The following is a 72,089-nucleotide window of genomic DNA, read 5'->3' as shown; positions in this document are numbered from 1 at the left end:
TGTCTTTCTAGTGTTTTTGAATCTACATTGCAGGTTTCGGAACAAGCGCCCATGCGGTCTTTAGAACAGCAAAGAAAAGAGATAAAGATCTTATGTTGCCTAGAAGATTCCACAAAATTTTCAAGTGCTACATCACATGTAGACCGAGGTAGAGGATGCTTTAAGGAAGCAACTTGTGGTAAAATGGCTAAACCTAAAACTGTATGTGCTTTAAAAGCCATTGAATGTGAAGGAATTGTAGGTAAGAGTTATGATAATTCAAATTTTGAATCTGTTGTTTCATCACCTATGGATGAGAGTTATGCTCCTTGGAGATGAAATGAGGCCGAAATTAAAGTCCAAAGTGAGATGAAATGAGGCCGAAATCAGCCTCAAAAGACGAAGTTTCCAGCAGCCCAAATTAGCCCAAATATTAGTTTCTAGAATAAATATTTAATTGTTGTTTTAATCTATGTTGACTTGCATTGGTCCAAGTGTGGGTAGTCTTCTAGGATGTTTTAATCTATGTTGACTGCCTTGGTCCAAGTGTGGGAAGTCTTCTATGCTTCTAGGGAAGATAATTCCCATTTATTTCTATTTTGACTAGCTACTTCTTTACAACTATATAAAGGGTTGATTGTCATTCATTGTAAATCAGATTTTGAAGAATATATTATATTGAGAGTTCTTTTGAACCTTTGTGGCATTACTTTAGGATTTATCTTTCAACCTAACTAGTTCTTAGTTCAAGGTAGTTAGATAATTTCTTCTTTGATATCTCTGGTTTCTTTTTGGTATTCTTTCGAAGGCAAGTTCTAAATACTAATTGTTGTCTTAAGTTACTCATAAAGCGGTCAGGATCCGAATCTACTGTTTTTTGATTTGTTATCTCAAGTAAAGGCGTTAGATTTCTTCCTATAAATCTATATGTTGTTACTTGGATCTTAAGTGAGAAGAATGAGAGTGAAGGCAGAGATGTTAGAACAAAAAGTGTTTTGTTACAAGAATTGAGAGAATCAAAAGAGAGCTTAAGTGAGAAGAATGGTTCTTGTTTATCTTCTAACCTCCTTACTCTTTGTCTTTCTAGTGTTTTTGAATCTACATTGCAGGTTTCGGAACAAGCGCCCATGCGGTCTTTAGAACAGCAAAGAAAAGAGATAAAGACCTTATGTTGCCTAGAAGATTCCACAAAATTTTCAAGTGCTACATCACATGTAGACCGAGGTAGAGGATCCTTTAAGGAAGCAACTTGTGGTAAAATGGCTAAACCTAATACTGTATGTGCTTTAAAAGCCATTGAATGTGAAGGAATTGTAGGTAAGAGTTATGATAATTCAAATTTTGAATCTGTTGTTTCATCACCTATGGATGAGAGTTATGCTCCTTGGAGATGAAATGAGGCCGAAATTAAAGTCCAAAGTGAGATGAAATGAGGCCGAAATCAGCCTCAACAGACGAAGTTTCCAGCAGCCCAAATTAGCCCAAATATTAGTTTCTAGAATAAATATTTAATTGTTGTTTTAATCTATGTTGACTTGCATTGGTCCAAGTGTGGGTAGTCTTCTAGGTTGTTTTAATCTATGTTGACTGCCTTGGTCCAAGTGTGGGAAGTCTTCTATGCTTCTAGGGAAGATAATTCCCATTTATTTCTATTTTGACTAGCTACTTCTTTACAACTATATAAAGGGTTGATTGTCATTCATTGTAAATCAGATTTTGAAGAATATATTATATTGAGAGTTCTTTTGAACCTTTGTGGAATTACTTTAGGATTTATCTTTCAACCTAACTAGTTCTTAGTTCAAGGTAGTTAGATAATTTCTTCTTTGATATCTCTGGTTTCTTTTTGGTATTCTTTCGAAGGCGATTAGTTCTAAATACTAATTGTTGTCTTAAGTTACTCATAAAGCGGTCAGGATCCGAATCTACTATTTTTTGATTTGTTATCTCAAGTAAAGGCGTTAGATTTCTTCCTATAAATCTATATGTTGTTACTTGGATCTTAAGTGAGAAGAATGAGAGTGAAGGCAGAGATGTTAGAACAAAAAGTGTTTTGTTACAAGAATTGAGAGAATCAAAAGAGAGCTTAAGTGAGAAGAATGGTTCTTGTTTATCTTCTAACCTCCTTACTCTTTGTCTTTCTAGTGTTTTTGAATCTACATTGCAGGTTTCGGAACAAGCGCCCATGCGGTCTTTAGAACAGCAAAGAAAAGAGATAAAGACCTTATGTTGCCTAGAAGATTCCACAAAATTTTCAAGTGCTACATCACATGTAGACCAAGGTAGAGGATCCTTTAAGGAAGCAACTTGTGGTAAAATGGCTAAACCTAATACTGTATGTGCTTTAAAAGCCATTGAATGTGAAGGAATTGTAGGTAAGAGTTATGATAATTCAAATTTTGAATCTGTGGTTTCATCACCTATGGATGAGAGTTATGCTCCTTGGAGATGAAATGAGGCCGAAATTAAAGTCCAAAGTGAGATGAAATGAGGCCGAAATCAGCCTCAACAGACGAAGTTTCCAGCAGCCCAAATTAGCCCAAATATTAGTTTCTAGAATAAATATTTAATTGTTGTTTTAATCTATGTTGACTTGCATTGGTCCAAGTGTGGGTAGTCTTCTAGGTTGTTTTAATCTATGTTGACTGCCTTGGTCCAAGTGTGGGAAGTCTTCTATGCTTCTAGGGAAGATAATTCCCATTTATTTCTATTTTGACTAGCTACTTCTTTACAACTATATAAAGGGTTGATTGTCATTCATTGTAAATCAGATTTTGAAGAATATATTATATTGAGAGTTCTTTTGAACCTTTGTGGCATTACTTTAGGATTTATCTTTCAACCTAACTAGTTCTTAGTTCAAGGTAGTTAGATAATTTCTTCTTTGATATCTCTGGTTTCTTTTTGGTATTCTTTCGAAGGCGATTAGTTCTAAATACTAATTGTTGTCTTAAGTTACTCATAAAGCGGTCAGGATCCGAATCTACTATTTTTTGATTTGTTATCTCAAGTAAAGGCGTTAGATTTCTTCCTATAAATCTATATGTTGTTACTTGGATCTTAAGTGAGAAGAATGAGAGTGAAGGCAGAGATGTTAAAACAAAAAGTGTTTTGTTACAAGAATTGAGAGAATCAAAAGAGAGCTTAAGTGAGAAGAATGGTTCTTGTTTATCTTCTAACCTCCTTACTCTTTGTCTTTCTAGTGTTTTTTAATCTACATTGCAGGTTTCGGAACAAGCGCCCATGCGGTCTTTAGAACAGCAAAGAAAAGAGATAAAGACCTTATGTTGCCTAGAAGATTCCACAAAATTTTCAAGTGCTACATCACATGTAGACCGAGGTAGAGGATGCTTTAAGGAAGCAACTTGTGGTAAAATGGCTAAACCTAATACTGTATGTGCTTTAAAAGCCATTGAATGTGAAGGAATTGTAGGTAAGAGTTATGATAATTCAAATTTTGAATCTGTTGTTTCATCACCTATGGATGAGAGTTATGCTCCTTGGAGATGAAATGAGGCCGAAATTAAAGTCCAAAGTGAGATGAAATGAGGCCGAAATCAGCATCAAAAGAAGAAGTTTCCAGCAGCCCAAATTAGCCCAAATATTAGTTTCTAGAATAAATATTTAATTGTTGTTTTAATCTATGTTGACTTGCATTCGTCCAAGTGTGGGTAGTCTTCTAGGTTGTTTTAATCTATGTTGACTGCCTTGGTCCAAGTGTGGGAAGTCTTCTATGCTTCTAGGGAAGATAATTCCCATTTATTTCTATTTTGACTAGCTACTTCTTTACAACTATATAAAGGGTTGATTGTCATTCATTGTAAATCAGATTTTGAAGAATATATTATATTGAGAGTTCTTTTGAACCTTTGTGGCATTACTTAGGATTTATGTTTCAACCTAACTAGTTCTTAGTTCAAGGTAGTTAGATAATTTCTTCTTTGATATCTCTGGTTTATTTTTGGTATTCTTTCGAAGGCGATTAGTTCTAAATACTAATTGTTGTCTTAAGTTACTCATAAAGCGGTCAGGATCCGAATCTACTGTTTTTTGATTTGTTATCTCAAGTTAAGGCGTTAGATTTCTTCCTATAAATCTATATGTTGTTACTTGGATCTTAAGTGAGAAGAATGAGAGTGAAGGCAGAGATGTTAGAACAAAAAGTGTTTTGTTACAAGAATTGAGAGAATCAAAAGAGAGCTTAAGTGAGAAGAATGGTTCTTGTTTATCTTCTAACCTCCTTACTCTTTGTCTTTCTAGTGTTTTTGAATCTACATTGCAGGTTTCGGAACAAGCGCCCATGCGGTCTTTAGAACAGCAAAGAAAAGAGATAAAGACCTTATGTTGCCTAGAAGATTCCACAAAATTTTCAAGTGCTACATCACATGTAGACCGAGGTAGAGGATCCTTTAAGGAAGCAACTTGTGGTAAAATGGCTAAACCTAATACTGTATGTGCTTTAAAAACCATTGAATGTGAAGGAATTGTAGGTAAGAGTTATGATAATTCAAATTTTGAATCTGTTGTTTCATCACCTATGGATGAGAGTTATGCTCCTTGGAGATGAAATGAGGCCGAAATTAAAGTCTAAAGTGAGATGAAATGAGGCCGAAATCAGCCTCAAAAGACGAAGTTTCCAGCAGCCCAAATTAGCCCAAATATTAGTTTCTAGAATAAATATTTAATTGTTGTTTTAATCTATGTTGACTTGCATTGGTCCAAGTGTGGGTAGTCTTCTAGGTTGTTTTAATCTATGTTGACTGCCTTGGTCCAAGTGTGGGAAGTCTTCTATGCTTCTAAGGGAAGATAATTCCCATTTATTTCTATTTTGACTAGCTACTTCTTTACAACTATATAAAGGGTTGATTGTCATTCATTGTAAATCAGATTTTGAAGAATATATTATATTGAGAGTTCTTTTGAACCTTTGTGGCATTACTTTAGGATTTATCTTTCAACCTAACTAGTTCTTAGTTCAAGGCAGTTAGATAATTTCTTCTTTGATATCTCTGGTTTCTTTTTGGTATTCTTTCGAAGGCGATTAGTTCTAAATACTAATTGTTGTCTTAAGTTACTCATAAAGCGGTCAGGATCCGAATCTACTGTTTTTTGATTTGTTATCTCAAGTAAAGGCGTTAGATTTCTTCCTATAAATCTATATGTTGTTACTTGGATCTTAAGTGAGAAGAATGAGAGTGAAGGCAGAGATGTTAGAACAAAAAGTGTTTTGTTACAAGAATTGAGAGAATCAAAAGAGAGCTTAAGTGAGAAGAATGGTTCTTGTTTATCTTCTAACCTCCTTACTCTTTGTCTTTCTAGTGTTTTTGAATCTACATTGCAGGTTTCGGAACAAGCGCCCATGCGGTCTTTAGAACAGCAAAGAAAAGAGATAAAGACCTTATGTTGCCTAGAAGATTCCACAAAATTTTCAAGTGCTACATCACATGTAGACCGAGGTAGAGGATCCTTTAAGGAAGCAACTTGTGGTAAAATGGCTAAACCTAATACTGTATGTGCTTTAAAAACCATTGAATGTGAAGGAATTGTAGGTAAGAGTTATGATAATTCAAATTTTGAATCTGTTGTTTCATCACCTATGGATGAGAGTTATGCTCCTTGGAGATGAAATGAGGCCGAAATTAAAGTCTAAAGTGAGATGAAATGAGGCCGAAATCAGCCTCAAAAGACGAAGTTTCCAGCAGCCCAAATTAGCCCAAATATTAGTTTCTAGAATAAATATTTAATTGTTGTTTTAATCTATGTTGACTTGCATTGGTCCAAGTGTGGGTAGTCTTCTAGGTTGTTTTAATCTATGTTGACTGCCTTGGTCCAAGTGTGGGAAGTCTTCTATGCTTCTAAGGAAGATAATTCCCATTTATTTCTATTTTGACTAGCTACTTCTTTACAACTATATAAAGGGTTGATTGTCATTCATTGTAAATCAGATTTTGAAGAATATATTATATTGAGAGTTCTTTTGAACCTTTGTGGCATTACTTTAGGATTTATCTTTCAACCTAACTAGTTCTTAGTTCAAGGCAGTTAGATAATTTCTTCTTTGATATCTCTGGTTTCTTTTTGGTATTCTTTCGAAGGCGATTAGTTCTAAATACTAATTGTTGTCTTAAGTTACTCATAAAGCGGTCAGGATCCGAATCTACTATTTTTTGATTTGTTATCTCAAGTAAAGGCGTTAGATTTCTTCCTATAAATCTATATGTTGTTACTTGGATCTTAAGTGAGAAGAATGAGAGTGAAGGCAGAGATGTTAAAACAAAAAGTGTTTTGTTACAAGAATTGAGAGAATCAAAAGAGAGCTTAAGTGAGAAGAATGGTTCTTGTTTATCTTCTAACCTCCTTACTCTTTGTCTTTCTAGTGTTTTTTAATCTACATTGCAGGTTTCGGAACAAGCGCCCATGCGGTCTTTAGAACAGCAAAGAAAAGAGATAAAGACCTTATGTTGCCTAGAAGATTCCACAAAATTTTCAAGTGCTACATCACATGTAGACCGAGGTAGAGGATGCTTTAAGGAAGCAACTTGTGGTAAAATGGCTAAACCTAATACTGTATGTGCTTTAAAAGCCATTGAATGTGAAGGAATTGTAGGTAAGAGTTATGATAATTCAAATTTTGAATCTGTTGTTTCATCACCTATGGATGAGAGTTATGCTCCTTGGAGATGAAATGAGGCCGAAATTAAAGTCCAAAGTGAGATGAAATGAGGCCGAAATCAGCATCAAAAGAAGAAGTTTCCAGCAGCCCAAATTAGCCCAAATATTAGTTTCTAGAATAAATATTTAATTGTTGTTTTAATCTATGTTGACTTGCATTCGGTCCAAGTGTGGGTAGTCTTCTAGGTTGTTTTAATCTATGTTGACTGCCTTGGTCCAAGTGTGGGAAGTCTTCTATGCTTCTAGGGAAGATAATTCCCATTTATTTCTATTTTGACTAGCTACTTCTTTACAACTATATAAAGGGTTGATTGTCATTCATTGTAAATCAGATTTTGAAGAATATATTATAATGAGAGTTCTTTTGAACCTTTGTGGCATTACTTAGGATTTATGTTTCAACCTAACTAGTTCTTAGTTCAAGGTAGTTAGATAATTTCTTCTTTGATATCTCTGGTTTATTTTTGGTATTCTTTCGAAGGCGATTAGTTCTAAATACTAATTGTTGTCTTAAGTTACTCATAAAGCGGTCAGGATCCGAATCTACTGTTTTTTGATTTGTTATCTCAAGTTAAGGCGTTAGATTTCTTCCTATAAATCTATATGTTGTTACTTGGATCTTAAGTGAAAAGAATGAGAGTGAAGGCAGAGATGTTAGAACAAAAAGTGTTTTGTTACAAGAATTGAGAGAATCAAAAGAGAGCTTAAGTGAGAAGAATGGTTCTTGTTTATCTTCTAACCTCCTTACTCTTTGTCTTTCTAGTGTTTTTGAATCTACATTGCAGGTTTCGGAACAAGCGCCCATGCGGTCTTTAGAACAGCAAAGAAAAGAGATAAAGACCTTATGTTGCCTAGAAGATTCCACAAAATTTTCAAGTGCTACATCACATGTAGACCGAGGTAGAGGATCCTTTAAGGAAGCAACTTGTGGTAAAATGGCTAAACCTAATACTGTATGTGCTTTAAAAGCCATTGAATGTGAAGGAATTGTAGGTAAGAGTTATGATAATTCAAATTTTGAATCTGTTGTTTCATCACCTATGGATGAGAGTTATGCTCCTTGGAGATGAAATGAGGCCGAAATTAAAGTCCTAAAGTGAGATGAAATGAGGCCGAAATCAGCCTCAAAAGACGAAGTTTCCAGCAGCCCAAATTAGCCCAAATATTAGTTTCTAGAATAAATATTTAATTGTTGTTTTAATCTATGTTGACTTGCATTGGTCCAAGTGTGGGTAGTCTTCTAGGTTGTTTTAATCTATGTTGACTGCCTTGGTCCAAGTGTGGGAAGTCTTCTATGCTTCTAAGGGAAGATAATTCCCATTTATTTCTATTTTGACTAGCTACTTCTTTACAACTATATAAAGGGTTGATTGTCATTCATTGTAAATCAGATTTTGAAGAATATATTATATTGAGAGTTCTTTTGAACCTTTGTGGCATTACTTTAGGATTTATCTTTCAACCTAACTAGTTCTTAGTTCAAGGCAGTTAGATAATTTCTTCTTTGATATCTCTGGTTTCTTTTTGGTATTCTTTCGAAGGCGATTAGTTCTAAATACTAATTGTTGTCTTAAGTTACTCATAAAGCGGTCAGGATCCGAATCTACTGTTTTTTGATTTGTTATCTCAAGTAAAGGCGTTAGATTTCTTCCTATAAATCTATATGTTGTTACTTGGATCTTAAGTGAGAAGAATGAGAGTGAAGGCAGAGATGTTAGAACAAAAAGTGTTTTGTTACAAGAATTGAGAGAATCAAAAGAGAGCTTAAGTGAGAAGAATGGTTCTTGTTTATCTTCTAACCTCCTTACTCTTTGTCTTTCTAGTGTTTTTGAATCTACATTGCAGGTTTCGGAACAAGCGCCCATGAGGTCTTTAGAACAGCAAAGAAAAGAGATAAAGACCTTATGTTGCCTAGAAGATTCCACAAAATTTTCAAGTGCTACATCACATGTAGACCGAGGTAGAGGATCCTTTAAGGAAGCAACTTGTGGTAAAATGGCTAAACCTAATACTGTATGTGCTTTAAAAGCCATTGAATGTGAAGGAATTGTAGGTAAGAGTTATGATAATTCAAATTTTGAATCTGTTGTTTCATCACCTATGGATGAGAGTTATGCTCCTTGGAGATGAAATGAGGCCGAAATTAAAGTCCAAAGTGAGATGAAATGAGGCCGAAATCAGCCTCAAAAGACGAAGTTTCCAGCAGCCCAAATTAGCCCAAATATTAGTTTCTAGAATAAATATTTAATTGTTGTTTTAATCTATGTTGACTTGCATTGGTCCAAGTGTGGGTAGTCTTCTAGGTTGTTTTAATCTATGTTGACTGCCTTGGTCCAAGTGTGGGAAGTCTTCTATGCTTCTAGGGAAGATAATTCCCATTTATTTCTATTTTGACTAGCTACTTCTTTACAACTATATAAAGGGTTGATTGTCATTCATTGTAAATCAGATTTTGAAGAATATATTATATTGAGAGTTCTTTTGAACCTTTGTGGCATTACTTTAGGATTTATCTTTCAACCTAACTAGTTCTTAGTTCAAGGCAGTTAGATAATTTCTTCTTTGATATCTCTGGTTTCTTTTTGGTATTCTTTCGAAGGCGATTAGTTCTAAATACTAATTGTTGTCTTAAGTTACTCATAAAGCGGTCAGGATCCGAATCTACTGTTTTTTGATTTGTTATCTCAAGTAAAGGCGTTAGATTTCTTCCTATAAATCTATATGTTGTTACTTGGATCTTAAGTGAGAAGAATGAGAGTGAAGGCAGAGATGTTAGAACAAAAAGTGTTTTGTTACAAGAATTGAGAGAATCAAAAGAGAGCTTAAGTGAGAAGAATGGTTCTTGTTTATCTTCTAACCTCCTTACTCTTTGTCTTTCTAGTGTTTTTGAATCTACATTGCAGGTTTCGGAACAAGCGCCCATGAGGTCTTTAGTACAGCAAAGAAAAGAGATAAAGACCTTATGTTGCCTAGAAGATTCCACAAAATTTTCAAGTGCTACATCACATGTAGACCGAGGTAGAGGATCCTTTAAGGAAGCAACTTGTGGTAAAATGGCTAAACCTAATACTGTATGTGCTTTAAAAGCCATTGAATGTGAAGGAATTGTAGGTAAGAGTTATGATAATTCAAATTTTGAATCTGTTGTTTCATCACCTATGGATGAGAGTTATGCTCCTTGGAGATGAAATGAGGCCGAAATTAAAGTCCAAAGTGAGATGAAATGAGGCCGAAATCAGCCTCAAAAGAAGAAGTTTCCAGCAGCCCAAATTAGCCCAAATATTAGTTTCTAGAATAAATATTTAATTGTTGTTTTAATCTATGTTGACTTGCATTGGTCCAAGTGTGGGTAGTCTTCTAGGTTGTTTTAATCTATGTTGACTGCCTTGGTCCAAGTGTGGGAAGTCTTCTATGCTTCTAGGGAAGATAATTCCCATTTATTTCTATTTTGACTAGCTACTTCTTTACAACTATATAAAGGGTTGATTGTCATTCATTGTAAATCAGATTTTGAAGAATATATTATATTGAGAGTTCTTTTGAACCTTTGTGGCATTACTTTAGGATTTATCTTTCAACCTAACTAGTTCTTAGTTCAAGGCAGTTAGATAATTTCTTCTTTGATATCTCTGGTTTCTTTTTGGTATTCTTTCGAAGGCGATTAGTTCTAAATACTAATTGTTGTCTTAAGTTACTCATAAAGCGGTCAGGATCCGAATCTACTAGTTTTTTGATTTGTTATCTCAAGTAAAGGCGTTAGATTTCTTCCTATAAATCTATATGTTGTTACTTGGATCTTAAGTGAGAAGAATGAGAGTGAAGGCAGAGATGTTAGAACAAAAAGTGTTTTGTTACAAGAATTGAGAGAATCAAAAGAGAGCTTAAGTGAGAAGAATGGTTCTTGTTTATCTTCTAACCTCCTTACTCTTTGTCTTTCTAGTGTTTTTGAATCTACATTGCAGGTTTCGGAACAAGCGCCCATGCGGTCTTTAGAACAGCAAAGAAAAGAGATAAAGACCTTATGTTGCCTAGAAGATTCCACAAAATTTTCAAGTGCTACATCACATGTAGACCGAGGTAGAGGATCCTTTAAGGAAGCAACTTGTGGTAAAATGGCTAAACCTAATACTGTATGTGCTTTAAAAGCCATTGAATGTGAAGGAATTGTAGGTAAGAGTTATGATAATTCAAATTTTGAATCTGTTGTTTCATCACCTATGGATGAGAGTTATGCTCCTTGGAGATGAAATGAGGCCGAAATTAAAGTCCAAAGTGAGATGAAATGAGGCCGAAATCAGCCTCAACAGACGAAGTTTCCAGCAGCCCAAATTAGCCCAAATATTAGTTTCTAGAATAAATATTTAATTGTTGTTTTAATCTATGTTGACTTGCATTGGTCCAAGTGTGGGTAGTCTTCTAGGTTGTTTTAATCTATGTTGACTGCCTTGGTCCAAGTGTGGGAAGTCTTCTATGCTTCTAGGGAAGATAATTCCCATTTATTTCTATTTTGACTAGCTACTTCTTTACAACTATATAAAGGGTTGATTGTCATTCATTGTAAATCAGATTTTGAAGAATATATTATATTGAGAGTTCTTTTGAACGTTTGTGGCATTACTTTAGGTTTTATCTTTCAACCTAACTAGTTCTTAGTTCAAGGTAGTTAGATAATTTCTTCTTTGATATCTCTGGTTTCTTTTTGGTATTCTTTCGAAGGCGATTAGTTCTAAATACTAATTGTTGTCTTAAGTTACTCATAAAGCGGTCAGGATCCGAATCTACTGTTTTTTGATTTGTTATCTCAAGTAAAGGCGTTAGATTTCTTCCTATAAATCTATATGTTGTTACTTGGATCTTAAGTGAGAAGAATGAGAGTGAAGGCAGAGATGTTAGAACAAAAAGTGTTTTGTTACAAGAATTGAGAGAATCAAAAGAGAGCTTAAGTGAGAAGAATGGTTCTTGTTTATCTTCTAACCTCCTTACTCTTTGTCTTTCTAGTGTTTTTGAATCTACATTGCAGGTTTCGGAACAAGCGCCCATGCGGTCTTTAGAACAGCAAAGAAAAGAGATAAAGACCTTATGTTGCCTAGAAGATTCCACAAAATTTTCAAGTGCTACATCACATGTAGACCGAGGTAGAGGATCCTTTAAGGAAGCAACTTGTGGTAAAATGGCTAAACCTAATACTGTATGTGCTTTAAAAGCCATTGAATGTGAAGGAATTGTAGGTAAGAGTTATGATAATTCAAATTTTGAATCTGTTGTTTCATCACCTATGGATGAGAGTTATGCTCCTTGGAGATGAAATGAGGCCGAAATTAAAGTCCAAAGTGAGATGAAATGAGGCCGAAATCAGCCTCAAAAGACGAAGTTTCCAGCAGCCCAAATTAGCCCAAATATTAGTTTCTAGAATAAATATTTAATTGTTGTTTTAATCTATGTTGACTTGCATTGGTCCAAGTGTGGGTAGTCTTCTAGGTTGTTTTAATCTATGTTGACTGCCTTGGTCCAAGTGTGGGAAGTCTTCTATGCTTCTAGGGAAGATAATTCCCATTTATTTCTATTTTGACTAGCTACTTCTTTACAACTATATAAAGGGTTGATTGTCATTCATTGTAAATCAGATTTTGAAGAATATATTATATTGAGAGTTCTTTTGAACCTTTGTGGCATTACTTTAGGATTTATCTTTCAACCTAACTAGTTCTTAGTTCAAGGTAGTTAGATAATTTCTTCTTTGATATCTCTGGTTTCTTTTTGGTATTCTTTCGAAGGCGATTAGTTCTAAATACTAATTGTTGTCTTAAGTTACTCATAAAGCGGTCAGGATCCGAATCTACTGTTTTTTGATTTGTTATCTCAAGTAAAGGCGTTAGATTTCTTCCTATAAATCTATATGTTGTTACTTGGATCTTAAGTGAGAAGAATGAGAGTGAAGGCAGAGATGTTAGAACAAAAAGTGTTTTGTTACAAGAATTGAGAGAATCAAAAGAGAGCTTAAGTGAGAAGAATGGTTCTTGTTTATCTTCTAACCTCCTTACTCTTTGTCTTTCTAGTGTTTTTGAATCTACATTGCAGGTTTCGGAACAAGCGCCCATGCGGTCTTTAGAACAGCAAAGAAAAGAGATAAAGACCTTATGTTGCCTAGAAGATTCCACAAAATTTTCAAGTGCTACATCACATGTAGACCGAGGTAGAGGATCCTTTAAGGAAGCAACTTGTGGTAAAATGGCTAAACCTAATACTGTATGTGCTTTAAAAGCCATTGAATGTGAAGGAATTGTAGGTAAGAGTTATGATAATTCAAATTTTGAATCTGTTGTTTCATCACCTATGGATGAGAGTTATGCTCCTTGGAGATGAAATGAGGCCGAAATTAAAGTCCAAAGTGAGATGAAATGAGGCCGAAATCAGCCTCAAAAGACGAAGTTTCCAGCAGCCCAAATTAGCCCAAATATTAGTTTCTAGAATAAATATTTAATTGTTGTTTTAATCTATGTTGACTTGCATTGGTCCAAGTGTGGGTAGTCTTCTAGGTTGTTTTCATCTATGTTGACTGCCTTGGTCCAAGTGTGGGAAGTCTTCTATGCTTCTAGGGAAGATAATTCCCATTTATTTCTATTTTGACTAGCTACTTCTTTACAACTATATAAAGGGTTGATTGTCATTCATTGTAAATCAGATTTTGAAGAATATATTATATTGAGAGTTCTTTTGAACCTTTGTGGCATTACTTTAGGATTTATCTTTCAACCTAACTAGTTCTTAGTTCAAGGCAGTTAGATAATTTCTTCTTTGATATCTCTGGTTTCTTTTTGGTATTCTTTCGAAGGCGATTAGTTCTAAATACTAATTGTTGTCTTAAGTTACTCATAAAGCGGTCAGGATCCGAATCTACTGTTTTTTGATTTGTTATCTCAAGTAAAGGCGTTAGATTTCTTCCTATAAATCTATATGTTGTTACTTGGATCTTAAGTGAGAAGAATGAGAGTGAAGGCAGAGATGTTAGAACAAAAAGTGTTTTGTTACAAGAATTGAGAGAATCAAAAGAGAGCTTAAGTGAGAAGAATGGTTCTTGTTTATCTTCTAACCTCCTTACTCTTTGTCTTTCTAGTGTTTTTGAATCTACATTGCAGGTTTCGGAACAAGCGCCCATGCGGTCTTTAGAACAGCAAAGAAAAGAGATAAAGACCTTATGTTGCCTAGAAGATTCCACAAAATTTTCAAGTGCTACATCACATGTAGACCGAGGTAGAGGATCCTTTAAGGAAGCAACTTGTGGTAAAATGGCTAAACCTAATACTGTATGTGCTTTAAAAGCCATTGAATGTGAAGGAATTGTAGGTAAGAGTTATGATAATTCAAATTTTGAATCTGTTGTTTCATCACCTATGGATGAGAGTTATGCTCCTTGGAGATGAAATGAGGCCGAAATTAAAGTCCAAAGTGAGATGAAATGAGGCCGAAATCAGCCTCAAAAGACGAAGTTTCCAGCAGCCCAAATTAGCCCAAATATTAGTTTCTAGAATAAATATTTAATTGTTGTTTTAATCTATGTTGACTTGCATTGGTCCAAGTGTGGGTAGTCTTCTAGGTTGTTTTAATCTATGTTGACTGCCTTGGTCCAAGTGTGGGAAGTCTTCTATGCTTCTAGGGAAGATAATTCCCATTTATTTCTATTTTGACTAGCTACTTCTTTACAACTATATAAAGGGTTGATTGTCATTCATTGTAAATCAGATTTTGAAGAATATATTATATTGAGAGTTCTTTTGAACCTTTGTGGCATTACTTTAGGATTTATCTTTCAACCTAACTAGTTCTTAGTTCAAGGTAGTTAGATAATTTCTTCTTTGATATCTCTGGTTTCTTTTTGGTATTCTTTCGAAGGCGATTAGTTCTAAATACTAATTGTTGTCTTAAGTTACTCATAAAGCGGTCAGGATCCGAATCTACTGTTTTTTGATTTGTTATCTCAAGTAAAGGCGTTAGATTTCTTCCTATAAATCTATATGTTGTTACTTGGATCTTAAGTGAGAAGAATGAGAGTGAAGGCAGAGATGTTAGAACAAAAAGTGTTTTGTTACAAGAATTGAGAGAATCAAAAGAGAGCTTAAGTGAGAAGAATGGTTCTTGTTTATCTTCTAACCTCCTTACTCTTTGTCTTTCTAGTGTTTTTGAATCTACATTGCAGGTTTCGGAACAAGCGCCCATGCGGTCTTTAGAACAGCAAAGAAAAGAGATAAAGACCTTATGTTGCCTAGAAGATTCCACAAAATTTTCAAGTGCTACATCACATGTAGACCGAGGTAGAGGATCCTTTAAGGAAGCAACTTGTGGTAAAATGGCTAAACCTAATACTGTATGTGCTTTAAAAGCCATTGAATGTGAAGGAATTGTAGGTAAGAGTTATGATAATTCAAATTTTGAATCTGTTGTTTCATCACCTATGGATGAGAGTTATGCTCCTTGGAGATGAAATGAGGCCGAAATTAAAGTCCAAAGTGAGATGAAATGAGGCCGAAATCAGCCTCAAAAGACGAAGTTTCCAGCAGCCCAAATTAGCCCAAATATTAGTTTCTAGAATAAATATTTAATTGTTGTTTTAATCTATGTTGACTTGCATTGGTCCAAGTGTGGGTAGTCTTCTAGGTTGTTTTAATCTATGTTGACTGCCTTGGTCCAAGTGTGGGAAGTCTTCTATGCTTCTAGGAAGATAATTCCCATTTATTTCTATTTTGACTAGCTACTTCTTTACAACTATATAAAGGGTTGATTGTCATTCATTGTAAATCAGATTTTGAAGAATATATTATATTGAGAGTTCTTTTGAACCTTTGTGGCATTACTTTAGGATTTATCTTTCAACCTAACTAGTTCTTAGTTCAAGGTAGTTAGATAATTTCTTCTTTGATATCTCTGGTTTCTTTTTGGTATTCTTTCGAAGGCGATTAGTTCTAAATACTAATTGTTGTCTTAAGTTACTCATAAAGCGGTCAGGATCCGAATCTACTGTTTTTTGATTTGTTATCTCAAGTAAAGGCGTTAGATTTCTTCCTATAAATCTATATGTTGTTACTTGGATCTTAAGTGAGAAGAATGAGAGTGAAGGCAGAGATGTTAGAACAAAAAGTGTTTTGTTACAAGAATTGAGAGAATCAAAAGAGAGCTTAAGTGAGAAGAATGGTTCTTGTTTATCTTCTAACCTCCTTACTCTTTGTCTTTCTAGTGTTTTTGAATCTACATTGCAGGTTTCGGAACAAGCGCCCATGCGGTCTTTAGAACAGCAAAGAAAAGAGATAAAGACCTTATGTTGCCTAGAAGATTCCACAAAATTTTCAAGTGCTACATCACATGTAGACCGAGGTAGAGGATCCTTTAAGGAAGCAACTTGTGGTAAAATGGCTAAACCTAATACTGTATGTGCTTTAAAAGCCATTGAATGTGAAGGAATTGTAGGTAAGAGTTATGATAATTCAAATTTTGAATCTGTTGTTTCATCACCTATGGATGAGAGTTATGCTCCTTGGAGATGAAATGAGGCCGAAATTAAAGTCCAAAGTGAGATGAAATGAGGCCGAAATCAGCCTCAAAAGACGAAGTTTCCAGCAGCCCAAATTAGCCCAAATATTAGTTTCTAGAATAAATATTTAATTGTTGTTTTAATCTATGTTGACTTGCATTGGTCCAAGTGTGGGTAGTCTTCTAGGTTGTTTTAATCTATGTTGACTGCCTTGGTCCAAGTGTGGGAAGTCTTCTATGCTTCTAGGGAAGATAATTCCCATTTATTTCTATTTTGACTAGCTACTTCTTTACAACTATATAAAGGGTTGATTGTCATTCATTGTAAATCAGATTTTGAAGAATATATTATATTGAGAGTTCTTTTGAACCTTTGTGGCATTACTTTAGGATTTATCTTTCAACCTAACTAGTTCTTAGTTCAAGGTAGTTAGATAATTTCTTCTTTGATATCTCTGGTTTCTTTTTGGTATTCTTTCGAAGGCGATTAGTTCTAAATACTAATTGTTGTCTTAAGTTACTCATAAAGCGGTCAGGATCCGAATCTACTGTTTTTTGATTTGTTATCTCAAGTAAAGGCGTTAGATTTCTTCCTATAAATCTATATGTTGTTACTTGGATCTTAAGTGAGAAGAATGAGAGTGAAGGCAGAGATGTTAGAACAAAAAGTGTTTTGTTACAAGAATTGAGAGAATCAAAAGAGAGCTTAAGTGAGAAGAATGGTTCTTGTTTATCTTCTAACCTCCTTACTCTTTGTCTTTCTAGTGTTTTTGAATCTACATTGCAGGTTTCGGAACAAGCGCCCATGCGGTCTTTAGAACAGCAAAGAAAAGAGATAAAGACCTTATGTTGCCTAGAAGATTCCACAAAATTTTCAAGTGCTACATCACATGTAGACCGAGGTAGAGGATCCTTTAAGGAAGCAACTTGTGGTAAAATGGCTAAACCTAATACTGTATGTGCTTTAAAAGCCATTGAATGTGAAGGAATTGTAGGTAAGAGTTATGATAATTCAAATTTTGAATCTGTTGTTTCATCACCTATGGATGAGAGTTATGCTCCTTGGAGATGAAATGAGGCCGAAATTAAAGTCCAAAGTGAGATGAAATGAGGCCGAAATCAGCCTCAAAAGACGAAGTTTCCAGCAGCCCAAATTAGCCCAAATATTAGTTTCTAGAATAAATATTTAATTGTTGTTTTAATCTATGTTGACTTGCATTGGTCCAAGTGTGGGTAGTCTTCTAGGTTGTTTTAATCTATGTTGACTGCCTTGGTCCAAGTGTGGGAAGTCTTCTATGCTTCTAGGAAGATAATTCCCATTTATTTCTATTTTGACTAGCTACTTCTTTACAACTATATAAAGGGTTGATTGTCATTCATTGTAAATCAGATTTTGAAGAATATATTATATTGAGAGTTCTTTTGAACCTTTGTGGCATTACTTTAGGATTTATCTTTCAACCTAACTAGTTCTTAGTTCAAGGTAGTTAGATAATTTCTTCTTTGATATCTCTGGTTTCTTTTCGGTATTCTTTCGAAGGCGATTAGTTCTAAATACTAATTGTTGTCTTAAGTTACTCATAAAGCGGTCAGGATCCGAATCTACTGTTTTTTGATTTGTTATCTCAAGTAAAGGCGTTAGATTTCTTCCTATAAATCTATATGTTGTTACTTGGATCTTAAGTGAGAAGAATGAGAGTGAAGGCAGAGATGTTAGAACAAAAAGTGTTTTGTTACAAGAATTGAGAGAATCAAAAGAGAGCTTAAGTGAGAAGAATGGTTCTTGTTTATCTTCTAACCTCCTTACTCTTTGTCTTTCTAGTGTTTTTGAATCTACATTGCAGGTTTCGGAACAAGCGCCCATGCGGTCTTTAGAACAGCAAAGAAAAGAGATAAAGACCTTATGTTGCCTAGAAGATTCCACAAAATTTTCAAGTGCTACATCACATGTAGACCGAGGTAGAGGATCCTTTAAGGAAGCAACTTGTGGTAAAATGGCTAAACCTAATACTGTATGTGCTTTAAAAGCCATTGAATGTGAAGGAATTGTAGGTAAGAGTTATGATAATTCAAATTTTGAATCTGTTGTTTCATCACCTATGGATGAGAGTTATGCTCCTTGGAGATGAAATGAGGCCGAAATTAAAGTCCAAAGTGAGATGAAATGAGGCCGAAATCAGCCTCAAAAGACGAAGTTTCCAGCAGCCCAAATTAGCCCAAATATTAGTTTCTAGAATAAATATTTAATTGTTGTTTTAATCTATGTTGACTTGCATTGGTCCAAGTGTGGGTAGTCTTCTAGGTTGTTTTAATCTATGTTGACTGCCTTGGTCCAAGTGTGGGAAGTCTTCTATGCTTCTAGGGAAAGATAATTCCCATTTATTTCTATTTTGACTAGCTACTTCTTTACAACTATATAAAGGGTTGATTGTCATTCATTGTAAATCAGATTTTGAAGAATATATTATATTGAGAGTTCTTTTGAACCTTTGTGGCATTACTTTAGGATTTATCTTTCAACCTAACTAGTTCTTAGTTCAAGGTAGTTAGATAATTTCTTCTTTGATATCTCTGGTTTCTTTTCGGTATTCTTTCGAAGGCGATTAGTTCTAAATACTAATTGTTGTCTTAAGTTACTCATAAAGCGGTCAGGATCCGAATCTACTGTTTTTTGATTTGTTATCTCAAGTAAAGGCGTTAGATTTCTTCCTATAAATCTATATGTTGTTACTTGGATCTTAAGTGAGAAGAATGAGAGTGAAGGCAGAGATGTTAGAACAAAAAGTGTTTTGTTACAAGAATTGAGAGAATCAAAAGAGAGCTTAAGTGAGAAGAATGGTTCTTGTTTATCTTCTAACCTCCTTACTCTTTGTCTTTCTAGTGTTTTTGAATCTACATTGCAGGTTTCGGAACAAGCGCCCATGCGGTCTTTAGAACAGCAAAGAAAAGAGATAAAGACCTTATGTTGCCTAGAAGATTCCACAAAATTTTCAAGTGCTACATCACATGTAGACCGAGGTAGAGGATCCTTTAAGGAAGCAACTTGTGGTAAAATGGCTAAACCTAATACTGTATGTGCTTTAAAAGCCATTGAATGTGAAGGAATTGTAGGTAAGAGTTATGATAATTCAAATTTTGAATCTGTTGTTTCATCACCTATGGATGAGAGTTATGCTCCTTGGAGATGAAATGAGGCCGAAATTAAAGTCCAAAGTGAGATGAAATGAGGCCGAAATCAGCCTCAAAAGAAGAAGTTTCCAGCAGCCCAAATTAGCCCAAATATTAGTTTCTAGAATAAATATTTAATTGTTGTTTTAATCTATGTTGACTTGCATTGGTCCAAGTGTGGGTAGTCTTCTAGGTTGTTTTAATCTATGTTGACTGCCTTGGTCCAAGTGTGGGAAGTCTTCTATGCTTCTAGGAAAGATAATTCCCATTTATTTCTATTTTGACTAGCTACTTCTTTACAACTATATAAAGGGTTGATTGTCATTCATTGTAAATCAGATTTTGAAGAATATATTATATTGAGAGTTCTTTTGAACCTTTGTGGCATTACTTTAGGATTTATCTTTCAACCTAACTAGTTCTTAGTTCAAGGTAGTTAGATAATTTCTTCTTTGATATCTCTGGTTTCTTTTTGGTATTCTTTCGAAGGCGATTAGTTCTAAATACTAATTGTTGTCTTAAGTTACTCATAAAGCGGTCAGGATCCGAATCTACTGTTTTTTGATTTGTTATCTCAAGTAAAGGCGTTAGATTTCTTCCTATAAATCTATATGTTGTTACTTGGATCTTAAGTGAGAAGAATGAGAGTGAAGGCAGAGATGTTAGAACAAAAAGTGTTTTGTTACAAGAATTGAGAGAATCAAAAGAGAGCTTAAGTGAGAAGAATGGTTCTTGTTTATCTTCTAACCTCCTTACTCTTTGTCTTTCTAGTGTTTTTGAATCTACATTGCAGGTTTCGGAACAAGCGCCCATGCGGTCTTTAGAACAGCAAAGAAAAGAGATAAAGACCTTATGTTGCCTAGAAGATTCCACAAAATTTTCAAGTGCTACATCACATGTAGACCGAGGTAGAGGATCCTTTAAGGAAGCAACTTGTGGTAAAATGGCTAAACCTAATACTGTATGTGCTTTAAAAGCCATTGAATGTGAAGGAATTGTAGGTAAGAGTTATGATAATTCAAATTTTGAATCTGTTGTTTCATCACCTATGGATGAGAGTTATGCTCCTTGGAGATGAAATGAGGCCGAAATTAAAGTCCAAAGTGAGATGAAATGAGGCCGAAATCAGCCTCAAAAGAAGAAGTTTCCAGCAGCCCAAATTAGCCCAAATATTAGTTTCTAGAATAAATATTTAATTGTTGTTTTAATCTATGTTGACTTGCATTGGTCCAAGTGTGGGTAGTCTTCTAGGTTGTTTTAATCTATGTTGACTGCCTTGGTCCAAGTGTGGGAAGTCTTCTATGCTTCTAGGAAAGATAATTCCCATTTATTTCTATTTTGACTAGCTACTTCTTTACAACTATATAAAGGGTTGATTGTCATTCATTGTAAATCAGATTTTGAAGAATATATTATATTGAGAGTTCTTTTGAACCTTTGTGGCATTACTTTAGGATTTATCTTTCAACCTAACTAGTTCTTAGTTCAAGGTAGTTAGATAATTTCTTCTTTGATATCTCTGGTTTCTTTTCGGTATTCTTTCGAAGGCGATTAGTTCTAAATACTAATTGTTGTCTTAAGTTACTCATAAAGCGGTCAGGATCCGAATCTACTGTTTTTTGATTTGTTATCTCAAGTAAAGGCGTTAGATTTCTTCCTATAAATCTATATGTTGTTACTTGGATCTTAAGTGAGAAGAATGAGAGTGAAGGCAGAGATGTTAGAACAAAAAGTGTTTTGTTACAAGAATTGAGAGAATCAAAAGAGAGCTTAAGTGAGAAGAATGGTTCTTGTTTATCTTCTAACCTCCTTACTCTTTGTCTTTCTAGTGTTTTTGAATCTACATTGCAGGTTTCGGAACAAGCGCCCATGCGGTCTTTAGAACAGCAAAGAAAAGAGATAAAGACCTTATGTTGCCTAGAAGATTCCACAAAATTTTCAAGTGCTACATCACATGTAGACCGAGGTAGAGGATCCTTTAAGGAAGCAACTTGTGGTAAAATGGCTAAACCTAATACTGTATGTGCTTTAAAAGCCATTGAATGTGAAGGAATTGTAGGTAAGAGTTATGATAATTCAAATTTTGAATCTGTTGTTTCATCACCTATGGATGAGAGTTATGCTCCTTGGAGATGAAATGAGGCCGAAATTAAAGTCCAAAGTGAGATGAAATGAGGCCGAAATCAGCCTCAAAAGAAGAAGTTTCCAGCAGCCCAAATTAGCCCAAATATTAGTTTCTAGAATAAATATTTAATTGTTGTTTTAATCTATGTTGACTTGCATTGGTCCAAGTGTGGGTAGTCTTCTAGGTTGTTTTAATCTATGTTGACTGCCTTGGTCCAAGTGTGGGAAGTCTTCTATGCTTCTAGGAAAGATAATTCCCATTTATTTCTATTTTGACTAGCTACTTCTTTACAACTATATAAAGGGTTGATTGTCATTCATTGTAAATCAGATTTTGAAGAATCTATTATATTGAGAGTTCTTTTGAACCTTTGTGGCATTACTTTAGGATTTATCTTTCAACCTAACTAGTTCTTAGTTCAAGGTAGTTAGATAATTTCTTCTTTGATATCTCTGGTTTCTTTTCGGTATTCTTTCGAAGGCGATTAGTTCTAAATACTAATTGTTGTCTTAAGTTACTCATAAAGCGGTCAGGATCCGAATCTACTGTTTTTTGATTTGTTATCTCAAGTAAAGGCGTTAGATTTCTTCCTATAAATCTATATGTTGTTACTTGGATCTTAAGTGAGAAGAATGAGAGTGAAGGCAGAGATGTTAGAACAAAAAGTGTTTTGTTACAAGAATTGAGAGAATCAAAAGAGAGCTTAAGTGAGAAGAATGGTTCTTGTTTATCTTCTAACCTCCTTACTCTTTGTCTTTCTAGTGTTTTTGAATCTACATTGCAGGTTTCGGAACAAGCGCCCATGCGGTCTTTAGAACAGCAAAGAAAAGAGATAAAGACCTTATGTTGCCTAGAAGATTCCACAAAATTTTCAAGTGCTACATCACATGTAGACCGAGGTAGAGGATCCTTTAAGGAAGCAACTTGTGGTAAAATGGCTAAACCTAATACTGTATGTGCTTTAAAAGCCATTGAATGTGAAGGAATTGTAGGTAAGAGTTATGATAATTCAAATTTTGAATCTGTTGTTTCATCACCTATGGATGAGAGTTATGCTCCTTGGAGATGAAATGAGGCCGAAATTAAAGTCCAAAGTGAGATGAAATGAGGCCGAAATCAGCCTCAAAAGAAGAAGTTTCCAGCAGCCCAAATTAGCCCAAATATTAGTTTCTAGAATAAATATTTAATTGTTGTTTTAATCTATGTTGACTTGCATTGGTCCAAGTGTGGGTAGTCTTCTAGGTTGTTTTAATCTATGTTGACTGCCTTGGTCCAAGTGTGGGAAGTCTTCTATGCTTCTAGGAAAGATAATTCCCATTTATTTCTATTTTGACTAGCTACTTCTTTACAACTATATAAAGGGTTGATTGTCATTCATTGTAAATCAGATTTTGAAGAATATATTATATTGAGAGTTCTTTTGAACCTTTGTGGCATTACTTTAGGATTTATCTTTCAACCTAACTAGTTCTTAGTTCAAGGTAGTTAGATAATTTCTTCTTTGATATCTCTGGTTTCTTTTCGGTATTCTTTCGAAGGCGATTAGTTCTAAATACTAATTGTTGTCTTAAGTTACTCATAAAGCGGTCAGGATCCGAATCTACTGTTTTTTGATTTGTTATCTCAAGTAAAGGCGTTAGATTTCTTCCTATAAATCTATATGTTGTTACTTGGATCTTAAGTGAGAAGAATGAGAGTGAAGGCAGAGATGTTAGAACAAAAAGTGTTTTGTTACAAGAATTGAGAGAATCAAAAGAGAGCTTAAGTGAGAAGAATGGTTCTTGTTTATCTTCTAACCTCCTTACTCTTTGTCTTTCTAGTGTTTTTGAATCTACATTGCAGGTTTCGGAACAAGCGCCCATGCGGTCTTTAGAACAGCAAAGAAAAGAGATAAAGACCTTATGTTGCCTAGAAGATTCCACAAAATTTTCAAGTGCTACATCACATGTAGACCGAGGTAGAGGATCCTTTAAGGAAGCAACTTGTGGTAAAATGGCTAAACCTAATACTGTATGTGCTTTAAAAGCCATTGAATGTGAAGGAATTGTAGGTAAGAGTTATGATAATTCAAATTTTGAATCTGTTGTTTCATCACCTATGGATGAGAGTTATGCTCCTTGGAGATGAAATGAGGCCGAAATTAAAGTCCAAAGTGAGATGAAATGAGGCCGAAATCAGCCTCAAAAGAAGAAGTTTCCAGCAGCCCAAATTAGCCCAAATATTAGTTTCTAGAATAAATATTTAATTGTTGTTTTAATCTATGTTGACTTGCATTGGTCCAAGTGTGGGTAGTCTTCTAGGTTGTTTTAATCTATGTTGACTGCCTTGGTCCAAGTGTGGGAAGTCTTCTAGGTTGTTTTAATCTATGTTGACTGCCTTGGTCCAAGTGTGGGAAGTCTTCTATGCTTCTAGGAAAGATAATTCCCATTTATTTCTATTTTGACTAGCTACTTCTTTACAACTATATAAAGGGTTGATTGTCATTCATTGTAAATCAGATTTTGAAGAATATATTATATTGAGAGTTCTTTTGAACCTTTGTGGCATTACTTTAGGATTTATCTTTCAACCTAACTAGTTCTTAGTTCAAGGTTGTTAGATAATTTCTTCTTTGATATCTCTGGTTTCTTTTCGGTATTCTTTCGAAGGCGATTAGTTCTAAATACTAATTGTTGTCTTAAGTTACTCATAAAGCGGTCAGGATCCGAATCTACTGTTTTTTGATTTGTTATCTCAAGTAAAGGCGTTAGATTTCTTCCTATAAATCTATATGTTGTTACTTGGATCTTAAGTGAGAAGAATGAGAGTGAAGGCAGAGATGTTAGAACAAAAAGTGTTTTGTTACAAGAATTGAGAGAATCAAAAGAGAGCTTAAGTGAGAAGAATGGTTCTTGTTTATCTTCTAACCTCCTTACTCTTTGTCTTTCTAGTGTTTTTGAATCTACATTGCAGGTTTCGGAACAAGCGCCCATGCGGTCTTTATAACAGCAAAGAAAAGAGATAAAGACCTTATGTTGCCTAGAAGATTCCACAAAATTTTCAAGTGCTACATCACATGTAGACCGAGGTAGAGGATCCTTTAAGGAAGCAACTTGTGGTAAAATGGCTAAACCTAATACTGTATGTGCTTTAAAAGCCATTGAATGTGAAGGAATTGTAGGTAAGAGTTATGATAATTCAAATTTTGAATCTGTTGTTTCATCACCTATGGATGAGAGTTATGCTCCTTGGAGATGAAATGAGGCCGAAATTAAAGTCCAAAGTGAGATGAAATGAGGCCGAAATCAGCCTCAAAAGAAGAAGTTTCCAGCAGCCCAAATTAGCCCAAATATTAGTTTCTAGAATAAATATTTAATTGTTGTTTTAATCTATGTTGACTTGCATTGGTCCAAGTGTGGGTAGTCTTCTAGGTTGTTTTAATCTATGTTGACTGCCTTGGTCCAAGTGTGGGAAGTCTTCTATGCTTCTAGGAAAGATAATTCCCATTTATTTCTATTTTGACTAGCTACTTCTTTACAACTATATAAAGGGTTGATTGTCATTCATTGTAAATCAGATTTTGAAGAATCTATTATATTGAGAGTTCTTTTGAACCTTTGTGGCATTACTTTAGGATTTATCTTTCAACCTAACTAGTTCTTAGTTCAAGGTAGTTAGATAATTTCTTCTTTGATATCTCTGGTTTCTTTTCGGTATTCTTTCGAAGGCGATTAGTTCTAAATACTAATTGTTGTCTTAAGTTACTCATAAAGCGGTCAGGATCCGAATCTACTGTTTTTTGATTTGTTATCTCAAGTAAAGGCGTTAGATTTCTTCCTATAAATCTATATGTTGTTACTTGGATCTTAAGTGAGAAGAATGAGAGTGAAGGCAGAGATGTTAGAAAAAAAAGTGTTTTGTTACAAGAATTGAGAGAATCAAAAGAGAGCTTAAGTGAGAAGAATGGTTCTTGTTTATCTTCTAACCTCCTTACTCTTTGTCTTTCTAGTGTTTTTGAATCTACATTGCAGGTTTCGGAACAAGCGCCCATGCGGTCTTTAGAACAGCAAAGAAAAGAGATAAAGACCTTATGTTGCCTAGAAGATTCCACAAAATTTTCAAGTGCTACATCACATGTAGACCGAGGTAGAGGATCCTTTAAGGAAGCAACTTGTGGTAAAATGGCTAAACCTAATACTGTATGTGCTTTAAAAGCCATTGAATGTGAAGGAATTGTAGGTAAGAGTAATGATAATTCAAATTTTGAATCTGTTGTTTCATCACCTATGGATGAGAGTTATGCTCCTTGGAGATGAAATGAGGCCGAAATTAAAGTCCAAAGTGAGATGAAATGAGGCCGAAATCAGCCTCAAAAGAAGAAGTTTCCAGCAGCCCAAATTAGCCCAAATATTAGTTTCTAGAATAAATATGTAATTGTTGTTTTAATCTATGTTGACTTGCATTGGTCCAAGTGTGGGTAGTCTTCTAGGTTGTTTTAATCTATGTTGACTGCCTTGGTCCAAGTGTGGGAAGTCTTCTATGCTTCTAGGAAAGATAATTCCCATTTATTTCTATTTTGACTAGCTACTTCTTTACAACTATATAAAGGGTTGATTGTCATTCATTGTAAATCAGATTTTGAAGAATCTATTATATTGAGAGTTCTTTTGAACCTTTGTGGCATTACTTTAGGATTTATCTTTCAACCTAACTAGTTCTTAGTTCAAGGTAGTTAGATAATTTCTTCTTTGATATCTCTGGTTTCTTTTTGGTATTCTTTCGAAGGCGATTAGTTCTAAATACTAATTGTTGTCTTAAGTTACTCATAAAGCGGTCAGGATCCGAATCTACTGTTTTTTGATTTGTTATCTCAAGTAAAGGCGTTAGATTTCTTCCTAATAAATCTATATGTTGTTACTTGGATCTTAAGTGAGAAGAATGAGAGTGAAGGCAGAGATGTTAGAACAAAAAGTGTTTTGTTACAAGAATTGAGAGAATCAAAAGAGAGCTTAAGTGAGAAGAATGGTTCTTGTTTATCTTCTAACCTCCTTACTCTTTGTCTTTCTAGTGTTTTTGAATCTACATTGCAGGTTTCGGAACAAGCGCCCATGCGGTCTTTATAACAGCAAAGAAAAGAGATAAAGACCTTATGTTGCCTAGAAGATTCCACAAAATTTTCTAGTGCTACATCACATGTAGACCGAGGTAGAGGATCCTTTAAGGAAGCAACTTGTGGTAAAATGGCTAAACCTAATACTGTATGTGCTTTAAAAGCCATTGAATGTGAAGGAATTGTAGGTAAGAGTTATGATAATTCAAATTTTGAATCTGTTGTTTCATCACCTATGGATGAGAGTTATGCTCCTTGGAGATGAAATGAGGCCGAAATTAAAGTCCAAAGTGAGATGAAATGAGGCCGAAATCAGCCTCAAAAGAAGAAGTTTCCAGCAGCCCAAATTAGCCCAAATATTAGTTTCTAGAATAAATATTTAATTGTTGTTTTAATCTATGTTGACTTGCATTGGTCCAAGTGTGGGTAGTCTTCTAGGTTGTTTTAATCTATGTTGACTGCCTTGGTCCAAGTGTGGGAAGTCTTCTATGCTTCTAGGAAAGATAATTCCCATTTATTTCTATTTTGACTAGCTACTTCTTTACAACTATATAAAGGGTTGATTGTCATTCATTGTAAATCAGATTTTGAAGAATCTATTATATTGAGAGTTCTTTTGAACCTTTGTGGCATTACTTTAGGATTTATCTTTCAACCTAACTAGTTCTTAGTTCAAGGTAGTTAGATAATTTCTTCTTTGATATCTCTGGTTTCTTTTCGGTATTCTTTCGAAGGCGATTAGTTCTAAATACTAATTGTTGTCTTAAGTTACTCATAAAGCGGTCAGGATCCGAATCTACTGTTTTTTGATTTGTTATCTCAAGTAAAGGCGTTAGATTTCTTCCTATAAATCTATATGTTGTTACTTGGATCTTAAGTGAGAAGAATGAGAGTGAAGGCAGAGATGTTAGAAAAAAAAGTGTTTTGTTACAAGAATTGAGAGAATCAAAAGAGAGCTTAAGTGAGAAGAATGGTTCTTGTTTATCTTCTAACCTCCTTACTCTTTGTCTTTCTAGTGTTTTTGAATCTACATTGCAGGTTTCGGAACAAGCGCCCATGCGGTCTTTAGAACAGCAAAGAAAAGAGATAAAGACCTTATGTTGCCTAGAAGATTCCACAAAATTTTCAAGTGCTACATCACATGTAGACCGAGGTAGAGGATCCTTTAAGGAAGCAACTTGTGGTAAAATGGCTAAACCTAATACTGTATGTGCTTTAAAAGCCATTGAATGTGAAGGAATTGTAGGTAAGAGTAATGATAATTCAAATTTTGAATCTGTTGTTTCATCACCTATGGATGAGAGTTATGCTCCTTGGAGATGAAATGAGGCCGAAATTAAAGTCCAAAGTGAGATGAAATGAGGCCGAAATCAGCCTCAAAAGAAGAAGTTTCCAGCAGCCCAAATTAGCCCAAATATTAGTTTCTAGAATAAATATGTAATTGTTGTTTTAATCTATGTTGACTTGCATTGGTCCAAGTGTGGGTAGTCTTCTAGGTTGTTTTAATCTATGTTGACTGCCTTGGTCCAAGTGTGGGAAGTCTTCTATGCTTCTAGGAAAGATAATTCCCATTTATTTCTATTTTGACTAGCTACTTCTTTACAACTATATAAAGGGTTGATTGTCATTCATTGTAAATCAGATTTTGAAGAATCTATTATATTGAGAGTTCTTTTGAACCTTTGTGGCATTACTTTAGGATTTATCTTTCAACCTAACTAGTTCTTAGTTCAAGGTAGTTAGATAATTTCTTCTTTGATATCTCTGGTTTCTTTTTGGTATTCTTTCGAAGGCGATTAGTTCTAAATACTAATTGTTGTCTTAAGTTACTCATAAAGCGGTCAGGATCCGAATCTACTGTTTTTTGATTTGTTATCTCAAGTAAAGGCGTTAGATTTCTTCCTATAAATCTATATGTTGTTACTTGGATCTTAAGTGAGAAGAATGAGAGTGAAGGCAGAGATGTTAGAACAAAAAGTGTTTTGTTACAAGAATTGAGAGAATCAAAAGAGAGCTTAAGTGAGAAGAATGGTTCTTGTTTATCTTCTAACCTCCTTACTCTTTGTCTTTCTAGTGTTTTTGAATCTACATTGCAGGTTTCGGAACAAGCGCCCATGCGGTCTTTATAACAGCAAAGAAAAGAGATAAAGACCTTATGTTGCCTAGAAGATTCCACAAAATTTTCTAGTGCTACATCACATGTAGACCGAGGTAGAGGATCCTTTAAGGAAGCAACTTGTGGTAAAATGGCTAAACCTAATACTGTATGTGCTTTAAAAGCCATTGAATGTGAAGGAATTGTAGGTAAGAGTTATGATAATTCAAATTTTGAATCTGTTGTTTCATCACCTATGGATGAGAGTTATGCTCCTTGGAGATGAAATGAGGCCGAAATTAAAGTCCAAAGTGAGATGAAATGAGGCCGAAATCAGCCTCAAAAGAAGAAGTTTCCAGCAGCCCAAATTAGCCCAAATATTAGTTTCTAGAATAAATATTTAATTGTTGTTTTAATCTATGTTGACTTGCATTGGTCCAAGTGTGGGTAGTCTTCTAGGTTGTTTTAATCTATGTTGACTGCCTTGGTCCAAGTGTGGGAAGTCTTCTATGCTTCTAGGAAAGATAATTCCTATTTATTTCTATTTTGACTAGCTACTTCTTTACAACTATATAAAGGGTTGATTGTCATTCATTGTAAATCAGATTTTGAAGAATCTATTATATTGAGAGTTCTTTTGAACCTTTGTGGCATTACTTTAGGATTTATCTTTCAACCTAACTAGTTCTTAGTTCAAGGTAGTTAGATAATTTCTTCTTTGATATCTCTGGTTTCTTTTCGGTATTCTTTCGAAGGCGATTAGTTCTAAATACTAATTGTTGTCTTAAGTTACTCATAAAGCGGTCAGGATCCGAATCTACTATTTTTTGATTTGTTATCTCAAGTAAAGGCGTTAGATTTCTTCCTATAAATCTATATGTTGTTACTTGGATCTTAAGTGAGAAGAATGAGAGTGAAGGCAGAGATGTTAGAACAAAAAGTGTTTTGTTACAAGAATTGAGAGAATCAAAAGAGAGCTTAAGTGAGAAGAATGGTTCTTGTTTATCTTCTAACCTCCTTACTCTTTGTCTTTCTAGTGTTTTTGAATCTACATTGCAGGTTTCGGAACAAGCGCCCATGCGGTCTTTAGAACAGCAAAGAAAAGAGATAAAGACCTTATGTTGCCTAGAAGATTCCACAAAATTTTCAAGTGCTACATCACATGTAGACCGAGGTAGAGGATCCTTTAAGGAAGCAACTTGTGGTAAAATGGCTAAACCTAATACTGTATGTGCTTTAAAAACCATTGAATGTGAAGGAATTGTAGGTAAGAGTTATGATAATTCAAATTTTGAATCTGTTGTTTCATCACCTATGGATGAGAGTTATGCTCCTTGGAGATGAAATGAGGCCGAAATTAAAGTCCAAAGTGAGATGAAATGAGGCCGAAATCAGCCTCAAAAGACGAAGTTTCCAGCAGCCCAAATTAGCCCAAATATTAGTTTCTAGAATAAATATTTAATTGTTGTTTTAATCTATGTTGACTTGCATTGGTCCAAGTGTGGGTAGTCTTCTAGGTTGTTTTAATCTATGTTGACTGCCTTGGTCCAAGTGTGGGAAGTCTTCTATGCTTCTAGGAAAGATAATTCCCATTTATTTCTATTTTGACTAGCTACTTCTTTACAACTATATAAAGGGTTGATTGTCATTCATTGTAAATCAGATTTTGAAGAATCTATTATATTGAGAGTTCTTTTGAACCTTTGTGGCATTACTTTAGGATTTATCTTTCAACCTAACTAGTTCTTAGTTCAAGGTAGTTAGATAATTTCTTCTTTGATATCTCTGGTTTCTTTTCGGTATTCTTTCGATGGCGATTAGTTCTAAATACTAATTGTTGTCTTAAGTTACTCATAAAGCGGTCAGGATCCGAATCTACTATTTTTTGATTTGTTATCTCAAGTAAAGGCGTTAGATTTCTTCCTATAAATCTATATGTTGTTACTTGGATCTTAAGTGAGAAGAATGAGAGTGAAGGCAGAGATGTTAGAACAAAAAGTGTTTTGTTACAAGAATTGAGAGAATCAAAAGAGAGCTTAAGTGAGAAGAATGGTTCTTGTTTATCTTCTAACCTCCTTACTCTTTGTCTTTCTAGTGTTTTTGAATTTACATTGCAGGTTTCGGAACAAGCGCCCATGCGGTCTTTAGAACAGTAAAGAAAAGAGATAAAGACCTTATGTTGCCTAGAAGATTCCACAAAATTTTCAAGTGCTACATCACATGTAGACCGAGGTAGAGGATCCTTTAAGGAAGCAACTTGTGGTAAAATGGCTAAACCTAATACTGTATGTACTTTAAAAGCCATTGAATGTGAAGGAATTGTAGGTAAGAGTTATGATAATTCAAATTTTGAATCTGTTGTTTCATCACCTATGGATGAGAGTTATGCTCCTTGGAGATGAAATGAGGCCGAAATTAAAGTCCAAAGTGAGATGAAATGAGGCCGAAATCAGCCTCAAAAGAAGAAGTTTCCAGCAGCCCAAATTAGCCCAAATATTAGTTTCTAGAATAAATATTTAATTGTTGTTTTAATCTATGTTGACTTGCATTGGTTCAAGTGTGGGTAGTCTTCTAGGTTGTTTTAATCTATGTTGACTGCCTTGGTCCAAGTGTGGGAAGTCTTCTATGCTTCTAGGAAAGATAATTCCCATTTATTTCTATTTTGACTAGCTACTTCTTTACAACTATATAAAGGGTTGATTGTCATTCATTGTAAATCAGATTTTGAAGAATATATTATATTGAGAGTTCTTTTGAACCTTTGTGGCATTACTTTAGGATTTATCTTTCAACCTAACTAGTTCTTAGTTCAAGGTAGTTAGATAATTTCTTCTTTGATATCTCTGGTTTCTTTTTGGTATTCTTTCGAAGGCGATTAGTTCTAAATACTAATTGTTGTCTTAAGTTACTCATAAAGCGGTCAGGATCCGAATCTACTGTTTTTTGATTTGTTATCTCAAGTAAAGGCGTTAGATTTCTTCCTATAAATCTATATGTTGTTACTTGGATCTTGTCAAGACTTTAGAGTAAGTTCTTGGAAATTCGTGGATTGTTCCTTTGAATTTCCCATATCTTTTATTTTCTAGATTTTAGATTCTTTTCTATATTTTCTTCCGCACTTCTTATATTTTAATTATAAATTTGGGATCTCCCTAACCTCGTTGTTATCAAAACCACACCCAAGCCCATCGGGATCCATCCCAACCATCCAACTAAGTCATAAATCTCATTCCGGACCTAACCGAACTATCCAAACTCACATACAAGTTCATTAACACCATATGTTATAATTTCCAAAATTTATTTTTCTTCTCTGATACTCACCTGGTTACATTGAGAATTATGCCACCCATAATAACGAATCGATTTGGGGATGAAGCCAAATCAATTCAAACGCGAAAATTAAAGGATACGAAGAAAAGAGATGAGAAATAGAGGGATAGATACTTGACCCGAATGGGGAATCCTATAGAAAAATCTAGGTATATTAAACCTAAACCCTTCTAATTTGAATTCAAACAACCAAAAGAACCAAAGCAATATGAATCAAGGCAAGAAGTTCAATCAAAATCCACAAATGAACAATCTTCATGAATTCATTGGAAATAAAAGGTTCTACAGCCAACAATGGAATCCACCATCATATGTCTTAACACTAGATTCTACCAAACAATCTATCACTCAAAATATGAGTATGTCTCAAATATTCATCATCAAAGTCTTGTGATGAAAAATGAAGTCTAGTATTTATACCCCTAGACTAAAGAAGACTAAGTTATTACAAAAATGCATTAATGAGGCAAGGGCCTTGTTTGGCTAGTTGGGATGTTGACTTTGAATTCGAAATGTTTCTTCCTTGCACAAATAGCCAACTCCCAATCTTATCCATGTTTGCAAGTGTAGCCAATTTACAGAAATGCCCCTGTTTTCATGTTTGGCCACTTTGTGTTTATACCCTTTTTCAATTTCTAGCCACTTGCGCATTTGGTTCTCTTTCTATTAGCTTCTTCTTCAATCAACTCCCAAGCCACCTTCCACACATCATAAGCTATCTTGTGTGGCTTGTAGGAGCCTCCAAAGGCCTCAATTGTCTTCTTTCTCATCTATGTAGCTTGTTAAACTTGAAGTTCCATATCTTGGCCTTGGATGTAAGTCTTTAGGTAATGTGTGCCAAGTAGGATCATATCATCCTCCACTTCTTCAAAAGGATTCGTCCTCGAATCCGAACCTAGAAAAACCCAAGAGAAGGCGTACGAAAACATACTCCTCAAAGCATGAGGGTTAGCACAACATCAAGCAATAACCATACATTCATGCCAAGGGTGGACAAATTTGTGGTACAACCACACATCAATAACAATCATGAATAACATTGGCACACATGAGGTATCAAGAAGTTGATTCCTCCAAGGTTCATGACATAAGGATGAAGTAATAAAACCAATGGATGCAAAATACGAAGCATGTAATACTACATTTGTTCTACTTACATGAAGCGCCATAGGAACTCATTTTACAAACAAGGTGCCCCTAAATCAAACAAGGTAATACCCGGGTCAAATGGGAAGTATAGCTACCCATTAGGGTCAATAACACAATCAACTACCCCACAAGTACCTTCCCCAACATAAGATGCAACACCAACATAAATAAGAGCGTCATCATATGCAAACAAGTAATAAAGAAAGGTATCACTTAAGACAACTTCCTCATCTATGTCATCCTCTAAGGTAGCCTCACTATTAGGTTCAAGAATAAGATCATCCAATAGGAAATTATGAAGTTGAACATGAAAAGAAGAATTTGCAATTTCTAGACAAGAATCACCTTCGTTTGTAACACTTTCCTTCCCCACAAATGGTTCACAATTCCTCAAAGAAAAATCTCCATTATGGGAAAGACTGTCATCATTCCATAGTGGGTTGCATATCACATTATAGTCTCCAAAGGAAACCAAATGCTCAACATTACGAAACACCCTACTAGGTTCATCATTCCCAATAGTCATTTCAATATCAAATAACACATTATCTATCAAAAGAGAAAAATCAATGAACAATGAAGGATCAAAGCATGCAATCTCACTCACAAAAAGACAAAGGTCATTCTTCAAAGCATTTTCAATCTCATGATCTTCTTGACACATAATACCTTTAGAATCTTGAGTCTCAACAAATGACAACAAATAAAGGTCGTGAGACTCATCTCCATAAGTGTCAAACACGGGTCGTGTGTCATATTCTCATTCAATATCAAATTGGCCAACTTCATCACTAAATTGAGATTCATTAAGCACATCACGACATTTCTCAATTAGTGGACTATCGATACAAGCAAGTTGACCAAAACAATCATCCTCCACACTAGTTGGACACAAATCGACCTTACTAGAGATTCAATTCGGTCATCGCAAGGATCAACTAGTGGGTGTCCTAACAACTAACATGACAATGTACTAACAAGCATATCAAGAGGATCAACACTAGGTGGACACAACTTGAACTCAAAAGAAGAGTCAAGATAGTTATCAATAGGATCAACTAGTATTAGATTACCCATATCAAATACATTGTCAATTGTCACAATAGCACTAAGTTCATCACAAGGAAAAGATTCATTAAGCTCAATTAAGGGAAAGCCAACATTCACACTCATTTCAACAACATGGTCATTCACATTTTCTAGAGAGTTAAGATTAGCTATTTTACCTTGAAGTTCGCATTCATCTTCTTTGCCTTGGTTCTCAACTTTGCGGCTCGTTTGCTCCTTCGGAAAGCTCTCACCCACGTCAAGAACCTTCAAAGGTTGAGGTTCATCATTAGGCTTGCTTCCGAGAATACCTGCACTATCATTAAAACCACTAGAGAAGAAAGAAAGGTCACAAGGGTTAGATAAAGGTTGTGACAATTCCCTCACATCACTCCTCACATCCTCTCCTTTTTCCTCTCTAGAGTTATCACTTTTCACTCCCTTACTCCTCTCAATCTTTTTTCTATCAATTTCATTGGAGTTGGGACAAGTGGCAAGCATTCTTTGGGAAGGGTTAATTTGGTGGTGAACTAGGTTAGGCTCTTGATGTGAGCCTTGTGTGTTACCAACAAGACTCGGACTCTTATTTATCCCCCTTCTAGCCTCCATTATCCCTGTACTCGATTCCTCAAACTTTGGGCCTAATTTTCTGATTTTTGTTGAGCTATTGGGCCCACTCAACCTTGGATCTTTCCCTTTTTGGCTGGAAAACGATTTTCACAACTTGGGTGAATATATTTTAATCAAACTCCCCTTTTGGTCTTCTTCTTCACTATGAAGATGCTCAAGAACATCCAAAATCCAATTCACCTACAAATCAACTTATTTTTCCACCAAAGCCCCATAAGAATTAACCTTCAATTTAGCCTGAAGCACCCAAACCCAATTGGAGTTTTTCAAAAAGCTGGAAGGTCTTCAATGGTGATTATTCAACACACCTCTAAGCACTCCCAAATTCGAGATCTAGATGGATTTGACCACAAGGAACTTGATTCTAACTTCAAATCCACCAACCAACAACAAATTTTCAGATTTTTATTTTTATTTTTGAATTTCTACTTTTTTTTTGTTCAACCAAGGATTGAAGTGTCACGACCTAACCAGAGGGTCATGACGGGCACTCGAAACTACCCTACCGAGCACCTCTGAACATATATTTCATAATCATATCTAGGTGGACCACAAAGATAGCTCATGGGTATTATGATCTGTAAGGGCATATGTCGCAAGATAACGACACATTTCTATATAGTCATCAACAATTATGCCCATCATTACGCCGACAAGGCTGCCAAAAAATATTATACAACAATATGAACTAATAAGGTTAAGGCACATCTAGCTACATACATCTGTCTACGAGCCTCTATATAGAATACAGGAATCCATAAAGACGGGGCAGGACTCAGCCATGCCCAAGTATATACACAGAGTAATACCGATAGACTATGACTCCGAAGCAAATGGAGCGCTCCTGAGATTCCGCTGATGAAGATCCTAAGGATCAGATCCGTCTACCTGTCTACCTGTGGTCATGAACGCAGCGTCCACAAGAAAGGACGTCAGTACGAATAATGTACTGAGTATGTAAGGCATGGATAACAACAGAACAAGAGATACAGAAAATAACATGAGATAAGGATAACCTGTACATCTGATTTCCTCGTAAGGCGGATATAATGCATGCTTAGCTTTTTCTAAAAAACACTTTTCATGCATATCAAACATAATATCATCATTAGCCACGTCCGAGCCTCCCACGTCCGGGCCTCCCGCGTTCCGGGTAACAATCGCACGCCGCCCACTAGTGGTGTTGCCCGGCCATATAGGCACGGTGTTATCATAGTTATCCATAGCCGCCTACCGAAGTGGTGCCCCCCAGCCATATAGGCACGGTGTTATTATCGTCATCCATAGCTACCCACCGTAGTGGTGCTGCCCGGCCATATAGGCACGGTGTGAGAAAATACTTACATATATATAACGCATGCATGAGAGCCCAATTAAAAGCTACAACTCTATCGGAGTGACGTAAGGTCGGTAACCTTCGATTTATATTATGGAGCAATCATCATCGCTATATCTCACCTTGAAGGAACAATTATCATAAGGTGAGATCAACAACAATGAATAAAATCAAGAAATTCATGAAATAAACTCAATCATCTCATAATAGTATCAAGACTGTAAACTTTGGAATCTCTAGAAATAGGATCATCATCATCATCATAATCATGCCTTTAGAAAGAAAGGGACTAGCCTTAACATACCTTTTTAGTCTACTTAACGCTTATCCTCCCAAGCTCGTAAATCTACATTCAAGGGAATTCATATTATTGTTAGGCTTATCGTCATATGCTTATCTTAAGCCTTCAAATTAAACCCTTTTAGAATCTGCCGAAATTCGGAAAGCATCTCCCCCATATCTTCTACTCCCTTTAATCTTCAAAACAACTCCCAAAGCACAATCAACAATTTCATAATAAAAAAGATTACATTCAAACTATACTCAATTAAATTCCAAGACTTCATTTCATAATCAATCCATAACAACTTCATACAACCCATTATACACTCGTATACGATAATTCATTAACATCATTATTATCCCTCATAACAAGATTATGCTCAAAACATACTAATAATTATAACTCGAGTTAATTCACAACTCGAAATATCATCAAATGCATATTTGAACTTTTCCTCCAATTTTCCTCTCCTCAAATCATAAGATAATTACCAAACAAACTCATAAACATGAAACTAAGATGAAATCTTACCTCAAAATTCAAGAACACTTCAATTCCATGGTTACTCCACCTTAACAGTACACACCTAAACATCTTTAAGAAGAAGAGACAAGTGTATACCTCACTTGGAACCCTTAACCACTTTAATCTTCACCTTTATCCATGGTTTAGGCTTGGAAGTATGTTGGAATATGTTTGGAGACGTTTCTAGGACTTGGGGCTATGTTAAAAATGAAATAAAAATGAACCAAATTGTCATATAGACTTGTAGGAATATATGGGCATGTTGTGAAAGTTGGAGGAATGTTCTAGAGGATTTGGGATATGTTTAGGGGTGTTTGGATAAAAAAAATAAGGGGTAAAACCCCTTTTATAGTGTTCTAGGGTCGGTTGGCACCGACCTAGAATTTTTGGGTACTATAGCGCGCGTGTCGCGCATTGTAGCTGCACGTGTCGCGCACTGCCAGCCTGACTTGTAACGTCCATAATTCTCTACTCTGATGTCGTATCGATGAGCCGTTTGTTGCTTTGGAAACTAGACTTCATGAACTTCAATTTAGAGTTTTGCATTACTTCAAAACTCCTCATTTACTAAAAGATATTCTTTCCCTAAGTTGGCTCATACTTTGTTGTTCAAAGTAACGCTCATCTTTTTCCAAAGTCATACTAACTCAACTCCTTCCACTCAATTCCTCATAGGACCTTCCGGAATTCCTCATATGTACATAATAATGCTTCGTCCCTGATACAATATTCAAAACGAAAATGAAGAAAAAAGGACAAGAAAAGTAAAGGATAGATAATTTGACACAACTCAAGACCCAAATTAGCAACCAAAGTTCTTGAATTAACTTGATCTCTAATTTAGGAACTAAAGAGCACCAAACTCTTAGGATGACCAATAGGGATTTGATACCCTAATAACCAATCCTCTCACAAGATTCACAATCTCTAGCTTAGCAAGCTCTCAACACTCAAAAGAGTTCACAATTTCAAGATATCAATATTCAACATAGACTAAGTCTTCTAAATGAAAGAAACTACTATTTATACTAAGGCTCAAAAGAAGACAACTACTCTATTACACTTTTACCCTTAATGAAGTTAGGGCCTTGTTTGGGTGTCTTATTTTGGGAACAAAGCTTGAATTTGCAAATCTTCAAGTAATGGCCACATTGCAAGTATGGTCATCTTCAAACCTCTTCTCTAAACCATCCTCCCATGCTATCATGAACACTTGCAATCCCCGGGAAGGTGCTAGAGTGTATTCAAGTATGTCCCTCCTCATGAACAATGCTTGCATCGCTTGAAGTTCCTTCGCTTGGCTCCTTGTAAAAGGTCTTGATGCCACTTGAATTGTATCATTCTCTCGTTCTTGAAGAGAATTTGTCCTCAAATTTAAGGGATCATCATCTTGCACCACCATAGGAGAGAGATCACAAACATTGAAGGTGTTATGAACTTGATATTCGGATGGAAGATCAATTTTGTAGGCATTATCATTGAGTCGTTCAAGTACTTCAAATGGACCATCTCCTCGAGGCATCAACTTGGTCTTTCTTTTGTTGGGAAACCTCTCTTTTCGGAAATGTACCCAAACCCAATCACCCGGTTCAAGCACAACTCGTTTGCGACCCTTGTTTGCTCTCTTGGCCGTTTCTTGATTCTTTTTCTCAAGGTGAAGCCACACCTTCTCATGCAACTTCTTCATGGCCTCGGCTCGTTTGTTGCCATCTAAACTCAACACAACATCTTGAGATAAAGGGGTTAGATCTAAAGGGGTTAGGGGGTTAAAACCATAAACCTCTTCAAAAGGTGACATGCCAATAGTGCTATGAATGACTCTATTGTAAGCAAATTCAACCAATGGCAATTGATCTTCCCAAGATGATAATTTTCCTTTAACCATGGCCCTAAGCATAGAACCCAAGGTCCTATTGACAACTTTGGTTTGGCCATCGGTTTGTGGGTGACAAGAGGTAGAAAACAATAATTTAGTCCCAAGTCGTCCCCACAATTCTTTCCAAAAGTGGCTAAGGAATTTTGGATCCCTATCGCTCACAATGGTTTTGGGAATACCATGCAACTTTACAACATGTTCAACAAACAAAGAGGCAACATGAGGAGCATCATCAACTTTATGACAAGCAATGAAATGAGCCATTTTAGAAAATCGATCAACCACAACAAAGATGCTATCTTTACCCCTTTTGGTTCTAGGCAAACCCAACACAAAATCCATCGAAATATCAAACCAAGGTTGTTGAGGGGTGGGGAGAGGGGTATACAAACCATGGGGAAGGAGTCTAGACTTGGCGCCGCGACATTCAATGCATTGGCCACAAATCTTAGCCACATCCCTCCGCATATGAGGCCAATAAAATGGCTCCTCAAGAATTCCCAAAGTCTTATCAATCCCAAAATGTCCCATCAATCCCCCATTGTGTGCCTCCCTCACAAATAATTCCCTCCAAGAGCTCATGGGCACACACAAACGCTTGTTTTTTAACAAGAAACCATCAAACCTAGAATAGGGAGTAGAAGGCCTATCCCTAATCCACATCTCCCTTTCCCACTCTTCGCAATCTAGAAAGATTTTGGCAAAGACGGGGTCCTCGGGATACAATGTCTTCAAGCTTTCAAAATCCATCAATTTGGAAGACAAGGTATTAATCAAAACATGTTTCCTTGATAGGGCATCCGCCACTACATTCTCCTTTCCCTTTTTGTATTGGATTACATAAGGGAAGGTTTCAAGGAATTCAACCCATTTAGCATGCCTTTTGTTCAACTTTCCTTGGGCCTTGAGATGTTTTAAAGACTCATGGTCGGTCCTAATAACAAACTCTTTAGGCCACAAGTAGTGTTGCCAATTACCCAAAGCTCTAATCAAAGCATACAATTCAAGATCATAGGTGGAGTAGTTCAACGTCGCACCCTTAAGCTTTTCACTAAAATAGGCAATGGATTTTTGGTCTTGCATCAAAACGGCACCAATACCTACTTTGCTAGCATCACATTCAATTTCAAAGATTTTGTCAAAATCGGGTAATTGCAACAACGGTGCGGAGCTAAGCATTTGTTTTAGAGTTTCAAAAGCCTTTGCTTGCTCCACACCCCAAGAAAAAGGTCTATCCTTTCGGATTACCTCAGTCAAAGGAGCAGCTATGGTACTAAGCCCCTTAACAAACCGTCTATAAAAACTAGCCAATCCATGAAAGCTTCTAACATCACCAATGGATTTAGGAATTGGCCAATTCTTAATAGCGTCTATTTTGGATTCATCAACCTCAACACCCCTTGAGCTCACAACAAAACCCAAGAAAACAACTTCATCAACACAAAAAGAGCATTTAGCAACATTAGCATAAAGTTGTTCTTGTCTAAGCACTTCAAACACACATTTCAAGTGAAAAACATGCTTATCCATGGTTTTACTATACACCAAAATATCATCAAAGTAAACAACCACGAATTTGCCAATAAAAGGTTTCATGACATGATTCATCAAACGCATGAAAGTACTAAGAGCGTTAGTTAGTGAGACCAAAAGGCATCACCAACCATTCATATAGACCAAACTTGGTCTTGAATGCGGTTTTCCACTCATCTCCGGGATTCATCCGAATTTGATGATACCCACTCCTAAGATCTACCTTAGAGAATATGCATGAACCATTCAACTCATCAAGCATGTCGTCAAGGCGAGGTATGGGATGGCGATACTTTACCGTTATCTTATTGATGGCTCGACAATCAACACACATGCGCCATGATCCATCCTTCTTTGGCACCAAGATCACGGGCACGGCACAAGGACTCATACTTTCTCGCACAACTCCCTTTTCAAGGAGCTCATCCACTTGCCTTTGAAGCTCCTTAGTGTCATCCGGGTTGGCTCTATAAGCCGGTTTGTTTGGCAATTGAGACCCCGGAACAAAGTCAATTTGGTGTTCAATTCCCCTCAAAGGTGGTAACCCCTTTGGGAGTTCCGTTGGGAACACATCATCAAATTCCTGCAAAAGAGAAGACATAGAGCTAGGAAAAGAAGGGGTTAGTTCATTAGTGTGCAATGCATAGTCCCTATGTATGAGGAGAATCACCGGTTGACGCTCCCCCAATTCCTCCCAAATTTCCCCACAATTCGCCAAAAGTGACACCTTGGTTTTTCCTCTAAGCTCTCCTTTATTTGCACTCACCTCTTGAGAACTACTCTCCTCTACTCCCTCATCCCCCGCATTCTTTTTTTGCAATGCACTATGACCCTTCTCCTTCAACTCCCTCATTTTGTATAGATCTCACCCACTTAGGAAGGGGTCATGGGATTCAAGACATGTTTGACACCATTGTGGACAAGGGTGTATTGGTTAGTTCTCCCATTATGGTTGACGGACCCATCATATTGCCATGGTCGGCCAAGTAGAAGATGACACGCTTGCATGGGGACAACATCACACAACACCTCATCGTGATACTTTCCAACGGCAAATTTGATGATAGCTTGCCTAGTCACCTTCAATTCACCACATTCATTGATCCATTGAAGTTTGTAAGGGTTTTTATGACGAGTGGTGGGAAGTTTCAAGAAATCAACAAGTGTGGTACTAGCAACATTGGCACAAGTCCCACTATCAATGATCATGATGCTAGTATTTTGGTTAATGATGCACTTGGAATGGAAGAGATTTTCCCGTTGACTTGGGTCATCCATTGCTTTGCTTATCATGGTCCTACGCACCACATAGAGAGGTACAATAGGCTCATCATCACCTTCAACTCCATCCCCTTCACTATCATGAAGTTCATTCTCATGATTGCCCTCATCATCCGCTTCCTCACATTCTTCCTCATCCTCACTATAAGTGTCTCTCAAAATAAACGCTCTACGATTAGGGCACTCGCTTGCTCTATGACCGAAGCCATGACATTTAAAACATTGAACAGGAGTTTTCGTACCTCCTTCTTTTGGAGCAAATTTCGGAGGTTGTTTGTCAACTTGCTTCTCAACTTGAGCATTCTTGACAAATGGTTTCTTGGCTTCTTGCATGGGGCCCTTATTCTTTTGCCAATTGGAGGAGAAAGCCCCTCGTTCTTTGTTATTGTTCCATGAACTCACATAGCCCCTTGACTTATTGATTTTGTCTTCCTTGAGACCCTCCTCTATTTCAATATCCGCTTGAAGGGTTTCTTCAATGCTCCCATAGTTGTGGAGTCTCATTTGGGAGACAATGTCACCATTTAACCCGGCTCGGAACCGAGTCATAGCATTTAATTCATCCTCGTCAAAGTCGATCCTCATCTTGATAATTTGCTCATCATAGTATTCTTCCACACTCTTTTTGTTTTGCCTTAAGGTGTACACCTTCTTGAGTTGTTCTTGTTTGTAGCATTCGGTGACATACTTACGCCGCATGGCCTCCTTCAATTCATCCCAATTAGGTGTGGGCGGGAGTCCAATAATTCTTCTTGCCTGATACAATAACGGATACGCGGAAGCAATAAAACAACAAGGAAAGTAAATGATAGATAGATTGACACAAGAAAATGGAATTAAAAGCAACCTAAAGGATATTAAACCTAAAGACCTCAATTAATTAGCATAAACAAGCACCAACCTCTTAGGATGACCTCAAGGGAATTGAATTCCCAAACAACCAATCCTCTCACAATCAAAGGTTCAACAAGAGCCATCCATGGCCTCTCTACAAGTTTCTCTCTCTAGAGACAACTCTCTCAAAAATCACTCATCTTTTCTTCCAAATGTCAAAAGTCCCCTAATGAAATGAAAGACAATGTATTTATACTAACTAACTAATAGAAGACACTACATTATTACAATTATACCCTTAATGAAGTAAGGGCCTTGTTTGGATGTCTTCCATGGAAGTGAAACTTGAAAAGTGCTAGCTCCTTTTGCATGCTATCTTCCATATCTTGAATGTGACGTTCTTGAAGCCTTCCATCCAAGCTATCTCACATATCTTGAAGGTCATCCTATGTGGACCTCCCATGATCTTCAAAGACTCCATCTTCATGAAGCTCGATGGAGTTAGTCTTGTATCACCTTCCATCCAAGCTATCTCCCATATCTTGAAGGCCATCCTATGTGGACCTCCCATGATCTTCAAAGACTCCATCTTCATGAAGCTCGATGGAGTTAGTCTTGTATCATTCTCCCCTTCTTGAAAAGGATTCGTCCTCGAATCTAAACCTTGAAAAACCATAAGGGAGACAAACAAAAACATACTCCTCAAGGATTGAGGGTTAGAACACAATGCAATAATCACATATTCATGCCAAGGATGAACAAACTTGTGGTACAACCACACATCTATGACAATCATGACTAACATTTGCACACATGAGGTATCAAGCAGTTGATTCCTCCAAGGTTCATGACATAAGGGAGTAATAAAACCAATGGGTTCAAAATACGAAGTATGCAACTCGACATTGGTTCTATTTGACATGTAGCATAATGTCCAAACAAGAACACTCTCATTTTTCAAACAAGGACTCCCCCAAGATAGTGTTTTCAAATCACACAAGGTGGCACCCGGATCAAATGGGACGAACATCCATCTAGCATGGTCAAGAACACAATCGGCTAGATCATAAGAGCCTTCTCCCACATAAGATGCACTCCCTATATGCTTAAGAATGTCATCATTTGCAAACAAGTAATAAAGAAAGGTATCACGTAAAGTAACTTCCTCATCAATATCACTCCCCAATGTAACCTCACCATACGGTTCAAGGACAAGATTATCCAAGGGGCTACTATGAAGTTGAACATGAAAGGAAGAATTTGCAATTTCTAGACAAGAATTACCTTCCTTTGTAACACTTTCCTTCCCCACAAATGGATCACAATTCCTCAAAGGAAGATCTCCATCATGGGAAAGAGTGTCTTCATTCCATAGTGGGTTACATATCACATTATAGCCTCCAAAGGAAACTAAACGTTCAACATTACCAAACATCCCACTAGGTATTTCACTCTCAACAGTCATGTCATCCTCAAATAGAACATTATCCTTTACAAGAGAGTAATCGATGAACAATGAGGAGTCAAAGCATGTCATTTCACTCTCAAGAGAACCAATGTCATCTTTCAATGCATTTTCGCTCACATGACTATCCACATGATACACATCACCACTACAAATTGGAGTCTTATCACGTGACACTAAAGTACGATCAAGAGACTCATTTTGACATGAAACAAACAAGGGTGAGATGTCACATTCTTTCAATTGACCAACTATATCAACATTATCACTAACTAGAGGTACATTAAACACATCACAAAGATCCTCACGTCGTGAATTATCATTACAAGCAAGTTGATCAATACAGGTTTCAACACGATTTGGTAGCATGTCAATCTCGCAAGACTTACTAATAAGATGACCACATGACATTGTACTACCAATCAATTCACAAGTGCCAACACTAGGTGGACACAAATCGATCTTGCAAGAAGAATCAATTTTGTCATCTAAAGGATCAACTAGTGTTTGAGCACCTTCATTCGATAATGCACTATCATTCAAAGCACAAGTGTCAACACTAGGTGGACACAAATCGACCTTACAAGAAGGAACAATTCGGTCATCAATAGGATCAACTAGTGTGGAGACACTTTCAACACTGGCATTACTAATACACGGCAAAGAAGCATTAGGCGTAACGCAAGGCAAACCAACTTTCATGCTTGACTTGACATTAAAATCACACAAAGATGTAGAAGTATAAGGATAAGTGATCTTACCTTGGTGTTCATGCAAGCTCCTTTGACCAATGGAAAGAATGGTTGTGGCCGCCGTCCTTGCCTTCAAGCATGGGGCTCTCTCAAAAGAGGTACCCCTCAAAGATTCATTTCTTCTCACATGTGGCTTGGGATATTGGCTTCTCAATATCCTTTTGATGTCCTCCCAAGTCTTGATGGGATTCCTCACTTGTCTCCCACAACATTTCACATACTCCCAAAATTTGACAAGCTTTGAGTCAAAAGTTTGAACGGCTAAGCCCATCTTCATTTCTTGTGAATAGTTGTAGCTAGCGAAGATTTCATCTATTATGGACTCCCATTCCTCATATTCTTCTCCACTAGCTTCCCTAGCCAAGGTAGGCCATTTCACATGGGTATCTCGCACTTTTGCACTTGGAACCTTCCTAGTAAGTATGCATGGAAAGAGAAATTTCCCTTTCTTGTCCACTACAAATCGATGCCAATCTTGTTCATGTGGGATTCCATGCTTTTGGAACCAAGGGACTCCTAAACATACATGACAACTATCCATTGGAAGCACATCACACCAAACCTCCTCTTGGTACTCGCCAAGTGAAATGGATACCATCACTCTCTTATCAACCCAATACCCTCCCTCGTCATAATAAGGATTTCGCCTATTCACACAAGGTAGCCTTAACTCTTCAACCGCGCGAGGGGTGATGAAATTGGTGTAACAATCGTCATCAAGCACAAGAGTTCCCTCTCTACCACACAGGTTTACCTTGGTCTCCATGAATCTCCTCTTTGGAACCACCTTCTTTTGCATAGGACGACTCCAACTAGTACTCACATTCCCACTCATGCCTCTTTGCTTCGGGTAGGAAGTACTACAAGAAGAAGCATATGTATGCCCACTAGACGTCCTTCCATAATCCACATTAGCACTTCCACTACCTCCATAGACATACCCTCCATGAGTCCTATTTGTATAAAGATTTTCCCCATAAGACCCATAAGACACAAACGAAGGAGAGTCATATTTCGAGTCGCCTTCATCATCACGATGTATAGCACAAGACTCTTCACCTTCATTATCTTCGTCATACAAAGCATAACAAGGTTTTTCTTCATCCCCATCTTCCTCATGAGACACATGAGAACCGCTCTCTTCACATTCTCCTTCAAAATAGTAATTCTCTCCTCGAACTTCCTCATGATCACCATTCCCCATATAGCCCTCATATTCCCCATCGTCGCACCCTTGATAGCTCCCATAGTCCTCCCCTTCGTAACTACAACCATCATCATCATAACAATCATAATCGCCACCGCATGAATCGGAATCCATGGAGAAGTACCTGCAAAGAACACTTAGCAAACACGTTAGTAGTAAAGAAACCTCACCACACTCGTGTTTACACTCGTTTGTGCTCGGCTAGCACCACTCAAATGAACTCACACACTCTTGCCTTTTACCACTCAAATGGATTGGCCAATGTTGATTCTCGATTGGATTCGGTTGCTTGCAAAGTGCACAATTGCTACTTGAGGTCGGAATGGATTCTTGTTAGACTCGAAGAAAGGGGATGACTCAATTAAAACAAACGCACTTGAATCAAGAAATTAACGATGAAGTTGTAAAACGAGAAAAGAACGAAAAGAATTGGCTTGAAAGAAAGGCCTCAAGAACTAATGAGCAACTAATAAGGTCGATTACTAGTTGTTAATTAGTTGTAAGAATCAAAGAAGAGAAGTTAGGAAAGAATCAAACCATTTTGACACTTGGAAAAAAAAAATCGAAAACTCTTCAGTGATTCACGCTTTCCTTCCGCTTCGCGGATGAAAGGCGGATGCTCTCAGATAATCAGGCTTTTCTTCCGCTATAAGGACCAAAAGCGGATGAACAGTATCTTTTTTTTTTCTTTTTTTTTTCAAAAATCAAAAATTTAGACTAAGTATTTCTGATTTTTTTTTTTTTTGGTTGGACTCACAAACACGTTTTCACAACTTTATTTGATAACTTTTGGATCAAATGCCCTCTTTGGTCTTCTTCTCCAATATGAAGATATGAATGTCCTTATGAACACCAAGAACACCCAAATGCAATCTAGGACCAAATCAACTCCTTTTTCCTCCAATTTCAGATCCAAGCTCCCTTTGATACGGAGAACAAAACCCACTAATCAATTAACCTCAATTTCAACTCAATCACCAAACCACTTTTGAATTTTCAAAGTTTCAAAGCTCAACAATGGTGAATGACTCAATATGACTCCAAATAACTTGAAACTTAAGATCTAGACTCAAATAACACTAGCGAACTCAAATCTAGTGTCAAAAACAACAAACAAGGAAAAATCAAACACGAGTTTGAATTTTCGAATTTCAGTTTTTTTTTTCTTTTTTTTTTTTTGAAAAATCAGAAATTTAGACTAAGTATTTCTGATATTTTTTTTTTTTGGTTGGACTCACAAACACGTTTTCACAACTTTATTTGATAACTTTTGGATCAAATGCCCTCTTTGGTCTTCTTCTCCAATATGAAGATATGAATGTCCTTATGAACACCAAGAACACCCAAATGCAATCTAGGACCAAATCAACTCCAAATTAGTTCAAATTTCGGATTTAAGTTCTCTTTAATGTAGAGAACAAATCCCAATAGGGTTCAACCTTCAATTTCACCTTCTTCAACAAGACCCACTTTCAAGTTCTTGAAGCTTTGAAGCTCAACAATGGTGGAACACAAACCCTAACTCCAAATTGACTTGAAATTTAAGATTTAGACTCTAGAAACACTAGGAAACTCTAATCTAACACTAGATTCAACAAAATCAACAAGAAATTCGTTTTTTTTTTTTTTGAATTTCGGATTTGTTTTTTTTTTTTTTGTTGAATCAAAACCCAAGATTAGATTTGGTGGAACAAACCTAAACTAAGCTCTGATACAAATTGATACAATAACGGATACGCGGAAGCAATAAAATAACAAAGAAAGTAAATGATAGATAGATTGACACTAGAAAATGGAATTAAAAGCAACCTAAAGGTATATTAAACCTAAAGACCTCAATTAATTAGCATAAACAAGCACCAACCTCTTAGGATGACCTCAAGGGAATTGAATTCCCAAACAACCAATCCTCTCACAATCAAAGGTTCAACAAGAGCCATCCATGGCCTCTCTACAAGTTTCTCTCTCTAGAGACAACTCTCTCAAAAATCACTCATCTTTTCTTCCAAATGTCAAAAGTCCCCTAATGAAATGAAAGACAATGTATTTATACTAACTAACTAATAGAAGACACTACATTATTACAATTATACCCTTAATGAAGTAAGGGCCTTGTTTGGATGTCTTCCATGGAAGTGAAACTTGAAAAGTGCTAGCTCCTTTTGCATGCTATCTTCCATATCTTGAATGTGACGTTCTTGAAGCCTTCCATCCAAGCTATCTCCCATATCTTGAAGGTCATCCTATTTGGACCTCCCATGATCTTCAAAGACTCCATCTTCATGAAGCTCGATGGAGTTAGTCTTGTATCACCTTCCATCCAAGCTATCTCCCATATCTTGAAGGCCATCCTATGTTGACCTCCCATGATCTTCAAAGACTCCATCTTCATGAAGCTCGATGGAGTTAGTCTTGTATCATTGCCTTCACTTGAGTTTCCCACCACGTGGAGGCATAACCTTCGAATTGAGCAATGGCGTAAGACGCATTTTTCACCTCGGACATGTCATTCGTCAAGAAGATTCTATCACAATGCATGACCTAATCAAGGAATGTATCGGGATCACTACTTCCTTTGAAGGATGGGAGAGTAACCTTAATGGAATTGAGACTCGTGTCTCGCCCTCCTCCATAACCGTGATTCCCATTGACATCTCCATCGCCATCATAACCTTGATGGTCACGACCTTGGTACCCTTCACGAGCTTGGTACCCTCTTCGTCTTCCCATGTGAGGGTTAGGACCATGCCTTCCACCCCTCCCTCGATTACCTCTTTGTGCTTGCCCTCGTGGCCTCCAACCTTGGTCACTATAATGTTCGTGCTCAAGAATAGCTTCCTCTATCTCTTCCTCATTTGGTTGTTGGATGTTTGGACGGTTTTGGGGTGGCATTGGTGCATTTAGGGGTGGATCATTTGGATTTTGATCTTGTGGAAGTGGGTTGTCCCGTTGGCCTATGGGAATGTTGTTTGGTGGGGTGAGAGTCGCGTTTTGAGGAGTGTTTCGGGGAGTGGGGTTATATAGATGATGGAAGGTGCCGGGTGACAATGTAGGTGAAGTGCTTCGAGTAGCTCCACTTGTGCCACCTTGGTATTGCACTTGGGGCGAATATGAGATCTCCCTACTACCTCCTTCAATTGCTTCCACCCTACTTCCCAAGTTTTCCATTCGACCACCCATGTTTTCCATTCGACCACCCATACTATCCACCTTATCGTTCAAGGCTTGTAAGGCTCTCATTACATCAACTAGTGTGAGTTCCCCGGTGGGAACTCGAGTTTCATCCTCAGCAGCCATGGTACCTATTAATACACTCAACAAAACAAGCAAACACGTTAGATTAGTAAAATCAACTCACAAGCGCTCAAGTATGCGCACCTTTGATTGCCTCACAAATTGCTTCCGCCAAAGATTGTGTGCTTGTTAAAGTCGACTAGTCACAAGGGTTAAAATTCTACTCTTGGTCGGAATAGATTCTTGTTAGACCAAGAACAACGAAGACGACTCAATAAAACAAACGCACTTGAGCCAAGAAATTAACAACGAAGTAAAAACGAAGAAAAGCACGAAAGAATTGGCACGAAGAAATGCGGACACAAGAACTAGCAAACACAAGTAGGAACAACTACTAAACGGCTACTAGTTGAGAGACACAAGAAAATTGAGTGCAAAAATCGGGAAAATAACTAAAATTCCGGGCTCGGGTAAGTGATAACTTGGAAACACGACCGGGAAGCCCCAATTGATCCAAGGTATCAATTTGAAATAATGAATTTATTTTAATTTCTATACTCTTTTTTTTTTTTGTTCCCTACCAAAGGATTAGGGACACAAGACCATCAACTAAGGATCAAGAAATTTTTGTTTTGAGAAATGGAATCAAATAGAATTAAAGTTGGAAAAACCTGAAATGCGCAACATGCGACACCGGTGCATCACATGTGACTCGCATGTTCAACATCCGAGGGTAATATGCGTTTCGCAGATGAGGCAGCCAAAGGATCAACTCTCTGTCACAGGATGCGACTCGCATGCTCAACATGCGAATATGTGAGTCGCACATGCTGCCACCAAAATCCCAACTCTCTGTCATCAAGTGCGACACAACCTGCGACTCGCAGGTTCAACATGCGACTCACATGTAGTGTCGCATATGGGCCAATTCGATTTTTATTTTTCGCAAAAATCAGAAAAATTTGACAACTTTTGGATCAAATGGCCCTTTGGAGAGTCTTCTTCCTTATGAAGATTTGAAGGTTTTCAAGAACACAAGAACAAGTCAAAAATTCAACTACCCTCAAATCAACTCCAAATTGACTCAAATTTCGGATCTAAGTTCTCTTCAATGTAGAGAACAAAGCCCAATAGGTTTCAACCTTCAACTTCACCTTCTCCAACAAGACCCACTTTCAAGTTCTTGAAGCTTTGAAGCTCAACAATGGTGGAACACAAACCCTAACTCCAAATGGATTCGAAATTGAAGATTTAGACTCTAGAAACACTAAGAAACTCTAATCTAACACTAGATTCAACAAAATCAACAAGAAAATTCGATTTTTTTTTGTTGAATCAAAACCCAAGATTAGATTTGGTAGAACAAACCTAAACTAAGCTTTGATACCAATTGATACAATATTCAAAACGAAAATGAAGAAAAAAGGACAAGAAAAGTAAAGGATAGATAATTTGACACAACTCAAGACCCAAATTAGCAACCAAAGTTCTTGAATTAACTTGACCTCTAATTTAGGAACTAAAGAGCACCAAACTCTTAGGATGACCAATAGGGATTTGATACCCTAATAACCAATCCTCTCACAAGATTCACAATCTCTAGCTTAGCAAGCTCTCAACACTCAAAAGAGTTCACAATTTCAAGATATCAATATTCAACATAGACTAAGTCTTCTGAATGAAAGAAACTACTATTTATACTAAGGCTCAAAAGAAGACAACTACTCTATTACACTTTTACCCTTAATGAAGTTAGGGCCTTGTTTGGGTGTCTTCTTTTGGGAACAAAGCTTGAATTTGCAAATCTTCAAGTAATGGCCACATTGCAAGTATGGTCATCTTCAAACCTCTTCTCTAAACCATCTTCCCATGCTATCATGAACACTTGCAATCCCCGGGAAGGTGCTAGAGTGTATTCAAGTATGTCCCTCCTCATGAACAATGCTTGCATCGCTTGAAGTTCCTTCGCTTGGCTCCTTGTAAAAGGTCTTGATGCCACTCGAATTGTATCAGTCCCTTATACTCCAAAGTTGTTTTACTTAGCCATAGTACAACATACTTACGCTCAAATATGATATGTGCTTCTCCGCAAATGATAACAAATCGATTTGGGGATGAAGCCAAATCAATTCAAACGCGAAAATTAAAGGATACGAAGAAAAGAGATGAGAAATAGAGGGATAGATACTTGACCCGAATGGGGGAATCCTATAGAAAAAAGGTATATTAAACCTAAACCCTTCTAATTTGAATTCAAACACCCAAAAGAACCAAAGCAATATGAACCAAGGCAAGAAGTTCAATTGAAATCCACAAATGAACAATCTTCATTAATTCATTGGAAATTAAAGGTTCTATAGCCAACAATGGAATCCACCATCATATGTCTCAACTAACACTAGATTCTACCTAACAATCTATCACTCAAAATATGAGTATCTCTAAAAAATTCATCATCAAAGTCTTGTGATGAAAAATGGCTAAGTCTACTATTTATACTCCTAGACTAAAGAAGACTAAGTTATTACAAAAATGCCATTAATGAGGCAAGGGCAATGTTTGGCTAGTTGTGATGTTGACTTGGAATTCGAGATGTTTCTTCCATGCACAAATAGCCAACTCCCGATCTTGTCGAAGTTTGCAAGTGTAGCCAATTTGCAAAAATGCCCCTGTTTGCACGTTTGGCCACTTTGCGTTTATACCTTTCTTGCACTTCTAACCACTTGCGCATTTGGTCCCCTTTCTAGTAGCTTCTTCTTCAATCAACTCCCAAGCCACCTTCCATATCTTTGCCATCTTGTGTGGCTTGTAGAAGCCTCCACAGGCCTCAATTGTCTTCCTTCTCATCCATGTAGCTTATAGAGCTTGAAGTTCCATATCTTTGCCTTGGATGTAAGTCTTTAGGTGATGTGTGCCAAGTAGGATCATATCAACCCATCCCCGTAAGTCAAAAACACCATTTTAAAGCTATGGATTTACGTAAAAAGAGACCTAGAGCGCAAAACAATCTAATGGGACGTTACATAAGTATTGCAAGAAAAAGTTCAAAAAGCCCCACCATAAAAGTTAAGAAGGTCTACACAACGTCGAAACACCAAGTACATCAATGCAACGTTAACTGAGATTCTCAAGATCGAAGAGACTACTATGTTTGAAGAAGCTTCAAAGATTAGTACTAGATCAGAGAACTGAGGAAGAGATTCAAAAAGGGCTTAAGCATTTATGTTTGCAATGTTTTAGGAATCTCTAACAATGGACACAAGAACAAATTAAGTTGGTGATCAGAGCGGAATGTTAAGAATTCATCAGAAACTTAAAAAATATCTAAGATATTTTAATGAAGAATCTAGAATATGCAAAGAGTTGTAAGTCTTGGGAGGAGAACTCTAGAATGAACTCATTCTACAGTAATTTTGTGTAGTGAGATAAGGAAAAGAATGAAAAACCTAGAACTTCTAAAATGAAGTAGTTGAGATATAACTCATTAGATGTTTCCATCACAACCTATAAATAAAGCTGGTCATTTATTTGAGTTGTAAGTGCTCAAGCAAGAAACAAGTGAGTGATCAAGTGAGAAATAAGAGAGAGCAACAAAGATAGTTGCCAGAATGTGAGCAAAAAAAAAAAAAAAAAAACGAAAAAAAAAGAGTGTAAATAGAAGCTGGTCCTTATTTTGAAATAATAAAATTCAAGGTGTAAGCAATCAATTATTCTCAACACTACCACTCTTTAACTTAAGCAATCAAGAGGGAAAAAATAAAAGATAACAATAAACAAACAAGAGGCATCAATAATGACGTTTTATTCCTTGGTTGATGAGAACTTCCCAACCATATATAAAAGGAAGCAAAAAAACAAAAAAAAACTTGCTTTAACTAATAGTATGGGAATTTGATGAAACTTCCCATGTCCTTTAATAACTTTTCACACATATATTTTTGTAATTTACAAAGCACACTAACGAATATTGCTTTTCATTTTCTTTTTTCATACGCATTACATATTCAATAAATGTAATAAAATAAAAATAAAAAACAAGATCCAATAGATGCATGTGAAATCTAGCTACCAGAAGCCAGGAGTTCTGGTAGTTGTTGCCCTAGAATTATTGGCTTAATTTTATTTTTCAATAGCTCTTTATACAATCCAGCATCCCCATATGTTCTTTCAACTTCCACAACTGCCAAAAAATCTGTTAAACTGTAAATATCAATGGTCATGGTAAATTTACCATTTTGCACTTTGATCTCCATTCCCCATTGTCTCATCCTCTTTAGATTAAAATTCTCCTTCTTTGCAAACTCCTCCACTTTCTCTATTATTTTCTTCGGTGACCCTTTAACCACAACCTTTTCCGAATTTTCCATTGGGTTAAAAGACTCATTGAATAATGGGGAAAGGTTCAATCCCGAAGAAAATGAAATTAAATCGAATGCATTCATGGATGTTTTCTTAATATCAATATCTTGAGGGCGCTCCTTAGTGTGATCAATACTGTTAGAGTAGTCAATATCCTCTTCAAAGAATTTAACACATCTGAGACATTTCCTGAACCAAGGATCATCAATAATGTCATTAATGGTAATTCTTGTCAGGGGATTATTGTCTAAAAGGCGAGATAAATATCGCTTGAGATCGGATGACATCCATTTGGGACATCGAAACTCACCTTTGTAAATCTTTTTATACATGACCATTAGATTTGGATCGTTGAATGGCAAGTAACCAGCATTTAACACAAAAAGAATGATCCCACATGACCAAATATCCACTTTTTCTCCATCATATCCTTTCTTCGTTAGAATCTCTGGTGCTACGTATGCTGGCGTTCCACAAAGCGTGTGCAATAGTCCATCTTGTTGTACTTGATCCGTTAAGGCACTAAGTCCAAAATCTGAAACTTTCAGATCACCATTTTCATCAACAAGGAGATTTTCTGGCTTTAGATCACGATGGTATACCCCACGAGAATGACAATATTGTATGACTGAGATGAGTTGTTGGAAATACTTACAGCTGAGATCTTCACTGAACCGACCCTTGGAAATTTTACTAAACAATTCTCCTCCTTTGACAAACTCCATGATGAAATAGATCTTAGTTTTTGTGGCCAAAACTTCGAAAAGCTTCACAATATTGGGGTGGCATAGTCGACGCATAACGCAGATTTCACGTTTGATATTTGTCATCAAAGTTGGGTTGGCAATTCTTTTCTTATTGATAACTTTGACTGCAACACTTTGGGCATTTCTAATGTCTCTAGCATGGTAAACCTTAGCAAATGCGCCACAACCAAGTAACTTTCCTAACTCATAGTTACCAAATAAGCTGCTACTCTTACAAGGGGCCATGCCCTTGGGAAATTGTTCGATCTCAGGCATCGGTCTAGATCGATCGATGCCTTGGGATCGTACAAAGATAGTCTGTCAATTGATCTGTGATCGATGAAGAACAAATAAAAGGAGCGGTAAGCTCAAAAATGGGAAATGGGAATGGGTTGTCTATTTATTTATTGATTGTTGTGAAAATGTTTGAATCCTACGACTTTAGCGGCTTTGTTTGGTATATATAGGTGCCATTCATTTTTGACTTTTTCCTTTTTAAATAAGTAATTAGTTTAATTATAAAATTGATTATCGCCACACAACTCTCTTTTTCTCTCCTTTGCTACTAGTGGATGAGAATTTTGTTACTCTTTTCTATTCTCTTGTAAGTCAAACAATTGAAAAGTTCTCATTTGTAATTATTTATACGTGTCTGTCATTTGTTTCATCCATATTTAATTTTTAAAGAAAATGTTTCTCATATTTAATTTGTTATACCTTTTTTTTCCGAGGGAATATTTAGTTTCTTTTATTTGACCTACAGTTTGGCCACTCAATTATCTGCAAATTTTAAAATTTTGTTCTTATTATATATGACTAAGCAAATTTTGACCTTTTATTATAATGTGTGTTTTTCCCAATTATAAAACGGTATGTTATACTTGGCCACTTTTATAACTATATTATCCTCAAATATAGTGTAACATTACAAGTTAACATGACACATGGTGTCAAATGATGTATTGATATATTATTCTTTAAATTTGTGAGATTCACATGTAGCGAGATAAAATAAAAATAAAAAAAAGCACATTTTAATTAATTGAAGATAGAATTTACTTAGTCATATATCACGAGGAACAAATTTAAAATTTATTTATATTAGAGGGATTAAAGTAAAATTTTCCCTTTATTTGAATGTCCAATGGTTAATTGTGGTAAAGTTGAAAGCAAGATTATAATTTTGGCATACTGGCTCCAATCAAAATCGGTTCTTCTTATACACATGTGATTAGTATAAATTGTTGTCACGATCCAAATCCTACGAGTATGTGACTGACACTCAATCACTCCTAATTGAGTGTAACTAGATTAAACATGCATAATAAACAAAAACAAACTTTTAAGAATCAAAATATACTACATTTTGTTAGGATCGGCCTACTCCAATGCACTCTAAGAATCTGGTTGTTAGAGCAGTTTGCATAAGTAGGTAATGCAGTAGAATGTAAATCAACACAAGAATTTTTACGTGCAAAACTCCTTGCTCAAGGAAGTCAAAAACCACGACCTATCTCTCATAAGATTTACTTGAATTTCTCTTCTCTTCTAAATCAGGAGCCTTGTGAAGGTTATAGATAACCTAAGGACTTGTTCCATGAACAGTCCGCCTATGACCACAATTTAACCAACGAACACCTACTAGACAATACTTGCAAAATTAAATAAATGGAACCACAATCTAAGACAAAGTGTTGACTGCGCTCACTTTAGACTCTCGTTAGAATGTTGTGATTTGTGGTTGAGGTTAAAGTGCAAAGCTATCAGCATGTTATGTTTATATAGAAGTACTTTCCACCCTTGAATGAATCCAATCAAGTTTCAACCATTGGAACTTCTTTCTTTCCCTGTATATGCGTCGATAAAGCCTTCTATTTCAATTCTAGTTCCATGTTGATACGATTCCTAGAGGGAAACTCTAAAAATCATACACAAAATTCGCTTAAGACAAGAAGAATTAATTGGAGATAAGAATAGAAAGGATAGAAGCAAGACCCATTTAGTAAAGGATTTATGGACAAACTTGGATACAGAGAGCCAAACATCCCAATTGAATCCTACTAAAGAACCTATACTATTTGAAATTCAACAAGAGTTAATCAAATGAATCCACAAATGAGCAATTCTATTATGAGCATCAATGGAAAGAGGTTTTCAATAGGAAACAAAGGAATCCACCTTAATCAACTATCAATTTAATAATCCTAAGATTTGAGTATCACTCAAACTGAGTATCTCATCAACACTCCAGTCAAAACTAAGGAATGAAATGACTAAGGCAAGTATATATAGTATTTCCTTTACAATCCTAGTCACATTATTTAACTAATAGCCACTTTTTGCATTTAACTATCCATGCTTGCAATTATAGCCACACTTCACACGTTTGGGCTTCTTTAGGGGGAAAACATTGGGCCTTGGGTTTTTGGGCTCTTATAGCCTTCTTCCATAGCTTGAAGGCCCTCCAATGAATGTCTTTCAAGTGCTTCCAAAGCTTCATCCTCCATGATCATGGCTTGCAATGCTGGAAAGTCCTTGGTTTGATTTCTAGTACATGGTGATAGCAACTGTGGAGGCTCAAATTCATTAAGGAGAAATACAGCCAATGCCAAGATTCGAGGACGGATCTTCTTTAAGAGTGGGAGAATGATAACATCCAAGAAAGCTTAAATCCATTGAAGACATGGACTATCAAGATGCTTTAACGGGATGAAATTAACAATGAAAACATGTCTTCTGATGGAGGAAGAGCTCCAGCAAAAGTAGATCTTATGGAGAAGCCTTACAACTATTTTGAGGCCCAAATTGAAGACCAAGAGGAGTTGGATTGTGGCCCAAAATTTGTCCAAAGAAGGAGCTAAGTCTGCATCCCAATTTAGTGATTCTAGAAGCTCATTTAATGCTATTTTGGCTATCTTTAATTCATTATTGAACAAAGTGATGGTAGTCTTCTATGCACCTAGGAAGTTACACTTTATTAATTTTGTTTGACTACCCCATTGATAACTTCAAGAGGATGGCAGCCCATTTGATACAATATTCCATACGAAGATGAAGAAAAAAGGACAAGAAACATAAAGGATAGATAATTTGACACAACTAAAGACCCAAATTAGCAACCAAAGTTCTTGAATTAACTTGACCTCTAATTTAGGAACTAAAGAGCACCAAACTCTTAGGATGACCAATAGGGATTTGATACCCTAATAACCAATCCTCTCACAAGATTCACAATCTCTAGCTTAGCAAGCTCTCAACACTCAAAAGAGTTCACAATTTCAAGACATCAATATTCAACATAGACTAAGTCTTCCAAATGAAATAGACTACTACTTATACTAAGGTTCAAAAGAAGACAACTACACTATTACACTTTTACCCTTAATGAAGTAAGGGCCTTGTTTGGGTGTCTTCTTTTGGGAACAAAACTTGAATTTGCAAATCTTCAAGTAATAGTCACATTGAAAGTATGACCATCTTCCAACCTCTTCTCCAAACCATCCTCCCATGCTATCATGAATACTTGCAATCCCCGGGAAGGTGTTAGAGTGTATTCAAGTATGTCCCTCCTCATGAACAATGCTTGCATAGCTTGAAGTTCCCTCGCTTGGCTCCTTGTAAAAGGTCTTGATGCCATTCGAGTTGTATCATTCTCCCCTTCTTGAAGAGAATTTGTCCTCAAATATAAGGGATCAACATCTTGCACCACCATAGGAGAGAGATCACACACATTGAAGGTGTTATGAACTTGGTATTCGGGTGGAAGATCAATTTTGTATGCATTATCATTGAGTCGTTCAAGTACTTCAAATGGACCATCTCCTCTAGGCATCAACTTGGTCTTTCTTTTGTTGGGAAACCTCTCCTTTCGGAAATGTACCCAAACCCAATCACCCGGTTCAAGCACAACTCGTTTGCGGCCCTTGTTTGCTCTCTTGGCCGTTTCTTGATTCTTTTTCTCAAGGTGAAGCCTCACCTTCTCATGCAACTTCTTCATGGCCTCGGCTCGTTTGTTTCCATCTAAACTCAACACAATATCTTGAGATAAAGGGATTAGATCTAAAGGGGTTAGGGGGTTAAAACCATAAACGACTTCAAAAGGTGACATGCCAATAGTGCTATGAATGACTCTATTGTAAGCAAATTCAACCAAAGGCAATTGATCTTCCCAAGATGTTAATTTTCCTTTAACCATGGCCCTAAGCATAGAACCCAAGGTCCTATTGACAACTTCGGTTTGGCCATCGGTTTGTGGGTGACAAGAGGTAGAAAACAACAATTTAGTACCAAGTCGTCCCCACAATTCTTTCCAAAAGTGGCTAAGGAATTTTGGATCCCTATCGCTCACAATGGTTTTGGGAATACCATGCAACTTTACCACATGTTCAACAAACAAAGAGGCAACATGAGGAGCATCATCAACTTTATGACAAGCAATGAAATGAGCCATTTTAGAAAATCGATCAACCACAACAAAGATGCTATCTTTACCCCTTTTGGTTCTAGGCAAACCCAACACAAAATCCATCGAAATATCAACCCAAGGTTGTTGAGGGGTGGGGAGAGGGGTATACAAACCATGTGGAAGGAGTCTAGACTTGGCGCCGCGACATTCAATGCATTGGCCACAAATCTTAGCCACATCCCTCCGCATATGAGGCCAATAAAATTGTTCCTCAAGAATCCCCAAAGTCTTATCAATCCCAAAATGTCCCATCAATCCCCCATTATGTGCCTCTCTCACAAATAACTCCCTCCAAGAGCTCATGGGCACACATAGTCGCTTGTTCTTGAACAAGAAACCATCAAACTTGGAATAGGGAGTAGAAGACCTATCCTTAATCCACCTCTCCCTTTCCCATTCTTCGCAATCTAGAAAGATTTTGGCAAAGACGGGGTCCTCGGGATACAATGTCTTCAAGCTTTCAAAACCCATCAATTTGGAAGACAAGGTATTAATCAAAACATGTTTCCTTGATAGGGCATCCGCCACTACATTATCCTTTCCCTTTTTGTATTGGATTACATAAGGGAAGGTTTCAAGGAATTCAACCCATTTGGCATGCCTTTTGTTCAACTTACCTTGGGCCTTAAGATGCTTTAAGGACTCATGGTCGGTCCGAATTACAAACTCTTTAGGCCACAAGTAGTGTTGCCAATTTCCCAAAGCACGAATCAAGGCATACAACTCAAGATCATAGGTAGTGTAATTCAAAGTCGCTCCCTTGAGTTTTTCACTAAAATAGGCTATGGGCTTTTGGTCTTGCATTAAAACGGCTCCAACACCCACTTTGCTTGCATCACATTCAATCTCAAATATTTTGTCAAAATCGGGTAATTGCAACAATGGTGCGGAGCTAAGCATTTGTTTCAAAGTTTCAAAGGCATTAGCTTGCTCCACACCCCAAGAAAAAGGTTTGTCCTTTCGGATTACCTCGGTCAAAGGAGCGGCTATGGTACTAAATCCTTTAACAAAACGCCTATAGAAACTAGCCAAGCCATGAAAGCTTCTTACATCTCCAATGGATTTTGGAGTGGGCCAATTTCTTATGGCTTCTACTTTGGATTCATCAACCTCAACCCCCCTTGAGCTCACGACAAATCCCAAGAAAACAACTTCATCCACACAAAAGGAACATTTATCAACATTGGCATAAAGTTGTTCTTGTCTAAGCACTTCAAACACACATTTCAAATGACTAACATGCTCATCCATGGTTTTGCTATACACCAAAATATCATCAAAATAAACAACCACGAATTTGCCAATAAAAGGTTTCATCACATGATTCATCAATCGCATGAAAGTACTAGGAGCGTTAGTGAGACCAAAAGGCATCACCAACCATTCATATAGACCAAACTTGGTCTTGAATGCGGTTTTCCACTCATCTCCGGGTTTCATCCGGATTTGATGATACCCACTCCTAAGATCTACCTTAGAGAATATGCATGAACCATTTAACTCATCAAGCATGTCATCAAGACGGGGTATGGGATGGCGATACTTTACCGTTATCTTATTGATGGCCCGACAATCAACACACATACGCCATGATCCATCTTTCTTTGGCACCAAAATCACGGGCACGACACAAGGACTCATGCTTTCTCTCACAACTCCCTTTTCAAGGAGCTCATCCACTTGCCTTTGAAGCTCCTTAGTGTCATCCGGGTTAGCTCTATGAGCTAGCTTGTTTGGCAATTGAGACCCCGGAACAAAGTCAATTTGGTGTTCAATTCCCCTCAAGGGTGGTAACCCCTTTGGGAGTTCCATTGGGAACACATCATCAAATTCCTGCAAAAGAGAAGAAATAGAGCTAGGAAAAGAAGGGGTTAGTTCATTAGTGTGCAATGCATAGTCCCTATGCATGAGGAGAATCACCGGTTGACGCTCCCCCAATTCCTCCCTAATTTCCCCACAATTCGCCAAAAGCGACACCTTAGTTTTTCCTCTAAGCTCTCCTTTCTTTCCACTCAACTCTTGAGAACTACTCTCCTCTACTCCCTCGTCCCCCACATTCTTCTTTTGCAATGCACCATGTCCCTTCTCCTTTAACTCCCTCATTTTGTTATAGATCTCACCCACTTGGGAGGGGGTCATGGGATTCAAGACATGTTTGGCACCATTGTGGCCAAGGGTGTATTGGTTAGTTCGCCCATTATGGTTGACGGACCTATCATATTGCCATGGTCGGCCAAGTAGAAGATGACACGCTTGCATGGGAACAACATCACACAACACCTCATCATGATACTTCCCAACCGCGAATTTGATGATAGCTCGTCTAGTCACCTTCAATTCACCACATTCATTGAGCCATTGAAGTTTGTAAGGGTTTTCATGGCGGGTGGTGGGAAGTTTCAAGAAATCAACAAGGGTGGTACTAGCAACATTGGCACAACTCCCACTATCAATGATCATGATGCTAGTGTTTTGGTTAATGATGCACTTGGAATGGAAGCGATTTTCCCGTTGACTTGGGTCATCCATTGCTTTACTTATCATGGTTCGTCGCACCACATATAGAGGTACAATAGGCTCATCATCACCTTCAACACCATCCCCTTCACTATCATGATGTTCATCCTCATGATTGCCCTCTTCATCCCCTTCCTCACATTCTTCCTCATCCTCACTATAAGTGTCTTTCAAAATAAACGCTCTACGATTAGGGCACTCACTTGCTCTATGACCGAAGCCATGACATTTAAAGCATTGAATAGGAGTTTTCGTACCTCCTTCTTTTGGAGCAAACTTCGGAGGTTGCTTGTCAACTTGCTTCTCAACTTGAGAATTCTTCACAAATGGTTTCTTGGCTTCTTGCATGGGGCCCTTATTCTTTTGCCAATTGGAGGAGAAAGCTCCTCATTCTTTGTTATGGTTCCATGAACTCACATAGCCCCTTGATTTATTGATTTTGTCCTCCTTGAGACCCTCCTCAATTTCAATAGCCGCTTGAAGGGTTTCTTCAATGCTCCCATAGTTGTGGAGTCTCATTTGGGAGACAATGTCACCATTTAACCCGGCTCGGAACCGAGTCATAGCATTTAACTCATCCTCGTCAAAGTCGATTCTCATCTTGACAATTTGAAACTCATCATAGTATTCTTCCACACTCTTTTTGTTTTGCCTTAAGGTATACACCCTCTTGAGTTGTTCTTGTTTGTAGCGTTCGGTGACATACTTACGCCGCATGGCCTCCTTCAATTCATCCCAAGTAGGTGTGGGCGGGAGTCCAATAATTCTTCTTGCCTTCACTTGAGTTTCCCACCATGTGGAGGCATACCCCTCGAATTGAGCAATGGCGTAAGAAGCCTTTTTCACCTCGGACATGTCATTCGTCAAGAAGATTCTATCACAATGTATCACCCAATCAAGGAATGTATCGGGATCACTACTTCCTTTGAAGGTTGGGAGAGTAACCTTGATGGAATTGAGACTCGTGTCTCGCCCTCCGCCATAACCGTGATTCCTATTAAAATCTCCATCATCGTCATAACCTTGATGGTCACGACCTTGGTACCCTTCACGAGCTTGGTACCCTCTTTGCCTACCCATGTGAGGGTTAGGACCATGCCTTCCCCCCCTTCCTCGATAACCTCCTTGTGCTTGCCCTCGTGGCCTCCAACCTTGGTCACCATAATGTTCGTGCTCAAGTAGAGCTTCCTCTATCCCTTCCTCATTTGGTTGTTGGATGTTTGGATGGTTTTGGGGTGGCATTGGTGCATTTGGGTGGGGGTCATTTAGGGGTGGGGCATTTGGATGTGGGTCATTTGGAGCTTGATCTTGTTGGAGTAGGGTGTTCCGTTGGCCTATGGGAATGTTGTTTGGTGGGGTAAGAGTCGTGTTTTGGGAAGTGGGGTTATATAGATGATGGAAGGTGTCGGGTGACACTGTAGGTGAAGTGCTTCGAGTAGCTCCACTTGTGCCACCTTGGTATTGCACTTGGGGAGAATACGAGACCTCCCTACTACCTCCTTCAATTGCTTCCACCCTACTTCCCAAGTTTTCCATTCGACCACCCATGTTTTCCATTCGACCACCCATGTTTTCCATTCGACCACCCATACTATCCACTTTATCGTTCAAGGCTTGTAAGGCTCTCATTACATCAGCTAGTGTGAGTTCCCCGGTGGGAACTCCAGTTTCATCCTCCGTAGCCATTGTACCTATTAAGACACTCAACAAAGCAAACAAACACGTTAGATTAGTAAAATCAACTCACAATCGCTCAAGTATGCGCACCTTTGATTGCCTCACAAATTGCTTCCGCCAAAGATTGTGTGCTTGTTAATGTTGACTAGTCACAAAGGTTCAAATTCTACCCTTGGTCGGAATAGATTCTTGTTATCAAAAAGAACGAGGACGACTCAATAAAACAAACGCACTTGAGCCAAGAAATGACAACGAAGTAAAAAAAAAAAAAAAAAAGCACGAAAGAATTGGCACGAAAGAAATGCGGACACAAGAACTAGCAACACAAATAGGAACAACTACTAAATGGCTACTAGTTAAGAGACACAAGAAAATTGGAATGCAAAAATCGGGAAAATAACTAAATTTCGGGCCCGGGTAGGTGATAACTTGAAAACACGACTAGGAAGCCCCAATTGATCCAAGGTATCAATTTGAAATAATGATATTTTTTTTTTTTTTTGTTCCCTACCAAAGGATTAGGGACACAATATCATCAACTAAGGATCAAGAAATTTTTGTTTTGAGAATTGAAATCAAAGAGAATTAAAGTTGAAAAACCTGAAATGTGCAACCCGCGACGCATGTGCAGCACCTGCGACTCGCGGTTCAACCTGCGATAGTGATCCGCGGCTCGCGGTTGATGCAGCCAAAATGTCAATTCTCTGTCACAAGGTGCGACACCACCTGCGACTCGCAGGTGCAACCCGCGATGGTGTTCCGCGGCTCGCAGATGAGGCACCCCAAAACGTTCAACTCTCTGTCACCAGGCGCGACTTCACCTGCGACTCGCAGGTGATACATGCGACTCGCAGATGTCGCATATGGCGTCGCATTTGGGCCAACGTTGGGACTTAAATTTTTTTTTTTTTTTTTGTTCCCTACCAAAGGATTAGGGACACAATATCATCAACTAAGGATCAAGAAATTTTTGTTTTGAGAATTGAAATCAAAGAGAATTAAAGTTGAAAAACCTGAAATGTGCAACCCGCGACGCATGTGCAGCACCTGCGACTCGCGGTTCAACCTGCGATAGTGATCCGCGGCTCGCGGTTGATGCAGCCAAAATGTCAATTCTCTGTCACAAGGTGCGACACCACCTGCGACTCGCAGGTGCAACCCGCGATGGTGTTCCGCGGCTCGCAGATGAGGCACCCCAAAACGTTCAACTCTCTGTCACCAGGCGCGACTTCACCTGCGACTCGCAGGTGATACATGCGACTCGCAGATGTCGCATATGGCGTCGCATTTGGGCCAACGTTGGGACTTAAATTTTTTTTTTTTTTTTTGTTCCCTACCAAAGGATTAGGGACACAATATCATCAACTAAGGATCAAGAAATTTTTGTTTTGAGAATTGAAATCAAAGAGAATTAAAGTTGAAAAACCTGAAATGTGCAACCCGCGACGCATGTGCAGCACCTGCGACTCGCGGTTCAACCTGCGATAGTGATCCGCGGCTCGCGGTTGATGCAGCCAAAATGTCAATTCTCTGTCACAAGGTGCGACACCACCTGCGACTCGCAGGTGCAACCCGCGATGGTGTTCCGCGGCTCGCAGATGAGGCACCCCAAAACGTTCAACTCTCTGTCACCAGGCGCGACTTCACCTGCGACTCGCAGGTGATACATGCGACTCGCAGATGTCGCATATGGCGTCGCATTTGGGCCAACGTTGGGACTTAAATTTTTTTTTTTTTTTTTTGTTCCCTACCAAAGGATTAGGGACACAATATCATCAACTAAGGATCAAGAAATTTTTGTTTTGAGAATTGAAATCAAAGAGAATTAAAGTTGAAAAACCTGAAATGTGCAACCCGCGACGCATGTGCAGCACCTGCGACTCGCGGTTCAACCTGCGATAGTGATCCGCGGCTCGCGGTTGATGCAGCCAAAATGTCAATTCTCTGTCACAAGGTGCGACACCACCTGCGACTCGCAGGTGCAACCCGCGATGGTGTTCCGCGGCTCGCAGATGAGGCACCCCAAAACGTTCAACTCTCTGTCACCAGGCGCGACTTCACCTGCGACTCGCAGGTGATACATGCGACTCGCAGATGTCGCATATGGCGTCGCATTTGGGCCAACGTTGGGACTTAAATTTTTTTTTTTTTTTTTTGTTCCCTACCAAAGGATTAGGGACACAATATCATCAACTAAGGATCAAGAAATTTTTGTTTTGAGAATTGAAATCAAAGAGAATTAAAGTTGAAAAACCTGAAATGTGCAACCCGCGACGCATGTGCAGCACCTGCGACTCGCGGTTCAACCTGCGATAGTGATCCGCGGCTCGCGGTTGATGCAGCCAAAATGTCAATTCTCTGTCACAAGGTGCGACACCACCTGCGACTCGCAGGTGCAACCCGCGATGGTGTTCCGCGGCTCGCAGATGAGGCACCCCAAAACGTTCAACTCTCTGTCACCAGGCGCGACTTCACCTGCGACTCGCAGGTGATACATGCGACTCGCAGATGTCGCATATGGCGTCGCATTTGGGCCAACGTTGGGACTTAAATTTTTTTTTTTTTTTTTTGTTCCCTACCAAAGGATTAGGGACACAATATCATCAACTAAGGATCAAGAAATTTTTGTTTTGAGAATTGAAATCAAAGAGAATTAAAGTTGAAAAACCTGAAATGTGCAACCCGCGACGCATGTGCAGCACCTGCGACTCGCGGTTCAACCTGCGATAGTGATCCGCGGCTCGCGGTTGATGCAGCCAAAATGTCAATTCTCTGTCACAAGGTGCGACACCACCTGCGACTCGCAGGTGCAACCCGCGATGGTGTTCCGCGGCTCGCAGATGAGGCACCCCAAAACGTTCAACTCTCTGTCACCAGGCGCGACTTCACCTGCGACTCGCAGGTGATACATGCGACTCGCAGATGTCGCATATGGCGTCGCATTTGGGCCAACGTTGGGACTTAAATTTTTTTTTTTTTTTTTTGTTCCCTACCAAAGGATTAGGGACACAATATCATCAACTAAGGATCAAGAAATTTTTGTTTTGAGAATTGAAATCAAAGAGAATTAAAGTTGAAAAACCTGAAATGTGCAACCCGCGACGCATGTGCAGCACCTGCGACTCGCGGTTCAACCTGCGATAGTGATCCGCGGCTCGCGGTTGATGCAGCCAAAATGTCAATTCTCTGTCACAAGGTGCGACACCACCTGCGACTCGCAGGTGCAACCCGCGATGGTGTTCCGCGGCTCGCAGATGAGGCACCCCAAAACGTTCAACTCTCTGTCACCAGGCGCGACTTCACCTGCGACTCGCAGGTGATACATGCGACTCGCAGATGTCGCATATGGCGTCGCATTTGGGCCAACGTTGGGACTTAAATTTTTTTTTTTTTTTTTGTTCCCTACCAAAGGATTAGGGACACAATATCATCAACTAAGGATCAAGAAATTTTTGTTTTGAGAATTGAAATCAAAGAGAATTAAAGTTGAAAAACCTGAAATGTGCAACCCGCGACGCATGTGCAGCACCTGCGACTCGCGGTTCAACCTGCGATAGTGATCCGCGGCTCGCGGTTGATGCAGCCAAAATGTCAATTCTCTGTCACAAGGTGCGACACCACCTGCGACTCGCAGGTGCAACCCGCGATGGTGTTCCGCGGCTCGCAGATGAGGCACCCCAAAACGTTCAACTCTCTGTCACCAGGCGCGACTTCACCTGCGACTCGCAGGTGATACATGCGACTCGCAGATGTCGCATATGGCGTCGCATTTGGGCCAACGTTGGGACTTAAATTTTTTTTTTTTTTTTTTGTTCCCTACCAAAGGATTAGGGACACAATATCATCAACTAAGGATCAAGAAATTTTTGTTTTGAGAATTGAAATCAAAGAGAATTAAAGTTGAAAAACCTGAAATGTGCAACCCGCGACGCATGTGCAGCACCTGCGACTCGCGGTTCAACCTGCGATAGTGATCCGCGGCTCGCGGTTGATGCAGCCAAAATGTCAATTCTCTGTCACAAGGTGCGACACCACCTGCGACTCGCAGGTGCAACCCGCGATGGTGTTCCGCGGCTCGCAGATGAGGCACCCCAAAACGTTCAACTCTCTGTCACCAGGCGCGACTTCACCTGCGACTCGCAGGTGATACATGCGACTCGCAGATGTCGCATATGGCGTCGCATTTGGGCCAACGTTGGGACTTAAATTTTTTTTTTTTTTTTTTTGTTCCCTACCAAAGGATTAGGGACACAATATCATCAACTAAGGATCAAGAAATTTTTGTTTTGAGAATTGAAATCAAAGAGAATTAAAGTTGAAAAACCTGAAATGTGCAACCCGCGACGCATGTGCAGCACCTGCGACTCGCGGTTCAACCTGCGATAGTGATCCGCGGCTCGCGGTTGATGCAGCCAAAATGTCAATTCTCTGTCACAAGGTGCGACACCACCTGCGACTCGCAGGTGCAACCCGCGATGGTGTTCCGCGGCTCGCAGATGAGGCACCCCAAAACGTTCAACTCTCTGTCACCAGGCGCGACTTCACCTGCGACTCGCAGGTGATACATGCGACTCGCAGATGTCGCATATGGCGTCGCATTTGGGCCAACGTTGGGACTTAAATTTTTTTTTTTTTTTTTTGTTCCCTACCAAAGGATTAGGGACACAATATCATCAACTAAGGATCAAGAAATTTTTGTTTTGAGAATTGAAATCAAAGAGAATTAAAGTTGAAAAACCTGAAATGTGCAACCCGCGACGCATGTGCAGCACCTGCGACTCGCGGTTCAACCTGCGATAGTGATCCGCGGCTCGCGGTTGATGCAGCCAAAATGTCAATTCTCTGTCACAAGGTGCGACACCACCTGCGACTCGCAGGTGCAACCCGCGATGGTGTTCCGCGGCTCGCAGATGAGGCACCCCAAAACGTTCAACTCTCTGTCACCAGGCGCGACTTCACCTGCGACTCGCAGGTGATACATGCGACTCGCAGATGTCGCATATGGCGTCGCATTTGGGCCAACGTTGGGACTTAAATTTTTTTTTTTTTTTTTTGTTCCCTACCAAAGGATTAGGGACACAATATCATCAACTAAGGATCAAGAAATTTTTGTTTTGAGAATTGAAATCAAAGAGAATTAAAGTTGAAAAACCTGAAATGTGCAACCCGCGACGCATGTGCAGCACCTGCGACTCGCGGTTCAACCTGCGATAGTGATCCGCGGCTCGCGGTTGATGCAGCCAAAATGTCAATTCTCTGTCACAAGGTGCGACACCACCTGCGACTCGCAGGTGCAACCCGCGATGGTGTTCCGCGGCTCGCAGATGAGGCACCCCAAAACGTTCAACTCTCTGTCACCAGGCGCGACTTCACCTGCGACTCGCAGGTGATACATGCGACTCGCAGATGTCGCATATGGCGTCGCATTTGGGCCAACGTTGGGACTTAAATTTTTTTTTTTTTTTTTTGTTCCCTACCAAAGGATTAGGGACACAATATCATCAACTAAGGATCAAGAAATTTTTGTTTTGAGAATTGAAATCAAAGAGAATTAAAGTTGAAAAACCTGAAATGTGCAACCCGCGACGCATGTGCAGCACCTGCGACTCGCGGTTCAACCTGCGATAGTGATCCGCGGCTCGCGGTTGATGCAGCCAAAATGTCAATTCTCTGTCACAAGGTGCGACACCACCTGCGACTCGCAGGTGCAACCCGCGATGGTGTTCCGCGGCTCGCAGATGAGGCACCCCAAAACGTTCAACTCTCTGTCACCAGGCGCGACTTCACCTGCGACTCGCAGGTGATACATGCGACTCGCAGATGTCGCATATGGCGTCGCATTTGGGCCAACGTTGGGACTTAAATTTTTTTTTTTTTTTTTTTGTTCCCTACCAAAGGATTAGGGACACAATATCATCAACTAAGGATCAAGAAATTTTTGTTTTGAGAATTGAAATCAAAGAGAATTAAAGTTGAAAAACCTGAAATGTGCAACCCGCGACGCATGTGCAGCACCTGCGACTCGCGGTTCAACCTGCGATAGTGATCCGCGGCTCGCGGTTGATGCAGCCAAAATGTCAATTCTCTGTCACAAGGTGCGACACCACCTGCGACTCGCAGGTGCAACCCGCGATGGTGTTCCGCGGCTCGCAGATGAGGCACCCCAAAACGTTCAACTCTCTGTCACCAGGCGCGACTTCACCTGCGACTCGCAGGTGATACATGCGACTCGCAGATGTCGCATATGGCGTCGCATTTGGGCCAACGTTGGGACTTAAATTTTTTTTTTTTTTTTTGTTCCCTACCAAAGGATTAGGGACACAATATCATCAACTAAGGATCAAGAAATTTTTGTTTTGAGAATTGAAATCAAAGAGAATTAAAGTTGAAAAACCTGAAATGTGCAACCCGCGACGCATGTGCAGCACCTGCGACTCGCGGTTCAACCTGCGATAGTGATCCGCGGCTCGCGGTTGATGCAGCCAAAATGTCAATTCTCTGTCACAAGGTGCGACACCACCTGCGACTCGCAGGTGCAACCCGCGATGGTGTTCCGCGGCTCGCAGATGAGGCACCCCAAAACGTTCAACTCTCTGTCACCAGGCGCGACTTCACCTGCGACTCGCAGGTGATACATGCGACTCGCAGATGTCGCATATGGCGTCGCATTTGGGCCAACGTTGGGACTTAAATTTTTTTTTTTTTTTTTTTGTTCCCTACCAAAGGATTAGGGACACAATATCATCAACTAAGGATCAAGAAATTTTTGTTTTGAGAATTGAAATCAAAGAGAATTAAAGTTGAAAAACCTGAAATGTGCAACCCGCGACGCATGTGCAGCACCTGCGACTCGCGGTTCAACCTGCGATAGTGATCCGCGGCTCGCGGTTGATGCAGCCAAAATGTCAATTCTCTGTCACAAGGTGCGACACCACCTGCGACTCGCAGGTGCAACCCGCGATGGTGTTCCGCGGCTCGCAGATGAGGCACCCCAAAACGTTCAACTCTCTGTCACCAGGCGCGACTTCACCTGCGACTCGCAGGTGATACATGCGACTCGCAGATGTCGCATATGGCGTCGCATTTGGGCCAACGTTGGGACTTAAATTTTTTTTTTTTTTTTTTGTTCCCTACCAAAGGATTAGGGACACAATATCATCAACTAAGGATCAAGAAATTTTTGTTTTGAGAATTGAAATCAAAGAGAATTAAAGTTGAAAAACCTGAAATGTGCAACCCGCGACGCATGTGCAGCACCTGCGACTCGCGGTTCAACCTGCGATAGTGATCCGCGGCTCGCGGTTGATGCAGCCAAAATGTCAATTCTCTGTCACAAGGTGCGACACCACCTGCGACTCGCAGGTGCAACCCGCGATGGTGTTCCGCGGCTCGCAGATGAGGCACCCCAAAACGTTCAACTCTCTGTCACCAGGCGCGACTTCACCTGCGACTCGCAGGTGATACATGCGACTCGCAGATGTCGCATATGGCGTCGCATTTGGGCCAACGTTGGGACTTAAATTTTTTTTTTTTTTTTTTTGTTCCCTACCAAAGGATTAGGGACACAATATCATCAACTAAGGATCAAGAAATTTTTGTTTTGAGAATTGAAATCAAAGAGAATTAAAGTTGAAAAACCTGAAATGTGCAACCCGCGACGCATGTGCAGCACCTGCGACTCGCGGTTCAACCTGCGATAGTGATCCGCGGCTCGCGGTTGATGCAGCCAAAATGTCAATTCTCTGTCACAAGGTGCGACACCACCTGCGACTCGCAGGTGCAACCCGCGATGGTGTTCCGCGGCTCGCAGATGAGGCACCCCAAAACGTTCAACTCTCTGTCACCAGGCGCGACTTCACCTGCGACTCGCAGGTGATACATGCGACTCGCAGATGTCGCATATGGCGTCGCATTTGGGCCAACGTTGGGACTTAAATTTTTTTTTTTTTTTTTGTTCCCTACCAAAGGATTAGGGACACAATATCATCAACTAAGGATCAAGAAATTTTTGTTTTGAGAATTGAAATCAAAGAGAATTAAAGTTGAAAAACCTGAAATGTGCAACCCGCGACGCATGTGCAGCACCTGCGACTCGCGGTTCAACCTGCGATAGTGATCCGCGGCTCGCGGTTGATGCAGCCAAAATGTCAATTCTCTGTCACAAGGTGCGACACCACCTGCGACTCGCAGGTGCAACCCGCGATGGTGTTCCGCGGCTCGCAGATGAGGCACCCCAAAACGTTCAACTCTCTGTCACCAGGCGCGACTTCACCTGCGACTCGCAGGTGATACATGCGACTCGCAGATGTCGCATATGGCGTCGCATTTGGGCCAACGTTGGGACTTAAATTTTTTTTTTTTTTTTTTGTTCCCTACCAAAGGATTAGGGACACAATATCATCAACTAAGGATCAAGAAATTTTTGTTTTGAGAATTGAAATCAAAGAGAATTAAAGTTGAAAAACCTGAAATGTGCAACCCGCGACGCATGTGCAGCACCTGCGACTCGCGGTTCAACCTGCGATAGTGATCCGCGGCTCGCGGTTGATGCAGCCAAAATGTCAATTCTCTGTCACAAGGTGCGACACCACCTGCGACTCGCAGGTGCAACCCGCGATGGTGTTCCGCGGCTCGCAGATGAGGCACCCCAAAACGTTCAACTCTCTGTCACCAGGCGCGACTTCACCTGCGACTCGCAGGTGATACATGCGACTCGCAGATGTCGCATATGGCGTCGCATTTGGGCCAACGTTGGGACTTAAATTTTTTTTTTTTTTTTTTGTTCCCTACCAAAGGATTAGGGACACAATATCATCAACTAAGGATCAAGAAATTTTTGTTTTGAGAATTGAAATCAAAGAGAATTAAAGTTGAAAAACCTGAAATGTGCAACCCGCGACGCATGTGCAGCACCTGCGACTCGCGGTTCAACCTGCGATAGTGATCCGCGGCTCGCGGTTGATGCAGCCAAAATGTCAATTCTCTGTCACAAGGTGCGACACCACCTGCGACTCGCAGGTGCAACCCGCGATGGTGTTCCGCGGCTCGCAGATGAGGCACCCCAAAACGTTCAACTCTCTGTCACCAGGCGCGACTTCACCTGCGACTCGCAGGTGATACATGCGACTCGCAGATGTCGCATATGGCGTCGCATTTGGGCCAACGTTGGGACTTAAATTTTTTTTTTTTT

At 38.3% G+C, this 72,089-nt stretch overlaps 1 protein-coding gene across 2 annotated transcripts; it reads right to left on the bottom strand.

Moving 5' to 3' along the window:
* Positions 1-53,005: 53,005 nt before the first annotated feature.
* On the bottom strand, positions 53,006-54,684 carry LOC132644111 (CBL-interacting serine/threonine-protein kinase 11-like). 2 transcript variants are annotated; one of them, XM_060360668.1, is made up of 2 exons: positions 53,805-54,684; positions 53,428-53,683 (listed from the first exon to the last, which is right to left on the bottom strand). In XM_060360668.1, exons 1-2 carry the CDS (start codon positions 54,514-54,516, stop codon positions 53,574-53,576), a joined length of 822 nt encoding a protein of 273 aa, XP_060216651.1. In that variant the 5' UTR covers positions 54,517-54,684; the 3' UTR covers positions 53,428-53,573. The 2 variants fall into 2 exon arrangements, with proteins under 2 accessions (XP_060216650.1, XP_060216651.1); XM_060360667.1 differs by having other exon boundaries at positions 53,006-54,682.
* Positions 54,685-72,089: the final 17,405 nt, after the last annotated feature.

The sequence above is a fragment of the Lycium barbarum genome, chromosome 6, assembly GCF_019175385.1.
Source record: "Lycium barbarum isolate Lr01 chromosome 6, ASM1917538v2, whole genome shotgun sequence".
NCBI lineage: Eukaryota > Viridiplantae > Streptophyta > Magnoliopsida > Solanales > Solanaceae > Lycium > Lycium barbarum.
This window is presented reverse-complemented; position numbering and strand designations above follow the sequence as displayed.

Bases quoted from the DNA above. Each gene is read 5' to 3' on its own strand.
- LOC132644111 (XM_060360667.1), bottom strand. From the start codon at position 54,516: ATGCCTGAGATCGAACAATTTCCCAAGGGCATGGCCCCTTGTAAGAGT.